This window comes from Lampetra fluviatilis, chromosome 50 (genome assembly GCF_964198595.1).
Source record: "Lampetra fluviatilis chromosome 50, kcLamFluv1.1, whole genome shotgun sequence".
Classification (NCBI taxonomy): Eukaryota; Metazoa; Chordata; class Hyperoartia; order Petromyzontiformes; family Petromyzontidae; genus Lampetra; species Lampetra fluviatilis.
Genome location: NC_136324.1, coordinates 7833970 through 7905601, shown reverse-complemented (window position 1 = coordinate 7905601; position 71632 = coordinate 7833970). Strand labels below are relative to the sequence as shown.

Sequence of the window (71632 nt, the reverse complement as noted above, 5' to 3'; positions counted from 1 at the left end):
TTTTCACATGCCCAGTAAGGAAAGATAAACAAATTACTTAAAACAATCTATCAAACTAAACTACGTTTTATCTTGCCAGGTGAAGCCAACTAAGCAAAATTTCGATTTAAAGCTTTCGTGACTGCAGGGATTCATCTTCTTGGTTCTTTCGGTAAAGTCACGTAGAAGGGAAATAATAAAAATAAAACAAAATACAATTGTGTTTTATTATGTTTTATTTTTATTATTATAAAACATAATAACATTTTATTTTTATTACATAAAACATAATAAAATTGTATTTTATGATGTTTTATTTTTATTTATTATTTCCCTTTACCGAAAGAACCAAGAAGACCAACTTAGCTAGTGGCTTATTTTTCAGATGCGACCTCGCCACAAACGATAGCTCAACGAAAGTGACTTATCGTGTGGAAATTTATAACAGCCAAATACTCTAAATGCACGTTTCTAAATTGTGGAGGGAAAAACCGGAGGACCCGGAGAAGAAAATTCTACGCGACCACGGGGATAGAGACATGCAAACTCCAAATATACAGCAGACGTTAGGGTCGGGATGGAACCCCTGACCTGCATACCAGGTGAGGATAAATAAAGGATAGATGTTTAAATTGCTTTAGTACATGAATTGCCAAGCTTGGAAAAGTCAGTAAAATAACAGCACCGTGGGCGTGTGTGGCTTCGCTGCTGCCGCAAGATGTCTCACAGGATATCTCTTGCTCGTCATTCCCCAACAATACAACTGGGATTTATTCTTGTAAACTAAAAAAAGAAAATAATTCTCAACGCTACCTAACAAAACGTCACCGATCCTCTCTGCTTGCAACTGTACACGTCACCCTGTAGCCAGATACTTTTTTTTTTTATATTCGGTGAACTGTCAGTTTGATTTTTGATCAAAATAGTTCTCAGAAATATTGGGATATCAATGACCCCTTGGTCCCTTGCGTGCAAACATTATTTCCCAGATGCCACTAGATGGCAGCAAATATCCTGTGTGTGTGCGTGTGTGGCCTGCAAACAAATCATTCAGTCTGGCGAATGTGTCAGGACCTACCAGACAGGAAAGAAGCATCTCCAGGTGCTGACAAAGATCTGGTTTAGATACAATTTGCCTCCGATGTTGTTCATGGCTGGAAATCGAACTCGGGTTGTCAAGTCTGATTGGTAGCACAGTGGAGACAATTGGCTGGCAAGACCAAGACACCCACCCCCCCCCTTATAGCCTTGCCAGACTCTTTGGAGGTGCTGAGATCAGACGGGAACCAGCTGTTGGAAGCGTTAATGGAAATGCTTGGAATGAAATGTAACTGAGAGTTTACATGTCTACTCGGATTAATCGATCAAACATCTGCTTGCTTTACCTGCCTCCTTGCAGGCAACGAACGCCTTCTTGCCCTGCCGGGTGTGTGCGGGGGGAGTGGTAGTGCAGCGGTTGTGTGCACTACGAACCCGTCCACCCGAGTTCGATTCCTGTTAAGGCTCTACGTGGAAGGGTCTTTGTTTTTTGTGTCTCACACAGCGGTGCCATCGCCGCGTGATCCACCAACGCTGCCTCAAAGCCGGTGGCTTCTGAGCTTGAATCGTCGATGCTTTTGCTTTGTCTTGTTTCAGATTGCCTACAGCAGGAGGAAGTGGTTTTCATCGTTCACTGCGTGTTTTTGTGCTCTCCGTGAGAATTAGAAAAAGTGCCTTTTTAAATTGCAAGACATCGGATCGGGACAGGAGCCCGTTATTCCGTCTGGGATCGGACAAACCGTCGAGATGATCGCGCGGGGGAACTTGACCATCCCCAAAACATGCGACTCCACGTTTACCGAATAATGGCGCGTGTTCGAAAAACGAAATTGTACATTTCCAATGAAATATTCGTGGCATTTCAAGGTTGTTATTTTTTTTCCATCGACTATATACATTTTTGAGAATGGATCATCCTTTCGAGTAATTGAGCAGTTCCAATTAAGATGATTTTTCGGGGGAGACGGGGGGGAGCAAACGATAAGAACAGGGTGAAACTCGCGTATGTGTACATATGAAGATAATCCAACTCGACCAGACAGGTAGCCTTGTTGGAAACGAGTTGTTACCGCCTTCTGCACTCACAACCTTGTTGATCTGCAGCAGCTGCCCGATGCACATCGCTGGTGTCACGCCCTCCCGCTAGAGCTGATTAGGCAACCTGTGCAATCCTTCAATCGGAAATCCCCCCCCCCCCATCGACTCTCTCTTCGGGGTTCAAGGCAGACATCATGACCGCACCAAATCAGTTGCCAAGATGTCCCCAAATAAGCATGTTTTGTTTTCTCTAACATTTTTAAGGACAACAAATGTGCAAAACTGGGGCCAGTCCAAAGCTTTATGGTGGTGTCATGATCACTGTTACAGCGTATGACAGACAAGCCAGCATACTTTCCAGTTGACAGGAATGTATTTCAGCAGAAGATTTTCTGTCAGGGCTTCGAGGCAACTGCCCCGCACTGATTTGCTGAAACTGAGCAACGTGGACGATCGGAATCCGGCTTTCGAGCCAAGGAGGTTTGACAGCTCGCTCACGAATGACGACTATAAAAAAAACACACCCATATCAAAGTATTTTTTTCCCCTCTCCACTTAACACGGTGTCTTTAGAGTTTAGATGGTATAAATAGATGCCCGAATGAGTATTGTTGCTGCTTCGCAGTACCGTGACAGGTGGTGACGTCTTGGAGTGTGGTGGGAGGAGGGAGACCTTCATACAGCAGTGGATCGGTCATGCCTGATGACACCACACATTCATTGTGAGAGATGGCGAAGGCTTTTGGGAAGACGTCATGCTGCAGTAAATGTGTTGGTGCTTTATGATACTAAATGCATACAGTACCATGCATGTTAAACTTCTTTCACGCCATATGTAGCCAACCGTGCTAATCAGTGGGGTGGGAGAAAGGACATCAGTCTAAACACAAAAAAATAAATTCTGAAGAAATTAGTTGAGGCAATGTAGACGATTTAAAAGTGTTTAGCTCCAATGGCTTCCTAATATCGGCCGGAAGAATCGTTCCAGACGGCCGCAGAAGCGCATTACCCCTTGCCCAGTACGAAGAGCGCGGTCTCGTTTCGGACAAGAGGCATTATGTTTTTTTAAAGGTATTTTTTTTAGAAGTAGCTTTGTGATATCGCCCAGGCCTGATGCGACCACGATAGTTCGACTTTGTGCCTGAGCGCAAACGCCGTCTGCGACGTCTGCCGCCGACCAAGTGATGCAAGGCGGCACCGCCACCGATCCAGCGTTTACCGCGGGGATTTTTCTGTTGCTGCCGTTGTCAACGTCAGTTTCAGTTGTACTCTCTGGTTCTTTCGGTAAAGTCACGTAGGTAGAAAAATAAAATCAAAAGAATATTATTTTTTATTCTTTCGGTAAAGTCACGTAGGTAGAAAAATAAAATTATTTCGGTAAAATCACGTAGGTAGAAAAATAAAATAAAAATAATTTCAATTTTTTTTCTTTCGGTAAAGTCACGTCGGTAGAAAAATAAAATGATTTCGGTTAAGTCACGTAGGTAGAAAAATAAAATAAAAAGTAATATATTACTTTACCGAAATAATTTAATTTTTCTACCTACATCACTTTACCGAAAGAACCAAAAAGAGTATGGATTCCTGCAGTCACGAAAGCTTCAAATCAAGATTACGTTTCAATTGCGCGGCTTCTTTTCGCCTTTGTGTTCTCACAAAAGCGCCTCTTGCGTTCGCGCGCGAGGTGGGCGGTGGATGAGGCCCCCAAACTCCGCCCTCACCTGCGGAGCGCGCAGTGGACACGTGGAGAGAGGCGCGTGGAGAGAGACGCGTGGAGAGAGACGCGCACGCAACTCGCGTGCGCGACCCCTCCTGGCGACCTCGCCGGCCGATGCCAATTCGTCAACTCGCAGCTGAACGCCGTCAAAACGGGCAGCAGAACGCACGGCGTGTCAACTTATAACTTATTCTTAGGTTGTTTCGGTAAAGTCACGTAGGTAAAAAATGTAAATTAATAAAAATAAAATAAAAAATCACGACGCTTCGGAGGCAACACAAGCTTCCGTCTTCAGGTGGAACCGTCACAGCACGCTTGCTGTATCAAGTAAATGAGAGTACAGTATATCTATATATATAAAATCACAAATCTCTGTCTGTGTGTGTCTATGTGTCGCCGGACCATACGCAGTTTCATTGGACGGCGGTTGCCCCTGGCAACGGGTAGCGACGCATTCGCTGCGGGGTGGACGCCATTTTTAATTCCCGTTAAAAATATGCGCACGCATTAACACGCGGCTCTTGAGGTAAATTCATCAAAGTTTCACGTCCTCTTTACTCCCCTCCCACCCCAATGTGTGCAATTACTATTATAGGGTCGGTAGATAATAAAATTATAGCGATTACACAGTATTATTGTAGCGCGGGGGGGGGGGAACGGCACCCGTACCCAGCCTCAGCCGGGTGGGCAATCTAGGCGAGGCCGGAGGCTCTGCACGGTACTAGGCCTCGACACCCCACCCGTGTCAAGCGACGACTTTGTGGTATAAATACCCAGCGTTGCCCGGGGGGAAAATACATTTAAAATCTTATGAAAACTTTCAAACTTTACATACCAATGAAAAAACAACTGTCTAATTACTTTTCAACCTGACGCGCCAAGAATCGATTCTTTAAATGTTGACTGTACAAATAGTCATTAAGCTGGGTGAGCGTACTGCCAGTCTATAATGTAGACTGTTGCCTGCTTATTAAATTGGGTGAGTGTACTGCCAGTCTATAATGTAGACTGTAGCCTGGTTATTAAGCTGGGTGAGCGTACTGCCAGTCTATAATGTAGACTGTAGCCTGGTTATTAAGCTGGGTGGGTGTACTGGCAGTCTATATTGTAGACTGTAGCCTGGTTATTAAGTAAAGTTAGTCAATTTGTAACACGTAGGCTTTCGCGACCATTATTCATAAACAACGTTATTGGGTTTAGATCGCCTTATTTATTAATGTGTTGTAACCCTCCACCACCCGACACGGCCAATCAGTAAAAAAGTGTCCCGTTGATAAAAGACTAATAGTTCACTGCTTTAGCCCACCGGTGTGTTCAAGCGTAAAACCACAACAATTACCATTTCTGATGAAAAAACAACTGTAATTACTTTTAAACCCGACGCGCCAAAAATCGATTCTTTAAATGTTGACTGTACAAATAGTCATTAAGCTGGGTGAGCGTACTGCCAGTCTATAATGTAGACTAGCCTGGTTATTAAGCTAGGTGGGTGTACTGGCAGTCTATAATGTAGACTGTAGCCTGGTTATTAAGTAAAGTGAGTCAATTTGTAACACGTAGGCTTTCGCGACCATTATTCATAAACAACGTTATTGGGTTTAGATCGCCTTATTTATTAATGTGTTGTAACCCTCCACCACCCGACACGGCCAATCAGTAAAAAAGTGTCACGTTGATAAAAGACTAATAGTTGGTAGTGAGGGGAACATTTTATTTTGCGTTAAAAATACTTTAAAAATACACTAAACGCTCAGGTAAATTCTTCACTGCGTGATGTCCCCCCCACCCCGATGCGTGCAGTGATTACTACTATACATTTGCTATAGGCCGTAGATATTACTGCACAGCGGCCGAGGAGATCGTGGCTGGGGGGGGGCAGGGGTAGCAGCCCATCTGTGTATATATGTAAGGTTATTAAGAAATATATTTTTCACTCGGGCAACGCCGGGTACTTCTGCTAGTACAGTATATATACGGGGTAGTATCTCTTGGAATCTCTCATTTACTTGATACAGCTATCGTGCTGTGACGGTTCCACCTGAAGACGGAAGCTTGTGTTGCCTCCGAAACGTCGTGATTTGAATTTTTACCTACGTGACTTTAGCGAAAAAACCTAAGAATATGAAACCTTGCAGTCACGAAAGCTTCAAATCTAGAACTTATAACTTGCTGATGGGGGTATGAGTTTTTTTATATAAAAAAAAATCCGGTGGCTTGTTTCTGCAACGCGCCGTGAAAACGGGAAGTGAGCGGAGCGTTCTTCGTTTCACGATGTGTCCGCGGTGGGAACTGTTTGAGAGGACATGCTCTCCCCCGTGTGTGAGTGTGTGAGTGTGTTGGAACTATGGAGGGGGCTCGTGAAGGATGCTTGTGGGACGTTGGAGGCAGTCGCCCTCCAGCAACAACGGAGGGCAGAGGAGCGACCGCTCACAACAACGAGCGGAGCACCGGGTGGATAAAATGCAGCGAAGTGGCACAGTAGGGGGCACAGGTGGTGCATCAGCCAGTCATCTCAGTCAGCCATGGCACCTTCTGGGTCTGTCCCGAAACCTGCACCTAGCCTGGCACAGTAGGGGGTAACAGCTGGTGGTGCATCTACTGGTCACCTCAGTCAGCCATGGCACCTGCTGGGTCTGTCCTGAAACCTGCACCTAGCCTGGCACAGTAGGGGGTACAGCTGGTGGTGCATCTACCAGTCATCTCGGTCAGCCATGACACCAGCTGGGTCTATCCCGAGACCACCTATCAGCAGCGAGCCTTCGACACTTCACCTGTCCTCGGTGCACCTAGCCTGGCACAGGCGCCGTGGTGACGCCACCGTCACTTTGTGGCGAATGGCGGCTGTATTGGTGTTGAACTTCTTTCGCACCCTACTTAACCAACCGCGCTAATCGGCGCCGGGGGGGGGGCGGGTAAGGACAACGAATTTGCGGCTTAGTCACGAAGCGCATCGCCAACACTCACGGCGGTACGACCCCGTGCCGTTTCGAAAAGAGTTGCGGCAGGAGTACGACAGCCACAGGTTTAGAACACGTGGAGCGACTTTTCGTAGCCGGCTTGCTAGGATGAGCACGGGGCGTTTGATGAAGGAGTAATCAATCCCTCTCGCTGGCCAGGTAGAGGATACTTGAACTTTAACAGCAACTACAGTGCTGTTCTCGTGTTTGATGAAGGAGTGATCGATCACTCTCGCTGGTGAGGTAGGGGAATACCTGAACTTTAACATAGCAACTACAGTGCTGTTCTTGTGTTTGATGGAGTCATCAATTCGTCTCGCTAGCCAGGTAGAGGGATACCTGAACTTTAACATAGCAACTACAGTGCTGCTCGTATGCTTGCACCACGGTCATGCTTATTATGTTATATTTTTAGAGCACCCTTTGTTCAAGGCACTTAACATAGTTTAAGCAAACAAAGACACGGTGCAAAGAAGAACGCTTCAGGTGGCAGGGGCGTTCAATGGATGAGGAATGAGTGACCACGATAGAGGGTGAGCAGTGGAGGATAGGAAAGGGGAGGAGATAAAAAAATTAACCCGTAAAAACAAAGTTTTTCACTATAAATCCTTTATATGCGTGGCGGCTAGAGTCCTCTCGTCCTCTGGCTTGAGATGGCTGCCACCTATGGGTCAGATGATTGCCTGCCAGCATTAAGCAATTGCTAATTAAATATGTGTAAAATTTTTGAATTTTTTTTCACGAAAATAAATTGTCACGCACAACGAGTCTGTGTGCAAAATGTCAGCTCGATTGGATCACGGAAAGTGGGTTAAAAAAACGACCGAAAGATTTGCACGGTCGTAAGCGCGCAAGCAAGCAAGTGAACTTAATATAAAGGATTTAAAAATGGGAAATGTTGAAGAGATAAAATAAAATGATCCATAATCGAGGGTTTGGGTTAGATCGCGTAAATATGTGTCGTAAAACCCGCCACCACCCGACGCAGCCAATTAGTAAAGTTTGTCACGTGAACCCACGACATTTACCATTCGAGTATCGTGACGTTTCGCGGGTAATTACAGCGAGCATTAAATGGAGGAGCTGACTGTGATGTCATCACCTGTGAGCCAATCAGGTGCGAGACCAGGGGGAGGGGGTTAACGCATTCATTTAAATTGTCACGTGTTGTTTCCGTGATAAACTTTGCTAATCGGCTGTGTCGGGTGGTGGCGGGTTTAACGACACATTCATATTTACGCGATCTAACCCAAACAAACCTCGTATGGATGATATTGGTCACGAAAGCCCTACGACTACTATGCGTTGAACTGAGGTAAAATGATGTTGGCCCGATCTGCAGCTATGGGGCCGTACATAAATGACGTCACCCTCCTAGGGGGGGGGGAGGGTCAGACATTTGTGACGAGGGGGGGGGGGGAGAAATGTGACGTCACATCAAAATGCGCAACTTTTATTAAATACTAGCGGAAGTACCCGGCTTTGCCTGGGTGAAAAATATATTTCTTAAAAACCTTACATATATATACACAGATACTAAGGTATTGTCAAAGCCCGGTGGGCTGTTTGTACATTTCTCCACCAACAATTATATAAGAGGCTTTCACAAGTCCAAACAGTTTTAGAAAGTGTGGGGTAAATAGTTGATGTCAAAAGGTTTCCGAAAATTGTGGTCTCCCCCCCCCCCCCTCAAAAAATATCTTTACCCCTCGTAGGTATATATACTAACAACACCTTACATACAACAGAGGAAGTGGTATCTATTGACTCTGTAGTAGTATCTACTGACTGTACCGTAGTATCTACTGAGCCAGTAGTAGCTACTGACTGTGTAGTAGTATTTAGTGACTGTAATAACTACTGACCATAGTAGTATTTACTGGGCCTACAGTAGTATCTACCGACTATATACTCGTAACGACTAACTGTATAGTATCTGCTGACTCTATAGTTGTATCCACTGACTATAGTAGTAACTACAAAATCTATAGCAGTATCTACTCACTCTATAATAGTATCTACTGACTCTAGTAAGCTACTCACCGTGGTAGTATGTACTGACTGTATAGTAGTATATACTGACTGTAGCAGTATTGACCGACTGTAGTGGTATATACTGACTGTTTTAGTATTTACTATAGCGGTATCTACCAACTCGATAGCAGTATTTACTATCACTACAGCAGTGTATACCGACTGAGGTCGTACCTGCTATCACTACAGCAGTGCATACTGCTGTGTTGGTACCTGCTATGATTATAGCAGTGCATATTGTGGTGGTGGTACCTGGTATAACAGCAGTACATACCGAGTGTGGTGGCACCTGCTATGACGACAGCAGTACATACTGTGGTGGTACCTGCTATGATGACAGCAGTACATACTGTGGTGGTGGTACCTGCTCTGATGAGAGCAGTACATACTGTGGTGGTACCTGCTATGATGACAGCAGTACATACTGTGGTGGTGGTGGTGGTACCTGCTCTGATGAGAGCAGTACATACTGTGGTGGTGGTACCTGCTATGATTACAACAGTGCATATTAACTGTACTCATCATTCACCCTCACCATTCACCACTCACCCTTACCACTCATCCTCACCACTCACCACTCCCACTCACTATTCACCATTCACCCTCACAACTCACCACTCGCCAATCTCCCTCACCAATCTCCCTCACCACTCACCCTCACCACTCACCCTCACCACTCACCCTCACCACTCACCACTCACCCTCACCACTCACTCTCACCACTAACTCTCACCACTAACCCTCACCACTCTCCCTCACCACTCTCCCTCACCACTCACCACTCTCCCTCACCACTCACTCTTACCATTCACCCTCACCATTCAGCCTCACCACTCACCCTCACCACTCACCCTCACCACTCACCGTCACAACCACCACTCACCCTCACCACTCAACCTCACCCTCACTACTCACCATTCATCCTCACCAATCACCACTGACCAATCACCACTCACCACTCTCCACTAACCCTCACCACTCAACCTCACCACTCACCCTCAAAACTAACCACTCTCTCACCACTCACCCTCACCACTCAGCACTCACCCTCACCACTCACCCTCACCACTCACCCTCACCACTCACGCTCACCACTCACCCCTCACCGCTCACCACTCACCCATCACCACTCACAACCGCCACTCACCCTCACCACTCATCCTCACCACTCACCCTCACAACAACCACTCACCCTCACCGCTCACCACTCACCCTGACCACTCAACACTCATCCTCACCAATCACACCCTCACCAATCACCACTCACCCGCACTGCTCACCACTCACCACTCACGCTCACCCTCACCACTTACCCCTCACTAATTACCACTCATAACCGCCACTCACCCTCACCACTCACCCTCACCACTCACCCTCACCACTCACTCTCACCACTCACCCTCACAACAACCACTCTCCCTCACAACAACCACTCACCCTCACTACTCACCACTCATCCTCACCAATCACACCCTCACCAATCACCACTAACCCTCACCACTTGCCACTCACCCTCACCACTCACCCTCACCATTTACCCTCACCACTCTCCCTCACCACTCACCAGTCACGCTCACCACTCACCCTCACTACTCACCACTCACACTCACCGCTCACCACTTACCCTCACCACTCACCCTTACCACTCACCCTGATCACTCACCACTCATCCTCACCAATCACACCTTCACCAATCACCACTCACCCTCAATGCTCACCCTCACTGCTCACCCTCACCACTCACCCTCACCACTCAGCACTCACCCTCACCACTCACCCTCACCACTCACCCTCACCACTCACGCTCACCACTCACCCCTCACCGCTCACCACTCACCCATCACCACTCACAACCGCCACTCACCCTCACCACTCATCCTCACCACTCACCCTCACAACAACCACTCACCCTCACCGCTCACCACTCACCCTGCCCACTCACCACTCATCCTCACCAATCACACCCTCACCAATCACCAATCACCACTCACCCGCACTGCTCACCACTCACCACTCACGCTCACCCTCACCACTTACCCCTCACTAATTACCACTCATAACCGCCACTCACCCTCACCACTCACCCTCACCACTCACCCTCACCACTCACTCTCACCACTCACCCTCACAACAACCACTCTCCCTCACAACAACCACTCACCCTCACTACTCACCACTCATCCTCACCAATCACACCCTCACCAATCACCACTAACCCTCACCACTTGCCACTCACCCTCACCACTCACCCTCACCATTTACCCTCACCACTCTCCCTCACCACTCACCAGTCACGCTCACCACTCACCCTCACTACTCACCACTCACACTCACCGCTCACCACTTACCCTCACCACTCACCCTTACCACTCACCCTGATCACTCACCACTCATCCTCACCAATCACACCTTCACCAATCACCACTCACCCTCAATGCTCACCCTCACTGCTCACCCTCACCACTCACCCTCACCACTCAGCACTCACCCTCACCACTCACCCTCACCACTCACCCTCACCACTCACGCTCACCACTCACCCCTCACCGCTCACCACTCACCCATCACCACTCACAACCGCCACTCACCCTCACCACTCATCCTCACCACTCACCCTCACAACAACCACTCACCCTCACCGCTCACCACTCACCCTGCCCACTCACCACTCATCCTCACCAATCACACCCTCACCAATCACCAATCACCACTCACCCGCACTGCTCACCACTCACCACTCACGCTCACCCTCACCACTTACCCCTCACTAATCACCACTCATAACCGCCACTCACCCTCACCACTCACCCTCACCACTCACCCTCACCACTCACTCTCACCACTCACCCTCACAACAACCACTCACCCTCACAACAACCACTCACCCTCACTACTCACCACTCATCCTCACCAATCACACCCTCACCAATCACCACTAACCCTCACCACTTGCCACTCACCCTCACCACTCACCCTCACCATTTACCCTCACCACTCTCCCTCACCACTCACCAGTCACGCTCACCACTCACCCTCACTACTCACCACTCACACTCACCCTCACCGCTCACCACTTACCCTCACCACTCACCCTTACCACTCACCCTGATCACTCACCACTCATCCTCACCAATCACACCCTCACCAATCACCACTCACCCTCAATGCTCACCCTCACTGCTCACCCTCACCACTCACCCTCACCCTCACCACTCACCACTCACGCTCACCCTCACCACTCACCCCTCACTAATCACCACTCACAACCGCCACTCACCTTCACCACTCACCCTCACCACTCACCCTCACTACTCACCACTCATCCTCACCAATCATACCCTCAACAATCACCACTCACCCTCACCACTCACGCTCAACACTCACCCTCACCACTCATGCTCACCACTAACCCTCACCACTCACCCTCACCACTCACTAATCACCTCTCACAACCATCACTCACCCTCACCACTCACTCTTACCACTCACCCTCATCACTCACCCTCACCACTCACCCTCACAACAACCACTGACCCTCACTACTCACCCTCACCACTCATCCTCACCAATCACACCCTCACCAATCACCACTCACCCTCACTGCTCACCCTCACCGCTCACCACTCACCCTCACCAATCACCACTCACCCTCACCACTCACCCTCACCACTCACTACTCACCCTCACCACTCACCCTCACCATTCACCCTCACCACTCTCCCTCACCATTCTCCCTCACCACTCTCCCTCACCACTCACCCTCACCACTCACCAGTCACGCTCACCACTCACCCTCACTACTCACCACTCACCCTCACCACTCACCCTCACCACTCACTACTCACCCTCACCACTCACCCTCACCATTCACCCTCACCACTCTCCCTCACCATTCTCCCTCACCACTCTCCCTCACCACTCACCCTCACCACTCACCAGTCACGCTCACTACTCACCCTCACCACTCACCCTCACCATTCACCCTCACCACTCTCCCTCACCATTCTCCCTCACCACTCTCCCTCACCACTCACCCTCACCACTCACCAGTCACGCTCACCACTCACCCTCACTACTCACCACTCACCCTCAACACTCACCCTCACCACTCACCCTGACCACTCACCACTCATCCTCACCAATCACACCCTCAACAATCACCACTCACCCTCACCACTCACGCTCAACACTCACCCTCACCACTCATGCTCACCACTAACCCTCACCACTCACCCTCACCACTCACTAATCACCTCTCACAACCGTCACTCACCCTCACCACTCACTCTTACCACTCACCCTCATCACTCACCCTCACCACTCACCCTCACAACAACCACTGACCCTCACTACTCACCCTCACCTCTCATCCTCACCAATCACACCCTCACCAATCACCACTCACCCTCACTGCTCACCCTCACCGCTCACCACTCAACCTCACCCTCACCCTCACCACTCACCCCTCACTAATCACCACTCACAACTGCCACTCACCCTCCCCACTCACCCTCACCACTCACCCTCACCAATCACCACTCACCCTCACCACTCACCCTCACCACTCACCCTCACCACTCTCCCTCACCACTCTCCCTCACCACTCTCCCTCACCACTCTCCCTCACCACTCTTCCTCACCACTCATCCTCACCAATCACACCCTCAACGATCACCACTCACCCTCACCACTCACGCTCAACACTCACCCTCACCACTCATGCTCACCACTAACCCTCACCACTCACCCTCACCACTCACTAATCACCTCTCACAACCGTCACTCACCCTCACCACTCACTCTTACCACTCACCCTCACCACTCACCCTCACAACAACCACTCACCCTCACAACAACCACTCACCCTCACTGCTCACCCTCACTGCTCACCCTCCCCACTCACCCTCGCCACTCACCCTCACCAATCACCCTCACCACTCACCCTCACTACTCACCCTCACCACTCACCAGTCACGCTCACCACTCACCCTCACTACTCACCACTCACCCTCACCACTCACCCTCACAACAACCACTGACCCTCACTACTCACCCTCACCACTCATCCTCACCAATCACACCCTCACCAATCACCACTCACCCTCACTGCTCACCCTCACCGCTCACCACTCAACCTCACCACTCACGCTCACCCTCACCACTCACCCCTCACTAATCAACACTCACAACTGCCACTCACCCTCACCACTCTCCCTCACCACTCTCCCTCACCACTCTCCCTCACCACTCTCCCTCACCACTCACCCTCACCACTCACCAGTCACGCTCACCACTCACCCTCACTACTCACCACTCACCCTCAACACTCACCCTCACCGCTCACCACTCACCCTCACCACTCACCCTGACCACTCACCACTCATCCTCACCAATCACACCCTCAACAATCACCACTCACCCTCACCACTCATGCTCACCACTAACCCTCACCACTCACTAATCACCTCTCACAACCGTCACTCACCCTCACCACTCACTCTTACCACTGATGACAGCAGTACATGCTGACGTTTTGTATGTTAAATGTAAAAGCTAAATGTGTGAATGTGTGTGTCGGAAATGTTAAGGGCGATCCTAAAGTAATCTACAACCTTCGATTAGTCCTTTGCGCGATTCAAAGAATCGATTCCTGGCATGTTGGGGGTATACATTTTGAATGACAGAGTTTTATTTTCATTGGTATGTTATGTTTTAATGTTTTCAGGAGTTTTTAATTACATTTTTGCCCCGGTCAACGCCGGATATTTCCCGTTCGTAGCAGTTTATATCGACTATAAACAACTTATAGTAAACGGGAATCGCCCGATTCTAAAGGAATCTACAACCTTCGATTCCATTGCGCGATTCAGAGAATCGATTCTTGGCGCATCGGGTTTAAAAGTAATTACACAGTTGTATTTTCATTGGTATGTAATGTTTTAAAGTTTTCAGAAGATTTTAAATGTATTTTCCCCCCGGGCAACGCTGGGTATATCGAGTTTATACCACAAAGTCGTCGCTTGACACGTGTGTGGTGTCGAGGCCTAGTACCGTGCAGAGCCTCCGGACTCGCCTAGATTGCCCATCCGGCTGAGGCTGGGTACTGGGGCCGTTACCCCCCCCCCCCCCCGCGCTACAATAATACTGTCTAATCGCTATAATTTTATTATCTACCGACCCTATAATAGTAATTGCACACATTGGGGTGGGGGGGGGAGTGAAGAGGACGTGAAACTTTGATGAATTTACCTCAGAGTCGCGTGTTAATGCGTGCGCATATTTTTAACGGAAATTAAAAATGGCGTCCACCCCGCAGCAAAGGCGTCGCTACCCGTTGCCAGGGGCAACCGCCGTGGTCCGCGCCGGTCGGCAATAGTAAATAAATAAATAAAGAATTAAATACATAAATAAAGAGAAATCGCACTAAATCGATAATCGGTCCGATTTAAAGTTTAGAGACGAAAAATCGGAAATGCCTAAGTTCACCGCGGGGCCGGGGGCGTGCCCACCTGCAAAATTTAATCTCGGCGAACCCCACGGTCCGAGAGCTACATCCCCCGCAAGGGAGCGTACGCAGACGGACAGATGGACGGACAGACAGACAGACAGACAAAAAATGAATTATATAGTTTAGATAGACAACACGTTTTCCTTTATTAAATAGACTTTTTGATAAATATTTTCTTCTACAACATCAGAGTGCAGCGCCACATTAAATACGCACTACAATGATAATAGTTTAAAGCGATTTGAAGCATGTTTTATTTGGGGGGGGGGGCAAAGCTTTGTGACGTCATATTTGAGGGTGGGTCTGACTTTTTGTGACGCTGTGTAACGAAGGGGGGGGGGTGTCAAAAATCGTCCAAAATAGCGTGACGTCATTTATGAACGGCCCCTATGTTGAGGTCCTCTGCAGTGCACGACTACTGCAAGGAGGCCAAGCGATCGACAGGCGGCTCCATGTGGCCTGTCCGTGTATCATCACAGTCGCTGGTGCCCGTGTCCGTACAGCAGTCGTTACCACTCGTGATTGTTCTGACCCCTTGGGGCGGCCCACTGGCGTCTGAAGGTGATCTCGAAAACAAAGCCGCGTTGACCGGACGACGTCGCCGTCGAGGAATTCGGCAACGTGGATGGGTAGACGCCTTTGTGACGTCGTTGCTGACGTCACGCTTCCGGTCGACGGTTTCGTAAAGCGGGTTCCGTTGCCGCGAAGAAGCGTTTGCTGGGTGCAGCAAAGCGACTGGAAAGTGCGCTTCTGGATTTCCACGCCCGGTGGTGCATGGTGGAGGATGCCAGGAGTTTTGATGGAAGGCGAAAACAAAAAAATCAATCAGGAGGTTTGGAATTAAACTTGGAAAGATAGCACTGGACGAGAGCCCAAAACGAAAAGCCACTTCGTGCCTGAGAGTCGTAATCATCGGAAGCAAGCAACCATTGTCCACTGCTGGATGAATGCCTCACCATGCCGTCACCATTTCCCCCGGTCTCGTGGTGTTACAATCTCACCCGTGCGCATCTCGCTCTTGAGCATGCGCTGTACTTGTGCGCCGCGGTCAGTCTGACCCCCAGGGGTCGGCAACCTGCGGCTATGGAGCCGCATGCGACCCTTCGGCTTCCTCGCGGCCCTTTGGCCGCGCCCCGAGCGTATTTATCACGCACACAAAAAAAACCCATGACAATCGTGGATGGGTAGACGCACGCTTGGAGCTGGACTCTGATGGTTATTGGTGTCCCCCCGCCTGCTGTAGCCTTCTGAGCGTGCGCCTCCGCGTTTTGAAACGTTGCTCTCCAACATTGGCGGTGTTCGTGTTGCGTGTACCCCAACTCCAACCCCCCCCTTCATCACTGCCGGTTCATTCAACGAGGCCCCCCACCCCCCCCCCCCGTGAACTCCGTGAAGTCTCAATGTCATGGACAGACTCCTATTGCGACATCGGGACTCTGTGAAACAATGCCAGTGCAGTAGATGCTAAGCGTAACGATGGCTATGAAGATGCAACGTGCTATATATGAACAGCGGGCAAGATGTGGCCTCGGCTTAAAGGGGGCGCGGGTGAAATTGGGGAAACGTTACCGGGTTGTGTTCCTGGTGAAAAGCTCGCAGTGCATTGTGGTATTTTTCCATCATGCACTGCAGGTTGAAGTGCTCTCGATCACCGACGTTGGACTCCCAAATGTCTTAAATAAAATGACATGATGAATGTGAGCAATCTTAAACAAGATAATGTTCTGTTGTTAATAGACGAAGATGATCAACAGGTTTTAGAGATGGGATGGTAAAAGTGTTGTTTGACTCGGCTTGGCATCTAGTTTCGAACGGTTGCTCCTATCACCAATGCACCGCATTTTACCACGTGGTTTGTACAATCGGCTCTTACAGAATCGTTTCACCATTATAAGGTGTGAATTGCCAATTGGTCCATGGGCCCACCCAAAATATTTTACCTGTTGGTATCACCTCAGATGGCAACCCATCTCGATAGAGGAGATAGGGCCAACCCAACTCGGTGCAGGAGTTGGGCCAACCCTCCGCACATGCCATCCGTGGTGGCACCAGCGCACCCAGTATTTATGTAGACCACGCTACTACACAGTACTTATTTTAGGCTGAGCTTAACTGAACCAGAGAGGAGTCTCATGCGAAGTAGAAATGCCGAACGTCACTTTCCTGGTCACGAATCGAACGACGGCACACTGAAAATGCCTGGCAACTTTTGACATTCGTAGTTTTTTTTGGGGGGGGGCATTAGGTTGACCTATACGATGCCCACACACACGAGTGTGTCCGGCACTGACGCCACAAAGCTAAGGTTTCCGACGCGTTCTCAAGCCTATTCGGCGAGGCCACATTTAGCCCAACGTCTCAGGCCGGTGTTCCCAATCGTCGCGTACAGCCCCCCTCCCTATCGCGAGCACCGGCGTGCCTCGATCCCATCATCGCTGATGGCGGAACCAGCAGCCACTCTGCCCAAGGAGGTCGAGGAGGCAAGTCATCCGGCACAGTCTTGTGCTGGAGTAAAAGAGCGTTTTGAAATTGACGACCCGTGCCACAAACGCTGCATGTATGTTGAACCTACGCAGCCAACCATGCTAATTGGAGGTGCGCGGAAAGTGCGACAAACACAAAAAGTAGTTATAATATAAATTAGTTTTCAATCCAGATTTAAAAGTGCATTTCTCCGGTGGCTTCCGAATATTGGAAGGAAGAGCGTTCCATACGGCCGCAGAAGCGCATCTGAACACGCGCGCAATGCAGTGACCAGGATACACTAACCCTCTGAAAACCTCCGTCCTGCAACAGCCTCTGTTGGAAGCCACCTTGACCCTTTGGACCCGTTTTTGAACCTCTAGTCTCGGGTCTCCATTGAATCTCCATCGCACCCTTTCAGATGCGCTTCTGCGGCCGTCTGGAACGTTCTCCCCTTCCGATCGTAGGAAGCCACTGGAGCTATGCACTGTTAAATCATCCCGATTTAAAACGAATGTTCTTTAGAACTGCTTGTTGTGTTTAGTTTGTTGTCCTTCCTCCCGCACCTCCGATTAGCATGGTTGGCTATGTACGGTGCAAAAGAAGTTCAACGTGCATATACAAATCGACCCTCCAAGAATATCTAGAAAAGGCAGGGGATGTTACATTTTTGGCTGGGCTAGTTGAATACACAAACCAAAAATAACAAAATTTGTTTTAAATATTTATTTTAGAACAACACATGCCAGGTACTTGGTTTTGCAAACACGTTTAAGTCTGCTCCTAACGTGTAGCATATTATTACGTGCCAGGGACTCTATGAGATCATAGTACAATAGTCTGAGTCCATAATTGGCAATAAGTAACGGCAAAGCGCTTATAAGTGACTCACAGAATTGTGCGCAGTTGTGTCTACAGTACACGACTTCCCTGAAGGCATCAACACCTTCAGCGAGCGCGATGCCGATCACACAACGCGGTTCGAATTCGACCCTTGATCGATGGCTGCGCCATCGCCGCACACGCGTCGAATAAAAAGCAAGGGACAAGTCCTTACTTACTAACAACTCCTTACTTACTAACAACTCCTTACTTACTAACAACTCCTCTATCATTTTTCATTGCTGGAGGGGTTGCCCCCCCCCTCACCTGAAAATCCTGGCTCTGCCATTGCGTGCACCGAATAATCCATCTATGTTGGCTGACCTGTTCTTGCTTGTATATAAGGGCATTTAATCGCTATAATGAAATAACGTGTTGTCTCGCTTTATAAGTGTTCTCCCAGATTAAAGTGTAGCTTCTCGAACAAACATCCCACCTATAGTTAAACCAACGCCTGACAATGTGAACACTGAAAGAGGTGCTCGCAAACACTGCGCCGGCCTCTAAACATCGAGGGGCACTACGGGTGCCTGGGAGATGCACAACATGGCACCACGGTGGCTAGAAGATGTTAACCACCTCGCCTGGTCTACAGGAGGTCGTGGGTTCGATCCAGACCCTGGCGCCTGAGTTTGCATGTTCTCCCCGTGATCGCGTGGATTTTTTTTCTCTCCGGGTTCTCTGGGTTTCCTCGCCACATTTTGAAACAACATCATGCGTTCAGAGTATTTGGCTGCTATAAATGTCCGCATGAATAGCCCACTTCGTTGAGCTGTCATTTGCGACGGCCACGTCGCTTCTGAAAAAGAGCTACGTAGCTCAGTGGGCCTTCCTTACCTGGTTAAATAATATATATAGTTTAGTAATCATAAAAAAGAAAACCACAGTATAGCTTGCTTTGAATCGGACCGATTGGGATGAGCTGCGTGATGTCAGGTCCTTTGAAGGCACCGGGGTATTTCAAGCGCGCGAACAAATGCACATCCTTATCCATCGGCAAAAACGATTGTATGAAAGTAAAAAAATATATTACGCCAGTATAAAATAAGCGTCCGTTCTGTGGCCCACGAGCCGGTGAATGAAGTTGCCGACGGTTGCCAAGTTTGCGAGCCTTCCTTGCCGGCCCCAAGTTTTTTGGTGAGAATTCGCCGTTTTCTGCACCGACCACCTGTGTTGGATCATCACATTGTTGAGAATATGTTTTTGTCGCTGTGTGAATCTGGCCCCAGTTATTATTGTGTCTGCCCTGAGTCGCACGCATTTCCTCCTTCCTACCTAACGTCCTCAATGTGATTTACGACATTGCCAGTGTGTTTTATACGTGACCGTGTATATAGTGTAAACGTGTTTCCATTGTAAAGTTGTTACTCGGCAACAAAAGGCTACTGATTACATTTTAGCACTATCGATTTATTTTTCATTAAACACCATTTTTTTTCTAAAGTAAACGTGTGCTTGTTCACGTTATTTGCTTTTAATGTGTTGTCAAATCAGGTGAATTTAGGGTGACTGATTTGCTTGCCATGCAGCTTAGCTCACTGGAAAAAAAGTGTCTTGAGTATGGATGAGATTTAGATTTTCAGATGTTTAAGGGCACCCTTCAGATCTTTTTTTTCCAATTTCAGATCGTCCAGAATGTCGTATTTAGGACCGAATTTATCAGACGAAATCCGAGTCTGCAGGCCTCTCGTGCTCACGACGTTGCCCCAAGATCGTACAGAAATAAACAGGGGTCCTGACAGAGGAACGTGGACAAAAGGTGCAGCCAAACATTTACCCAGCGTTCACTGCAGCACAGAGACGTTTTCCGTCACTTTTAATAACTGATGACGGGTGGTAGGACGGATGGCGCCTTGCGCCATCCGGTGGCAATGATTGTACAGCGGTAACACTTGTGCCTCGGCAAGACGCAGCCTGTGTTCGATTGCCCACTCAGGTGCCTCTATGTGGACTTTGTATGTTCTTTCCCTGTTCTGCATGAGTTTCCTCCAGGTTCAGCTAAAAATAAGTAATGCAATTCTTCTTGGTTCTTTCGGTAAAGTCACGTAGAAGGGAAATAATAAAATAATAAAAATAAAACATAATAAAATAATTCTCACGACGTTTCAGCCACAACGCAAGCAGCCGTCCTCAGGTGAAGAACAGGTCTGTCGGAAAGACAGCATCTGAATGAACACCACCAGGCTTGGCAGCGTATATTTAAGCTGGGTTGGAGGGGGAAGAGCGCCTTGACAAAATAATTTGCATATCAAGAGTAATTTAGCATATTTATGGTAATGCAGATATGGGATTAGTCACTACTTGCGGAATGCGTAGGAGGTGGGTGGGGGGTTTCAAAGTCATATTATGCCCGTGCATTATGCAGGATTAGCAGCATCAAAGGGAGGGAGTAGGGTTAGCATTAATAAAGGGAAGGAATGTTAATAGTATGGAGTTGCAGCAACTAAACCACCACGTAAAAAACTAAAATATAAACTACATCAGTATCATCAGTATACTAAATATACTCTCCAATAAGCTGAGCTACTAACAGTAAGTCATACAGCGCTAACCCTAACCCTAATGTACCCACTAGTGGCCACGGGAGGTAATGACAGGGGAGTCAGCTTGCAGTACGAATGGACTGGTGGCTACGAGAATGATAAAGAATAGAAGCGGGGCCAGGTGTCGGAAGAGGACAGTAGAGTCTGCCGGTGGAGCGAACATCCAGAGCCAGCGAGAAGGTTCGGGAAAGGGGGCGTGGCCTCGGACTGTATATAAGGGGGAGATGCGCGGGAGACTCGGGGCTGTTGCAGTGAGGTCTCCGCCTGTTCAAGTGAACGTGTCTTCAATAAAGAAACCATCTCAAGAAAGTGTGTCAAGTCGTCATTGCAATAATAACCTCTAGTGTATAAAGCGCCTTTCATGCTCAACTATCTCCAAGAGCTGTACATAAAAATACAACTACACTCACGAGTATAGATATAATCTAGGCGAAATAGAAAGCTGATAATAACAATATCAATGCCTAACACTTGAAATTTCGACTACAGTCGAAATACCCGTCTGTTCTCCTACAACCGCGCGCGTTGTTTTCATAACGCGAATTGGACATAACGCGCGAGTAATAAGCGGTTGTACGGCTGACATGGCGTAGCATCGTCGCACGAGGCACTGGGATACTGCTGGATGCTTCTAGATGCCGCCCACGCAGCTCAAGTCTTTGTTCAGTCTGCGTACGCATCTCACGTGTTATCGCGTACTGTGCTTTACCCCTATATTATATATCATATGTTATAACGTGCTTTTCAATAATGCGGTGCTCTTCAGGAACGCATCTTCCACCACGTTCTATGAGAACAGACCGTAGTGGCTTCGTCCCCTTACTGCAAACATTTGGCAGGACCCTCCTAAAAAGTAGTCTTAAGACTCAGTGAGGCTTTCCTGGGTTCACCAGAATAGTAATAATAATTAAGAGTAGCATTCCGGATAAAATTATAGTTTGCATTGCATACGATTTCAGCATGGCAGTTTTAAAGAATATGACACCAAAAAAAACCACACGAACTTTTTCTCAAGTTTTAATGACTGTTAAATATTTAATTGAACGATTATGGGCACATCTCGGCAACGTACATTTGCTTTAAAACATCAGGCTCGTCTTGAAATGAGCATCAGTCATATTTAACAGTCATAGTTGTTACTTTATGTGAGAGGGGGGAAAAAACGTGCTTTTTTATATTTCAGAGAGAGAAACACAACCTGTGAAAGTTCATTGTTTCACACGTGAATGGATTTATAATCGTTCAAAGTAATTTGTATTTCATAGACAAAGCATAGCGCTAAATATGCAACCATAGTTCTACAGCATGTTCCTTGAGTACAAATGAACGTGCATTGTAAAAAAAAATATTTCCAAAAGCAATTCGTTAGAAATGTCTTCCCTATCAAAACAAAGAACACAATTCGTTTCGTAATTTTCTCACAAACGGACCAGTTTTAGTGAACCTTAAGCCGGCTAAGCAAAATCCACGCACACCGGGCTTCACAGAGGGACCTGTTCAAGTGAACCGAATTGTGACATTGTGCTTCATTTTCTTGGATCTTTCGGTAAAGTCACGTAGAAGAGAAATAATACAATTATAAAAATAAAACAATAAAATTCTCACGTCCTAATTAGGACGCTGTCTTTCCGACAGCTCTGTTCTTCGTCTGAGGACGGCTGCTTGTGTTATGGCCGAAACGTCGTGAGAATTTTATTATATAATGTTTTATTTTTATTATTTTATTATTTCCACTTCTACGCGACTTTACCAAAAGATCCAAGAATATGAATCGCTGCAGTAGTCACGAAAGCTTTAAATAGAAATTGTGCTTCATATTCACGAGTAAGAGCCAACGGGGAGCTCCGGATAACTGCAAAGTCACAGGGACGTGTAATGATAGTTGTCAGATTGTAAGATGTAGCAGCTCAAAGAGTGAGCCAGACCCCGCCACGGGTTGTCGTTGTCGCCAGCCCTTGGCACTTACTCTTACAGCACCAGGTGTGCTTGGGGGTCAATCAGCCCGCAGAGATTACCAGGCACCCCGTGTCAGGAGTCAAACCGTGGCCTGCGGTGTTGCTCATCGGTTCCGCGGAGGTGGTAACTAGTGCAAGGCCATGACCCAGCGACGAATCGGTAACCGCAAAGTGGAGATGGCAGCCTTGAAATAAACGAAGAAAATAAAAGCAAAAGTTTTCAATCTTTTTTTTTTATTCTTGAAAGACTTAATATGCGACGCAACGTGCTGTAATTTTAACAATATTATATACCATGATATAGGATTTTGGGTTAGATCGTGTGAATTAAAATGTGTCGTTAAACCCGCCGCCACCCGACACAGCCAACTAGTAAGGTTTGTCACGTAAACAGAACGTGGCAATTCGTTACTAGTACAGCAACACCGGTGTGTTGGAGAGCCAAGCCACAACATTTACCATACTAATTGGCTGTGTCGGGTGGTGGCAGGTTTAGCGACACATTTATATTGACGCAATCTAACCCAAAAAAAACCTATATTATGGGTGCTGCCATTTCTATTTATTCCACGTGAGTGCCTTTTGAGTAAATGAAATAAAACGATCACCCCCCCTCGGGGAAATGTCATGGTCACATTACGGCTACAAACAACAACAACAACCACGTGCACACAATCGAAGGAAAGCGAAATCCCAGACAGACGTCAGTCTCGTTCAGGCGCCGTTCAGATTCACAGCAACGGTTGTACAGAGGGCGGAGAGGTGAACTCGTCAAAGTGTGAACGTCGTGAACGAGTCGACTTTTTGCGGATTTACAAAGACGGTCATCATATACAGGGTGTTCCAAAAAGATGGACCCTATTTCAAAGCAGTATATTTCACAAACTGTTTAATGAGTTATCAAGTTTTAGTAACCATTTTATAAATGCTCTATGTGCCCTGCACCTGCTGTACGGACAACATCGAGACGATAGTTGAATTCGTCCCAAACGTCTCTCAAAGTGTCTTCTTCTACTGAAGTCACCGCTGCCGTGATTCTGTTTTTGAGCTCTTCCAGATTAGTGGCACAAAAACACGGTCTTTGACGTATCCCCACAAGAAAAAGCCGCAGGGTGTGATGAAACGCACGTTGCACCACAATTACGGATTCAGTCTTGCTGAACTGCAGAACGCAAAGCGCCCCTTGTGTGTTGCGGGGTCACCGTCTTGCGAATGACTGAGGTCAGGGGCTGTTTGTGCGCTGGGAGAGGCATCCAGAAGTAATAATTTTAAACTCTACGCCCCGCCCTCTCTACGCCCCGCCCTCTCTACGCCCCGCACTCTCTACGCCCCGCCCTCTCTACGCCCCGCCCTCTCTACGCCCCGCCCTCTCTATGCCCCACCCTTTCAAGTGGTAAGAGTTTCATTCATGGGCGGTTCGTGGTTGCAGAGATATAGCGATTTCAAATCGGGTCCATCTTTTTCAAACACCCTGTATATTTGTTGTTGTTGTTGTCTCTAGCTCCGTCGATGATTCGCAGACGTTTACATTTCGTCAGTGTCAACGTCTATGTGGTGGCGGTGCATGCAAAACCGACCTCAGGGTCGTACCACAATGAGGCTTCTTCTTTACGTACACAACACGATCACTTGTGAATTTGTAAGTGAACTTCATTCATCATTCTGTGCAATCAGTAAGCTGTCTAAGACCAATACAGCATTGTGTCTGTGGGAAAACTTGGGATAATTTGTCTAACAGGTTGGACAGAACACAAACGTACCCACAATTTCATGAAACCATAAATCATATTTATATTTATATATGAGAACCACGATAAGAATTATCTACCGAACACACTTACGTAACTTAACAGTATTATTTAGAATTTAAGAAGTGATAATCTGCCACATATAGGGCTCGAGATAGTCGTATGGCTGTTGCCAGGGTAACGGGCAGGGCTACCACCGTGGGGAGAGGGATGGTGCTAAGGGGCCGTCCATAAATGACGTCACGTGATTTTGGACGATTTTTGCCCCCCCCCCCCCCCATCATCACACGGCGTCACAAAAAGTCAGACCCCCCCTCAAATATGACGTCACAAAGCTCTGCCCTCCCCCCTCCAAAAATAAAACATGCTTCAAATCGCTTTCAACTATTGTCATTGTAGTGCGTATTTAATGCACTCTGATGTTGTAGGAGAAAACATTTATTAAAAAGTATATTTAATTAAGTAGAACTTGTTTATATTTATTTAAATTTGCGTATTTTGATGTGACGTCACATTTCTCAAACCCCCCTCCACCTCGTCACACATCGTCCCAAATGTCTGACACCCCCCCCCCCAGGTGCGTGACGTTATTTATGGACGGCCCCTAACGGTTTGGTGACGGGGTTACGGTTCGACCTCGCATCGCGGCCAGAGTGCCACAAGCCGCGGGAGGTTCGCGTGGCGTTGCCTAAAGGGCAGCCCTGGCAAATCGGGCCAAGAAAGCCACCAGAGCCGTCCGTGCAGCAACCGTGGAATTCGACCTCCACGTGCTCACGCACAAATCCCCCTCGAGGAAGGCGGCCACACACGCAGGGGTGGGCGTCGAGGGGTGTCACGGGGCTCCCAAATGAATGCTGTGGCCAGGCCGAGTGTTTCGCGGGGCGAGCGAGTGTTGTTATTCAGAGGGCTCTAGGGTCGGTGAAGCGTTATGGCGAGAGAGGCTCAGGTCCCTAATCCACCTTTTCCACTGTACAGGACGGTCCAGATTTCTTATCACCCCCATTTAACTCCCGAAAACGTAATATTTGTTTTGAAGTAAGGTTGATTTTAAACAGAAATTAATATGCAAAGGAAAAATACATTTTCGGGGGTTAATTCATTGGGGGGGGGGGGGGGGTCGCAAGACATCTGGACCACCCTGCACTGTAGATCAAACCTGGTAATGTTTCTCCAGTCAACACTTGGGTTTATTGAAACTGTGCAGTATTTGTTTTTTGTTATTCTAAAATTCAAATCAATACTGGTAGCAGACCTCGCTTACGAAAGGAATTCCTGCCACCCGAACAAAGATGCCGATCCCAGACTGTTCGTCTCAAGTGGTTGCCACCTGTCCGGGTCAAATCTCGAGCAAGTGGTGGACCAATGAGAAACATCGCAGCGACAGAGTGAGCTGGAGAATCTGGGAATCGGCCGTTGTTTCTGCGATGTGGAACTAAAGCAAAATGCAACGCCCGTCTGCCCTTGGCTGGCGATGGAAGGGGTTAAAACAACCACTCGTTCTGCGGTATTCGACTTGGGGCTAATTGAACTTGGGGCCAATTAGCCGCAACAAATGAATGACCGTGAATGGGGTGGTTCTGGACCGGGGTTGGACCACCGATTGGCTGCGAGCAGGATAAGTACGCACCGTTTCCACCTCGCACACCACCACCTGACCATCGTTCATTTCGCCACACTTGGTGAATCGGGCCAAGATTGTGGTGGCAACCGCAGTCAGGCATGATGTTAGCCCTGCGCGGCTAACTACTGTAGCCAGAGTCAAGGCCATGGTTAGGGGTTAATTTGAGGTTTAAGGGATTATTTGAACCGTGGTTAAAATAAAGACTTTGACTTAGGACTAGGACCAGGCCTCACATATCATTTGAAGTTGAGTGAGCCACACGAACGGTATTGGTTTAAGGATAGGAGCCAGCTGTTATTGTGAAAGGATATAGGTCTGTGTCATGGGATAGTATTCGGCCCTTGTGGCCAGAATGGATTGCGTGAAGGCGGCGGCGGTGGCGTTGGCGGGTGTGCCGTGGGTCCAGGGAGTTCGTGGCTTGCTGGGGAGGATGGCCATCACGCCTGCTGTTCCCTTCTCTCCCAGTCGAGCCAGCCTCCCCCATAATGCCGAGCCCTGCACAATTGGTAAACAAGCACACGCGCACGCACGCAATCCGTTAGGGCCCACACACCGCCCACACAAGATGCCTTCTCAAGCAGGAGCCCTAATCCTCGACACTCCAGGTATGTATCTTCTTGGTTCTTTCGGTAAAGTCACGTAGAAGGGAAGTAATAAAATAATAAAAATAAAACATAATAAAATAATTCTCACGACGTTGCGGCTACAACGCAAGCAGCCGTCCTCAGGTGATGTGACTTTACCGAAAGAACCAAGAAGATGAATCCCTGCAGTCACGAAAGCTTTAAATCGAAACTCCAGGTATGGCACGCAGGTGCCTGCTTCCGTCCATTTTTAACTTGTTTTTTCTTTAAAAAAAAAAAGAAATTTTTATATTGAGATTATGATTTGCTATCTATTTTAAATTTGGCTTATCTGTTATTATTTATTATTGAGTTATTTTACTGTGACTTGTGCGTATGTTGGGAAAATGGCGGTGTTGTTTTTGGTTGGTTAAACACCGATTTAAGAGCTTATTGGCTCACGGGGTAATTCAAAATAAACTGAAACTGGTTGGTTCAGTTTTTTGCTGCTTGCGCCACATCCACCATCAATATCAATCAATGCCATGCAACTTTAGTTCATGTGGCACCCTTCACCGACAGAATTGTCTCAGACTGCTGCGCCAGTCAACGTAACATCACATCAATGAAAGTTACACAAAATAGTAATAGGTAGACACCTTAGTTAAAAATATAAAAGAGACAACAATACATTTAAAACCCTTAGATGCCATGTATGTAGAACTTGTTTCGCACCATACGTAGCCAAACGTGCTAATCGGACACGGTGTTCATGGTACCCTGGACCACAAACACAAAACCATGCTCAGAATCCTCAAACTTGGGACTACGAACCCAAACACCCAGACTACCAACCCATGAACCCAGACTACGATCCCATAAACCCAGACTACGATCCCATAAACCCAGACTACGATCCCATAAACCCAGACTACGAACCCACAAACCTGAACTAGCAAACCATTAAACTCAGACTACGATCCCATAAACCCAGACTACGATCCCATAAGCCCAGACTTCGAACCCACAAAGCCGAGTGTTGTTGTTGGTGAGTGTTTTTGTTGAGTGTTGTTGAGTGATGTTGTTGCTGACTGTTGTTGTTGAGTGATGTTGTTGTTGAGTGTTGTTGTTGTTGAGTGTTGGTAAGTGTTGTTGTTGGTGAGTGTTGTTGGTGAATTGTTGTTGTTGCCGAGTTGTTGCTGAGTGTTGTTGGTGAATTGTTGTTGCTGCTGAGTGTTGATGAGTGTTGTTGTTGGTGAGTGTTGTTGTTGGTGAGTGTTTGTAAGTGTTGTTGTTGGTAATTGTCGTTGTTGATGATTGTTGTTGTTGTTGAGTGTTGGTAAGTTGTTGTTGGTAATTGTCGTTGTTGATGATTGTTGTTGCTGAGTTATTGCTGAGTGTTGTTGTTGCTGAGTGTTGTTGGTGAATTGTTGTTGCTGCTGAGTATTGCCGAGTGTTGTTGTTGGTGAGTGTTGTTGTTGTTGAGTGTTGGTAAGTGTTGTTGTTGCTGAGTTATTGCTGAGTGTTGTTGGTGAATTGTTGTTGCTGCTGAGTGTTGCTGAGTGTTGTTGTTGGTGAGTGTTGTTGTTGTTGTCGAGCGTGTGGCGGCTGCATCTCGTGTACCTGGTGTATCCCAGCTTCTGCGCGATGACCAGCGCCTCCTTGCTGCGCCTCCCCGCGCGGCACAGGAAGACGGTGTTGGGGGCGTTCGGGGCGGCGAGCTCCGATCCGTAGTGCGCGCGGAACTCACGCGGGGACAGCTGCAGAGCCTCCCCCAGCTCCCCCACTGCAACAAAGACGAAGATCTGCCATCGCGTGCGGACTATTGGGGCAAGCGCTGCTCGCGAGCCGCGTCCTGCGAAGGCCGGCCCCAAGTGGCTTATCGAGTGGACATTTACAGCGGCCAAATGCCTACACGCGTGTGTTCGAGAGGGAAACACTCGATCCCGTAAAGGGGGACCAGGTGGCGTTCGCACATGTTTGCTGTCGCGCCTTAAAGCCACCCCAACAAGCGTGATGACGACTATGACGACGACGATGATGACGACGACGATGACGACTATGATGACGACTATGACGACGACAATAATAGCAACAGCGATTGGCGGGCAGCACTCACGTGGGACATTGACGCAGCCCTCGATGGTGCCGTTCTCCTTGAGCTCCGAGGGCTCGCGCACATCCACGAGCCACACGGCAGAGGCCGCCAGCAGCGCCTTCAGCTCCTCGTACGGCACCGACACGACCCCCTCGGGCCCCTCCAGGGGCTGCGAAGCCGACCCCAGCGCCGACTCTTCGGCCCAGGCGGGCTTCCCCACCAGCTCCTCGATCTGGCGGCGGCCCAACGACAGACGGGCAATGTCGATTCGACGAGCCGTGGACTCGACGCGCCGTCGATTCGACGAGCTTTCAACGGATAATGCATTTGGGAGGCCTGGTTGGTGTGCTGGTGTATGATCGGTGAGTTGGTGAGTCGGTGCGAATGAACAGGCATCACGATGGGTCCTTCTATTCCTATTTTTTGTATTTTACCAGGTAAGGCCCACTAGGTTATGTAGCTCTTTTTCAGAAGCGACCTGGCTATCACAAATGGTAGTGCCAACGAAGTGGCTTATCGCGTGGAAATTTATAACAGTCAAATACTCTGAACGCGTGGTGTTGATTAAAAACGTGGAGGGAAAAACCGGAGGATGCGGAGAAAAATCCACACGATCACGGGGAGAGAGAGACAGGCACACTTCAAATGTACAGCAGGCACCAGGGTTGGGATCGCACCCACGACTTCCTGTATACCAGGCGAAGTAATTAACATCTAGCCACCGCCAGTAGGCTGCCTGTGTGTGGGTGGTGGCTGTGACGAGTGAGAGACACGTGGGGTGAGCTGGGGCCCCTCGAGTGCCGGGAGAGACACGAAGCAGAAGCAAGAGGACAACGGCGTGCGGCCTACCGAACGTTGGCAACTTGATTGGTGAATAACCACCCCGCGTGTTCACGGCGAGGGTCACGGCCAGAAGAATGAGACACGATGGGCACGAGTTGACACTGGAATCAACCATTTTCATTTATTCCATCACCCTGGCCTTTCTGTGGCTGTGATATGAAAAAGGGCTATTGGCCAAAACGTCACTTTTTACAGATAACTTTTTCATTTTTTAAGGCCGCAGAGTGCTATTGACGAAAGTGTTGAGTTGGTTCGTGGCGTGCGCGTCTGCGCACCGCTATTTGAAAAAAGTCAGAACCATCCGATAATTGGTGGAATCTGTGATCGCGTTTCGTAAGACAGTATATACGTGTAAGACAACGAATTTTAGTGGGAACATTTTGAACACCACAATCGGGCTGGGCTCCATCTCTCGGATCGGGCGGGATGAGGAGGGTGGTGTGTGGATGGCAGGGAGCGGGGGGTGAGAGTTGTGGATTGCGGCCACCATATCAGTGGTACAACCACGAAGAAGTCCGGGAGCAGGCCAGAGCGGATATCTCACTTGCCGGGACCACCGGATGCGGTTGTTACTTTCGCAGTCTCCAACACTTCTCAACGTGGCCAATCGCGGTGAATTACACGACAACACACTTTCAATTAGTGTCGGGGAGTGGGGGGGGTTACTTTGTTGGCCACGTAAATACATCGATAGGGCTAAAAGTGTTGCTAACATTGAGGTGGGACTCTACCGATTTCTGCTCTGGCACCATGGGCTCCGAAGGGAGACTTGGGGTGGGCCAGAGGTAGATTTGTGGGCGCGCGACCACGTACGTCGTCGATCTTGGCCTGAAATCCATCGTTGATGTCGTCAAGTTGTGGCCCTGGCCGCGCGTTGCCGACGTCCGGCCGGGCCTGAGGGCGACTGCTGACCTCGTCGGCGTGAGTCACCAGCAAGGGGCGGCCTGCAGTCACCAGGCCGCGCTGCCACCACGGGGTCAACAGGGCACCTGTGGACAGACGCGGCAGCCACGGACGGACACTCGAAAACGTTTCTTTGAGGGCGCCACGGTGGCGAGATGTTAACTACCTCGGCTGGTGTGCAGGAGGCCGTGGGTTCGATCCCGACTCTGACGCCTGCTGCTGTATATTTGTATTTCGCATGTATCTCTCTGCCCGTGGTTGCGTGGATTTTTCTCCGGGTCGTCTGGTATTTAACTTCAATTTTAGAATCAACGTCACGCGTTTAGAGTATTTGGCCACTATAAATTTCTACCCGATAAGCCACTTATTAAGCTGTTATTTGTTGCCAGGTCGCTTTTGACAATAATAATTCTAATTTATAATGTGCATTCCATCCTAAGATCTCAATGCACAATGCATGGAAAGCAGGAAACAAAAATAGAACCGGGGCAACCGACCAAACTAAAGAGGGAAGGTTTGCAAAGCGGACTTGAGTATATCTACTGATTCCAGTTGACTGATTTCAAGTGGCAAGGCGTTCCATAGTTCAGGTGCCACGCTAACAAAAGCCCGATCACCAAAAGAGAACAACCAGTAGATCTGGAAGTGCTGAGCAGTTGGAGATCAGAATATGTTAATGACTTTGATTGAATATATAAATGTGTTAGTTCCTGCAAGTAGTGTGGGTGAGCCCTTTAAAAGCATAATAGGTTAATAGCAGTATCTTAAAATCCACTCGGAGTTTGACCGGTAGCCAATGAAGGAATAAGAGGACTGGTGTAATATGCTCACGGAATGGTGTACGTGGTGTTAGCACTCTAGCAGCTGTATTCTGAACAAGCTGGAGTCTGCCCAGTACTTTGGTCGGTATCCCAATCAGTGAGGCGTTGCAGTAGTCGAGATAACACAAAAGCATGGACCAGTGTCTCCAAGTCTGCGGATGGCAGGAAACGATGGATCCTGGCAATATTTCTCATGTGTAAAAATTACATTGAGAACCACCTTAGAGATATGTGCTCAAAGGAGGCGGGCCTTACCTTGTAGAATAAAAAAAATAGTTTTGAATAGTTAAGTTTATTTCACCCGGCAACGATAGCGTGATGGGCAACACTGTTACTCGGCCGGGGCTTAACTAAACACGGCGTATTCGACCGCGTGGCTCGGCGGGAGGACAGCCATCGTAAACGCTGCGAGTTCAAATCCTCAACTAAAACTACGACTAATTTGATTTTGCCAGGTAAGGCCCACTGAGCTATACATCTCAACAGCCTGTCAAACATTTAAACATGACCGGGCAAGCCGATTCACGCCAGGGTGTGCCCTTTGTGTATCATATCTTATAATTTTTTCATTTATTTTACCAGATAAGGCCCACTGAGCTATATTGTAGCCATTTTTCAGAAGCGACCTGGCTGTCACAAATGATAGCTCAACGAAGTAGCTGATACCGTGGAAATGTATAGCAGCCAAATACTAATTGCATGTTGATTCTATATGTGGAGGGAAAAAACCGTAGGACTCAGAGAAAAATCCACGCGACCGCGGGGAGAGAGAGACACGCAAATTCCAATTATAACACTGGTCAACAAAAAAAAAATAATTCTGGCCTGGACTTTTACAGCTGTTTTAGACTAATTTCAGGGTGCTGATTCCAAATCTGATCTCAAATTTGCTCTATCACATCTCATTTTATGCTATAGGCATACCCTATTTTCATTGATTTTACCCGAAATTAACTCTGTCACTTATGATTGTAAGTTGTTGCGAGTCAGTGACTGCTTTAGTGTTAAAATATGGTGCTGTATTTTTAGGATAGTGTGTTTATAATATCATTTTATGTTGATATCCACATTTATTTAATATTTTTCTTCTTATTGATGCCAGATTTGGAATCAGCACCCCAAAATTACCTTTAAACCGTTGTACAGTAATACCTTATGCCAGAAAAAGTGTGTTGACCAGTGTAATTGGATCTCGACCCTGACACCTGATCAAACCCACGACCTCCCGCATACCAGGCGAGGGAGATAACATCTGGCGGATGACTCAGCGCATAATCTCATCCATCTGGGGTCGATCACATAAGCACCACTTTGTAGGGAAGTCAACAGCAGTTGCCTTATGGATAGACTTCACACTGTCATCGGAATGTGGAATTTCCACGGTGGCACAATAACGACATGTTAACTCCCTCTCTCGGTATGCAGGAGGTCGTGCGTTGGATTCTAACCCTGATAATCCGTATATTTGGAGTGTGCATGGTTCTCCCCGTGTTCACGTGGATTTTTCGTCGGGTCCTCCGGGTTTTCCCTCCCCAATTAGAAAAGTGTCCTTGGAGTGTTTGGCTGCTATACATTTTCCCATAAGTCACTTCGTTGAGCTATCATTTGTGGCCAGGTTGCTTCTGAAAAATAACCATGTAGCTCAGTGGGCCTTACCTGGTACCAATAAAAGTAGGAAATACTGTAGTAGTAGTAATAGTCGGCAGAGCAGTGCTTGTAGTGGTAGCAGCCAGCACCACCATAAGTACTGCTTCTGCCAGTTGTTGAAGTCACAGCTTCATGGTTTTAATTCAATACTGTCCTGCTTCTTTGAAACTAACAGGAATACCTCGAATGCATTCATTTCCTTTCCCCTACACACACCGTATCTAATATTGCTCTTGCTCAAGCGCAAGCAAAAACCATTATCTCTTTCATAACAATCAACAATATTTGTGCGTTATCTCAACCCTCCTTGAATTGCTAGAGAGTTCCATTTCCGCGGTTACTGATTTGGCACCGAGATCTAGGAACCCGTTTCCAGGAGACTTTTGTTCACCGAAGCGAGTTTGAGGTTTTGCCACATCACCACGGGACATCTAGAGGGCATTTCAAGTTGACCTGTTTTTCTAAATATTTTTTATTAGATGTTCGCTGTACATAAGAAGAAAGGCTGCAGAACGTTGGGCGATATTCATCTTTCTTTTCTGAATGGATCATTAAAGACACCGGCCACAGCAGTTCGATTGTGGCCCATGCAGACCAAAACTATTGACAAATATGATCAACCCCATGGAGGCACATGGATGATGGTGTATAGAGAGACACATTAACGACAAGCCAGGGTAGTGTAATTGTGGCCATGCAACCAAAACTATGGACCGTATAGTAATTTTCTTGCTGTGGTTTTCCCACCTGATGATGATTGCTTGTGTTGCGATCGAAACGTCGTTATTTAATTTTTTTTTATACCTACGTGACTTTACCGAAAGAACCAAAGAGTATGGATCCCTGCAGTCACGAAAACTTCAAATCTAGATTAAACCCACTGTAGTCTGCTCTTCTTCAACAGAGGAATAGCAAAATTCCACAATCTCTCTCCTAAAGCCCTCTCATCGTGACTATGAGACCTCGACATTGTAACTCCTGAACCCGTATTGCTGCTGTCATCATGCGCAAGAGTAGAATTGTTGCACCGCCCAACACCTGGGAACGCCACCTCTGGAGACAGAAAAAAAACCCGGGACGCATCATGGGAAGATCTAGAAGAATATCTCACAGTACCTGAACGAGGGAACAACATGCGTGTAAGTGCATGGTCTTACGTGGTGCATGATTATACACTCTTGGTGTCGAGAGGATTGTTAAAATATATTTTCTGCACAGCTGGTAACCACGTGAAAGAAATAAAACAAAAACCCGGTAACCATTTTGTTGTTGTTGTTGTTGCACATTGAGAAATGTCTCGATCAATAAAGCACGGAATATATTACGTTCAGCCGACAGCTGGAGGGAGTTGCCGCAGTGATGGAATTGTCAGCGCCCTGGACGTGCAACCCAGAGATGACGACAGGTTCGATCCCGTCTCCTGGCACGACGGTTGAACTTAAAGACGCAGGGTTCTCAAACCCCAAATGGGCATGTTTCTTGGCGCTATAACAAATAGCCCATTGCCTGAATTGTCACCAATTAGAGATACATATGTTCGTATCTGTGTATGTATATGTAAGGTTTTTAAGAGAAGTTTTGAAATATATGTTTCGCCCGGGCAACGCCGGGTACTTCCCGCTAGTTATATAAAAAATATGTTCGTATTATAATACAGCGGTTGTTTCGGAGTGCGTTGAATTTTGTGCTTTTGCTTTAAGCCCCCACCGCCTCTGTGCACCCGACCGTGTAAGTGGGCGCGCACCATGGTCAGTCCATCGGCAAGGCCACGTATTGGTGGGGCAAAGCGTGATTACACCCCCAACACATCCTCCGAGACGTCTGCACAGTGTGGAAGAGCGAATCAAATATCCCTCCTCGAGCGCTGGTTGGGGTCCCAGTGCCACCAATTTGCGTGGGTTTCCAGGAGAAACGCATTTCCCGTGAGAATGCGGTCCCGATGCCAACACACGATGTTCGGCTCCCTCCAACGGCAATCGTTATTAAAAAATAATTCACATGCAGGACGTACTGTCTTCAATGCGCGGATTTGTTTTTTAAACGGCGCCCGTTCTATTTTGCCAATCGTGGCACCGCCGCGCAACCGGCGTCCGTGCCACGTAAGGAGTCCATTCGGAAATCTCACAGGAACGCTCCGGTCACCCAAAGTGTCTAAGAACGGGCAAGGGACAAAGAGGGTTTTCACAAAGCTCCTTCTTCTACTAAAAAAATAAACCCCCTTCAAGGGAGATGTTTACGTTCACGCGATAGGGGGCACGTTGACCCGGCACACGCTGCTACAAGATTGGCGTTTTGTCACTCTGCGTTCAAAGTTACATCCAAAGTCTCAGAATTACAAATATTTAAATGTCAGGTTTAACGGTCACGGTCAAAACTGATATCTTAATTCTGAGGTTTGGATATTGTCAAAATAAATATAACATTTTTTTTTATGATGGAGGAGTTTGCGTGCAATTCTGCGTGATCTGGCTGCGAGCATCGATCAGCTCCGCTTGACAATCGAGTTTACAATCGAGAGAAACCCCCCCCCCCCCGGGTGTACGAGATTGTGGGCAGCTCACAAAGGAAGCGCCGTCTTCAGCACTCCGAGCACTCAGCCAAATGTGAACACAATAAACACACGCGCTCCCAAACACGAAGACAAAGATCTCCCGCACAGCACTTTCGGGGCAAGGACCTATGAAGGCCGGCACGGCACACGAGGGGGTGGGTGGCCAGCACTACGCCCGGCCGCCTTTGTCTCCCGAGTGGCGATGTTTACTACATACCGTACCCGGTACTCATTTGAGGCCGAGTCGACATAGGCGAGGCCCAGGACCGGTTCGGATGATCGCCACTGGTGCTGGCCATGAACAGGAATTGAGCTCGGATCACCGGGCTCCTAACGCAGTGCGCTAACCACGACCCTTTTTATTTAAAATGATCAAACGCTACGTTGAGTATGAATGTGATTTGCCGAGAAAGGCGCCGCACGTTTTAAAACCAAAACACATTCCTGCGGAGGGAGCTGGTAGGAACGATGGGTTGCTCGGTCAATGGCCAGGGTCAACAGCGGCGTGGTGTATTCCGCAAATATGCCCGATTGTGAGGGTGGGCACAAGCCGGCGTGAGTAGGTTAAACGTTGAGTTTTATAAGGGCACCCAGCCCCACCCTCCCCACCAAAGCCCCTCCCCACCCTCCCTCCCCACCCAGCCCTTCCCTCCCCACCCAGCCCCTCCCTGCACGACGGACGGACGGACACAATAACCCCCTGTGGGCTGGTGTAACCAGGAGGTCCCTACCAGTATTAAACTCGACTTGCCTCCCCAACACACACAGACACAGGTGTCGTCACGCACACCAATGTATATACGATTAGGAAGTGGAAAAAAAACCTTCCAGTCTCAGAAAAAGCTAATTCAGGAAACTCGAGTGGGCCCTGGTAGAGGTAACCAATCTAGAGATACCTCTCTGCAGCTGAGGATGGCCGTGAAATTGCCGAAATGAAAATAAATAAATAAAATCGTGAAGAAGGGCTGTTTCCCGAAACGTTGCCCGGTATTAACTTGTGTTGCCTTCTTTTTTTAAGACAGTGCTAGTGATGATTGTGATTGAATTTATGTCAATAAGAGTAATCGTTGTTTTTCTCTTTTGTATCCAGGAAAGCCACGCTGAGTCGAAGGACCCTGTTTCATGAGGGTCCTGCTGCTACACGCGTTTTTTTAAATTTTAGGATGTTTTCAGCCAATTCATGATGAGTGTGCAGGGTCGGGGCAATGGAGATGCTCAGGAAAAAAATATCAAATGAACTCAGTTCAGTGTCTAGATTTGAAGCTTTCGTGACTGCAAGGATTCATACTCTTAGGTTTTTTAGGTAAAGTCACGTAGGGAAAAATAACTAAATAATTAAATAATAGAATTAATCATATAAATAAAATAATAAATCACGACGTTTCGGAGGCAACACAAGTCTCCGTCATCAGGTGGGACCGTCACAGCTAAATTTACTCCATCAAGTGATGCAATAAATTAGTACTTCTATTATTTTATTTTTTATTTTCATTTTTGCCTACGTGACTTTACCGATAAAACCTAAGAGTATCAGTTCAGTGTCTCTGCAAATAAACAGCAATTTATGTGTTTTTTCTATCAGCCTATCGGCCTTCCTGACCGATATTATCAAACAAAATAAAAACCTCTGGACCGGTTTTGACCTTTTGGTTCTCATCAGCAGAGTCAGGCTTGTTAAACAAATGCTGCTTGGATCAACAGATCTGACCTCCGTACAGGCAAGAGAGGGGTAAGGTGACTTAGAGGATTATACGCTTGGCTAGAGGGGCTTACAGGGGGAGGCAGTATGGGACAGGACAGGGATTGCGACCAGCAATTAAATTTCAAAGAGTGTGGACGAGTTGCTGCTGGTGGAGCAATGGGTCCTTGCAGTGACATCGAGGCACATTGCTCTCCTTTTGAAATGGATCGCTATCTTACCCCTTATCCTTCTCTCTCATCTCTTTCTCATCTGTGGCGAGATGTTAATTCCCTCGCCTGGTCGACAAGAGGTTGTGGGGTTCGATCACGACCCTGACGCCTGGAGTATTTGGGTGCAAGAAATGTCCACGTGATAAGCCACTTCGTTGAGCTATCATTTGTGACCAGGTCTGTTCTGAAAAATCTACGTAGCTTCGTTGGCTTTACTTGGTAAAATAAAAATCGTTTAGGTAAGTTAGCTAAGCTGCTCACGCCTGATTCTCGTCACAACGGGTAGAAGCTTATTTCTGGGATATCACTGCAAAACAATCAAAGCGTTGGGACCCTCATGCTGTTAGAGGCTATTTTGAGTCTTTATAGAGCCAAGAAGGGGCACCCGGCTTGCCACGAGGCTCTTTGTCACGTGACGAGCCCCCCGCCCCGCCCCCCCGCAAACAAAGGAACCCCCCACGCCCAACTGCCCAATCACCGACGCGCATCTCCACGCCCGCGTGCACGAGACCGGTTCGCTCGGTGCGGCGTTTTTTACGGTGCCGCCAACGCTGATTGGTGGCCCTGGCGGGGGATCTCTCTGCTCAAGTCGTGTCCGTCGCGGTGCGGGAAATCGTTTTTTTGTTTTTTTTTATTTCACGCGTCAAAGTTGTTGTCTATACGGTGTCATGAAGATCGACGTTGTAGACCACCTCCCTTCCGTGGGCAAACAGAGTAAGGAATTCCAACAGCCTGTCAAATATTTAATCATGACCGGGCAAGTCGATTCACACCAGGGTGTATCTCCTTGTTGCCCTTTGTGTATCACATAGGACGATTTATTTTAGTATTTTACCAGATAAGGCCCACTGAGCTAAACATCTCTTTTTCAGAAGCGACTTGGCTGGCTATAATCACAAATGACAGCTCAAAGAAGCGGCTTATCGTGTGAAAATGTATAGCAGCCAAATGCCGCAAACGCGTGATGTTGATTCTAAATGTGGAGGGAAAGACCGGAGCATCCGGGAGAAAAATCCACGCGACAACGGAGAGAGAGACACACCGCAAAATCCAAATATACAGGTAGGAACCTCCTGGTTACACCAGCCCACAGGGGACTATTGTGTCCGTCCGTCTGTCGTGCAGGGAGGGGCTGGGTGGGGAGGGAGGGGCTGGGTGGGGAGGGGAGGGTGAGGAGGGGCTGGGTGGGGAGGGTGGGGCTGGGTGGGGAGGGGAGGGTGGGGAGGGGCTTGGTGTGGAGGTGCTGGGTGGGGAGGGTGGGAAGAGGCTGGGTAGGGAGGGTGGGGATGGGTGGGGGGTGGGAGGGGTGGGGCTGGTCACCCCGTGGTGCCCTTATAAAACTCAACATTTAACCTACTCACGTCGGCTTGTGCCCGCCCTCACAATCGGGCATATTTGCGGAATACACCACGCCGCCGTTGACCCTGGCCATTGACCGAGCAACCCAACGTTCCTACCAGCTCCCTCCGCAGGAATGTGTTACAGCAGGCGTCAGGGCGACTGCATCCAACCACGTGGCATATCATGTGGCGTCAGGGTCGTTTAATGGTGATGATGATATATGTCGTCATCATATAACCCAGCCATGATCAATCCGCTGCTGGATGAAGGCCACCCCTAAGCCGCCCGTCGCCTTCCACGACCACTGCGAGATAACAAACCCGATTTCATCGCTCCGTCTCTCAACTGGACGACCTCTCGGAGGGCATTTGCAATCCCTGGGCCACCACTCCGATGTTGTTCTTCTGGACCATCGTCCCCTCGAGGCTGGGATGGCTGTCACGAATCTGCGTATGTTCTCCAATCAATGCTGGCCCTCCCGTCTCTCAATGTGCAATACCCCACCAATACCCCAACCAATACCCCACCGTTCGCCACTCAAGTGACGTTGACATCGCCACAGTGCCCGTGCCAGGCCAGGTGCACTTTGAGGCCACGTGAAGTGTCAGAAGGCTCGCTGCTGGCAGGAGGTCACGGGACAGGCCTAGGTGCCATGGGTTGGCTAACTGAGATGACAGGCAGATGCACCAGCTGTACCCCTACTGTGCCAACTTGCTGCATTTTAGTCGCCCGACGTTCTGCTCGTTGCCCTCCGTTTTTTCTGGAGGGCCACTGCCTACAACTGCCCAGTAGCAGCGTCCTTCACAAGCCTCCTCCTCTCAATGTGCACGTATTTATATACACACATTCATAAAAAAAAAGAAACACATACTCATTCATATAAAAGTGTAAGTATTGATTGTACAAGGGGAGTGCACATCGCAGTGTTCTTCACAAATTTTCAGAGCGGGGGGGGGGGGGCACATTCGCTGATAAGACATCATCAACAATGTATAAGGGCCGCCACACATTTGAAACCACTGAAAGTTTGACAGCACGATGATTATTATGGGGATGTTTTCACTCTTTGTGTATTGTCGGGGGCCGCACTTCAGGGACTGAACTAAAGGCCACCAGGAGCTGCCAGTGTCTCGCGGGGCCTTGCAATGAAGACCACCGGTATATCGGATTTGTCTCTGATTTTATGGGAAGTCTGACCATGTAATTGCAAAAGAGCAATGACCAAAAATGAAAGAACGGGCAGCAACATACGAGGGCATCACGCCTACCGAGCCGAGTTTGTTTCTCCCAGTTTAACATTCACACACGGCACATGGCACACCAACGCCAGCCCACCCATTCACTAAAACGTCAACCAAATGCACCTCGCCTCCGGCTCGAGCGCTGATCCCCCTTCTGGGATCACACAGTCACCATCCTAAAATCTCACCCAGATGCGGAAGGACGCTGCTGTGTGAACAGAGTGAAACAACACGGACGTTCCAGAGTAAACAGCGGCATTCGGACCCAAACATCGCGCCTCCTGGCTTTGGCATTCCTCGAAGACACTCGTGGAACCGTCAGCCATATCAGAACATCAACAGGCAGCTTGCGCACGTCTCCTTCACGAATTGAAAATTGAAAACACACCACAATGGCGTGATAGTGGCCATGAAACCCAAACTATGGACCGTATAATAAACCAATTTAGTCTGCACTATGAATGGAGGAGGGAGCAAAACTACACAAATTATCTCCCGAAGCCCTCTCGTCGTGGCTAGCAGACCTCAACATTGGCATCTAGCTGTTGGGAGATATTGCCATACGCATGAATAGAACCACACCAAGAGCTGAACTTGAAAATGAAAAGTGGCATTGCTTACCTGCTGTGACACATTAATTAGAAACATAGACAATGCTGAAGACTATGGAGCAATTGACAAAAGTGCACGAGGAAGCGTGGAGAGATGCACGCTGGGAAAATGACATTGGAGAGACAGAGGAACACATGGATTGGAGAATACGCATACATCTCCATCTATATAAAAGGCAAAGTTGTGAATGTGTGTCTGTTCAAAATGTTTAGCGTACTTCCCGACATGCAACAAACCGGAAATTTTCCATGTGGGTACTTTCCAGACTGCACACCATGCAAAAATTATAAAAATACACTTTAGTTTTTTTTGGGGGGGGGGAGCTCAATAATGCATATATTTTTTGCACAGCAAGTGAGCTGTGACGTCAAATCTGTCACGTGACCCACGCATGTGGAAGCGTAACGCATTGTCGTGTAATGGTAAGCGCGCTGCGCAACGAACCCGGCGACCCGAGTTCGATTCCCGCTCACGGCCACCACCACCGGTGATGATCATTTGAATCGGTCCTGGGCCTCCCCTAGGTCGACTCAGCCTCAAACGAGTAACTGCTGTGGTGTGTGAACATCGCCACTGGGAAGACAAAGGCGGCCGGGCGTGGTGGATCCAAGTCTCGGGCGAAGCCGGTAGTACAGTTAGTTATCCATAATATAATGTTTTCTTAGTTAAATCGCGTAAATCTAAATGTGTTGTTAAACCCGCCGCCATTACCCAACACAGCTAAGTAGTGAGGTTTGTCACGTAAACGAAACGTGCCAATTCGTTACTAGTTCAGCACACCGGTTGTGTGTTGGAGAGTCAACCCACTACAACATTTACAATGCGTGTACTGTGACGTTTAATTTAGAAACACGCGTTCAGAGTATTTGGCTGCTGTAAATTACCACGTGATGAGCCACTTCGTTGAGCTGTCGTTTGTGATAGCAAGGTTGCTTCCGAAAAAGAGCTGAAAAGCTTAGTGGGCCTTACCTGTTAAAATAAAAAATATATTTTTTATTTTAGCTTTGGTGAATAACTGACGAGCTGAGGATACCAGGAGGATATTTGGGTTAATTTTTTTTATCGAAGCGAGAAAAAAAAATCTTAAGAAATTATTTATTCGCTTTGTTCAAGAGGATCCAGCATTTTGATGTTTTAGGGGCCGTCCATAAATTACGTCACGCGATTTTGGACGATTTTGACCCCCCCCACCCCTTCGTCACACGGCGTCACAAAAAGTCAGATCCCCCCTCAAATATGACGTCACAAAGCTCTGCCCCCCCCCCCTCCAAAAGAAAACATGCTTCAAATCGCTTTAAACTATTGTCATTGTAGTGCGTATTTAATGTGGCGCTGCACTCTGATGTTATAGGATAAAACATTTATTAAAAATTATATTTAATTAAGGAGAAGGTGTTGTCTATATTTATTTAAAGTTGCGCATTTTGATGTGACGTCACATTTCTCAACCCCCCCCCCATCGTCACACATCGTCACAAATGTCCGACACCCCCCCCCCCCCAGGTGCATGATGTCATTTATGGACGGCCCCTTAGCTCAATTCCTTCCAGTATGTGGGAGGAATCTGGGGAGAAGCTACCCAGAGAATACTCAAGTATCTGCACAAACCATGGCACCAGCATATACGGTTATTCTTGGTGGTGGTGGTGGTGGTGATGATGATGATGCACTCATGGGAAATTAAAATCCTTCGGTCAATGTGCGCTGACTGTGATTACTACCCAGAACAGAATCACGGAACACAAAACGACTCAACGGCTGACTCACACAAACTAAGAAGAAGGAGGAGGTGGTGGTGGTGTTGGTGTCATCACGGAGATGATTCACCACTACGCTCCTCCTCACGCAATCGTCTGGCTCGTGAACCACCACAAACTACCAAATCATCGTTGTCGCTCCACATCAATGGCGCCCAATTGGCGTCTCCCCAGCCGCGTGCGCGCTCTTTAATCCATCGCACGCGGCTCTAACGAAGGGGCATAACGTGGACAAAGACAAAGATCCCCCGTATAGCCTTAACGGACTGTTCGGGCAAGTGGTGTTAGCGAACACCTATGAAGGCCGGAACGGTGCACGAGGGGGTGGGTGGCCACGACCACGCCTGACCGCGTTTGTTTCCCTAATGGCGATGTTTACACATCGGGTACTCATTTGAGGCCGAGTCGACCTAGGGGAGGTCCAGGAACGGTTTAAATAATCGCCACCGGTATTGGCCGTGAGTGGGAATCGAACTCGGGTCACCGGGTTCGTAGGGCAGCATGCTAACCGCGACACCACCACTCACCCACCATAACGTAGAACATCCTATCACAGTAGCAAAGGGTAATGAACGTCTCCCGTGCTGTGCCGAAAACAGTCAATATTACTAATTGGCTATGTCGGGTGGTGGCGGGGTCAACGACACATATTTACGCGATCTAACCCAAAACCTCTCTTGTGGATGACTGTCAATATAAAAACGTTATGCATATAAACTTGGCTCGTTGCAAAACTCACAGCTACGTTTTGCCTCTTGGTCTGTTACGGGTCGGCCACCCCTTTCTCGACATCAGCAGCCTCACGGAGCAGAGTGAGATGAGTGCAGGAATCATCAAAATGAATCGTGAGGTGTCGTGCCCAAGCCCAGGTTGAAGATCACTAACGGCAATGAGGATGTGGCAGAGAGAGAGGGGATTTGTCGACTTCTTCACGGAAAAAGCCAGGACGTATTTCTCAGTTCGCACGAGGTCTATGTTCACCACTGTGCAGTGTGTGTCACGTTAAACTGTAATAGAGTTCGACACGGCATCATCGGTGCCAGATCTCGGTTACAAATCAATTCTTGCCAACCACACACACAGATGCCAGTTCCCGTACTGCCCAGGCCAAATACAAACAGTCTGGATTCAATCCACCAAAACCTGGGTCAAACCCGGGACATATTAAAAAAGAACCCTAAAATGAGTAACACATTGACATGGGGGACCGTGCAGTTAGGCAGCGGTGAATGTCTGGTAGTACTAGCCCAGGGGTCGGCAACCTGCGGCTCCGGAGCCGCATGCGGCTCTTTTGAACCTTGACCGCGGCTCCGGGGCGGATGCTAGCGAGAGGAGGAGGCGCACTGTGACACCTGCTCTGGCGTTGCCGCTGCTGACAGGTCGCCGCTCCGCTCCACACTGCCCGCCCGGTGACAGGCAATAACGTTGCGGTTGCTTTGTCACATGTTTGGAAGAAGTAAAAACCTTCCTGGGCAGCAAAGAGCTCACCTTTGCTGAGCTGGAACAGCCAGAGTGGCTGGAAAAATTACATTTTATGGTAGACATGACAGCACATCTAAACACGCTAAATACAACCCTTCAGGGGAAAGGAGGCACAGCCCTGCACATGCTGGAGGAGGTTTTGGCATTCGAGCGCAAGTTGACAGTGTTTGTCAAAGATTTACAGAGAGGTACACTGTCTCACTTTCCCTCTTTGAGAGAGTTCAAACAAAGTCATGATACGATAAATTTGGAATATTTCAAGTCTGCAATCACCACAATGCAAAGTTCGTTTGGGAAACGATTCTGTGAGTTCAGAGAGGAAAAAACGACATTATCCTTCCCTGTCACTCCCTTGGCGATCGATCCATCCCTATTGAATATGACTGCATTTGCAGGTGTAAGTCAACCTGATCTTGAGATGGAACTGGCCGATATAGCCGACAAAGATATATGGGTGTCCAAGTTCAAATGCTTGACCGCTACTCTTGAGGATGTTGCCCGTCAGAAGGCCATTCTGGCTCAGAATCATAAATGGAGTGATATTGAAAACCTTCCCAAACAGGACAAACTTGTATTCGAAACATGGAATGCCATCCCCAACACTTATATAAACATGAAAAAGTATGCATTTGGAGTCCTGTCGATCTTCAGCTCCACATATGTATGTGAGCAGGTCTTCTCCAACATGAACTATATTAAAAACAAACATCGATCACGCCTCACAGATGACAGCTTGCAAGGCTGTGTGAAAATGAAGGTGACGTCTTACAGCCCTGATGTGCAGACACTGTGCACTGAGGTTCAGGAGCAAAAATCCCATTAACCAGGTAATTTAGCTATTAATTTGCAAAAATATATTTTACATTGTTAAGTGAAAAAGTCCTTTTTTTATTCAGATTGACAGCTGACTGCATGATCCTGTATATAGCAATAAGGTAAGAAACAATATATGCAGTGTTATATTTGTTTTAATAGTTGCAATGGTTTTGCGGCTCCCAGTTTATTTTTTCCTTCGGAAACGGGTCCAAGTGGCTCTTTATGTCTTAAAGGTTGCAGACCCCTGTACTAGCCCCTTCATCCTCTGAGCATATACCACGCCATCCTATATGACCTTACCTCCCTGGCCTCTCTCTGTGCTGTAAAGAAGGATTGTAAGGGCCGCAGTGTTATTGACAAATGGCTTAAGAAGAGAAGGGGCATCCGTTATGTAAGATTCATTCTTTGGCGATGCTGCAGCTGCAATGGTGCACACAGCACGGCGAAGAACAACACATATCTCAACACATTTGTCAACAACTCCGTGGCGAGATGTTAACTACCTCGCATGGTATGGAGGAGGTCGTGGGTTCGATCCCAAACAAGACCCCTGCTGCTGTATATTTGCAGTTTGCGTGTCTCTTTCTCTCCACGTGGTCGCGTGGATTTTTCTCCGCGTCCTCCGGCTTTTGCCTCCGCATCCTCCGGCTTTTGCCTCCGCATTGAGAATCAACATCACGCGTTTTAGAGTCTTTGGCCGCTGTACGGTGCTGTTTTCTGGAATTTTTGCTGTTTTTTTCCTGGATTTTCAGTTTGCACATAGTCACTTTAAGATGTTTTCTTGTTCATGTTTTAGTTTTTTGTTTGTTGCGGTTGCACCCGATTCAAGAGCCGAATGGCTCACAGGGCTCTACCTAATACATGAACTTGAACGTGATGAGCCACTTGGTTGAGCTATCATTTGTGGTCAGGTCTCTTCGGAAAAAGAGCTACCTACATAGCTCAGTGGGATTGTTTTGGTAAAATAAAAAAAATAGACGACGTTTTGGGCATGGCCCTTCATCATAGCACACAGATCAGGAAGGAGCATTGCCTGAAACATCACCTGGTTATATCATTATTTTATATCCATAATACAGGTTTTTTTGGGGTTAGATAACGTAATTATAAATGTGTCGTTAAACCCCACACAGACAGTTAATAAGGATTGTCTATCCCTCTATTTAAGGAACGAAACAGGAGGATTTCTCCACAAATCTGTCTGTCCGCCTGATGATGCTCGTTGTAATTACTGGCGAAACGTCGTACTCAGATTGTAAATGTTGTGTATTTGCTCTCCAACCGGTGTGCTGTACTATTTGTTTACGTGTTCTGTTTACGTGACAAACCTTACTAATTTGCTGTGTCGGGTGGTGGCAGGTTTAACGACACACTTATATTTACACCATCTAACCCAATGCATTATGGATGATATTGGTCGCAAAAGCCTACGTGTTAAACTGTATTTAATATATATTTACATATTTTTTGTTCTTTTTAAGGCCAGATCGTGTTATTGACGAACGCGTGGAGTCAATGTTTGTGTTATCTGTGCTTGTGTACCACTGCCAACGCAGCCTCCATCACCGGATAAGTTGCGCAACTATCGAATGTAGTCGACATGCGTTGCACTTAATTCATACTGGTAGTAACCTCCTGGTTACACCAGCCCACAGGGGATTATTGTGTCCGTCCGTCGTGCAGGGCGGGGCTGGGTGGGGAGAGAGGGGCTGGGTAGGGAGGGGAGGGTGGGAGGGGCTGGGTGGGGAGGGTGGGGTGTGGGAGGGGTGGAGCGGGCCTGGTCACCCCGTGGTGCCCTTATAAAACTCAACGTTTAACCTACTCACGCCGGCTTGTGCCCGCCCTCACAGTCGGGCATATTTGCGGAATACACCACGCCGCCGTTGACCCTGGCCATTGACCGAGCAACCCAACGTTCCTACCAGCTCCCTCCACAGGAATGTGTTAGCGAGCACCCTCCCTGTCTCCTCCCTCAAGACCCCCCCCCTCACCTCTCCTCCCTAGGTACCCACCGTAATTCCCGAACCCACTCACCTCCTTCCCCATACCCCATCCATATTCACCGCATCACTTTTAGTAGCTACCACTCATAACCCTTGTACTGTATATATATATAAATACTAGCTTAACTACCCGGCTTCGCCCCTGGGACTAGGATTCACCACGCCCGGCCGCCTTTGTCTCCCCAATGGCGATGTTCACACACCACACCAGTTACTCGTTTGAGGCTGAGTCGAGCTAGGGGAGGCCCAGGACCGGTTCAAATAATCCTCACCGGTGGTGGCCGTGAGCGGGAATCGAACTCGGGTCGCCGGGTTCGTAGCGCGGCGCGCTAACCACTACACTATAATGCGTGACGCTTCCACGTGCGCGGGTCACGTGATAGTTTGACGTCACAGCTCACTTGCCGTTTGGCCTCGGCAAGGTAAAGTAAAAGGTAAAAAATTAACCCGTAAAAACAAAGTTTTTTACTATAAATCCTTTACATGCGTGGCATCGGTTTTATTTTATTATTCATTTCTGTTTTTTTTTAGTAAGAGTTTCATTTTTATCACATTGGTATTTTAAATTAAATATGAAAAAAATTTTTTCCTAAAAAGTGGAAAATTTTGGAAATTCTTTTTTATGAAAATAAATTGTCACGCACAACGAGTCTGTGTGCAAAATGTCAGCTCGATTGGATCACGGGAAGTGGGTTAAAAAACGACCGAAAGATTTGCACGGTCGTAAGCGCGCAGGCAAGCAAGCAAGTGAAGTTAATATAAAGTATTTAAAAACGAGCCTACCTTTACCCTACCTTTTACCCTTACCCCATACAAATTACCCGATTACAGGGTAATTACTAGGGTACTACTACACATGAAAAAGGTTTATAACGGTAAATGCTAGGTAGAGCGCTTTATTCATATAGAATACTCTTGATGATTCCAATTTTACACGCTTGTCGTTGTTGTCGTTGTATCCTCAAATTTTGTACCTCAGTTTTAACCTACTTCCCAATGTGGTATCGTTGCAAACTTGCTATACTTATGTCATACTGATGACAATACTGTATTCTATCATAAAAATAAAAAATATTTTTTTTTAAATATTATTTTTATACGTTATGTTTCGGCTTGGGTCTAATTGTCCACGCTCAACTGACGTTGACTGTATTTGCCCACGGTCCCATACGTTATGGCAAGCTTCGGGGCCACTTCCTGGAGTCGTGGAGTTCTGCCATTACTAGTACATTTCATAAAAGCGTGTTTAAAAAAAAGTAAAAAAAAATATTACTTATTAAATGGAAGCCACGGAGCTTTTAGCGGTAAACAAGGCACCGTATTTACCGGGTAATACTTCGCGCTACCTTTACCCTACCGGGTAATTCTTCCGAGCTACCTTTACCCTACCCTTTACCTTACCCCTTGGCATGTCGACACCTTTAGCATTTACCATTTACCCTTTTACCCGGTAAAAAGGGTAAATTACCTTACCTTGCCGAGGCCTACTTGCCGTGCAAAAAATATATAAATTATTGAGCTCCCCCCCCCCCCAAAAAAAAAAACTAAAGTGTATTTTTATAATTTTTGCATGGTGTTCAGTTTGGAAAGTACCCACATGGCAAATTTCCAGTTTGTTATATGTCGGGAAGTAGGCTAAACATTTTGAACAGACACACATATTCACAACTTTGCCTTTTATATATGTAATGCGGGCGTAAGCGACCTTCCGGAGGTGACGTCACGGGGGGGTGGAGTCATGTGACGTGGGGGGAAGGTTCGGGGCTTTAAGCGGGTAAACCGGAAGGGGAAGTCAGTCCGGTGGTGAATGGAAAAGGGTGAGGCCACGAGGGCGAACGAGAGGAGGGAGGCACCGCCGGCGAGCGGGGGCCGACCCCAGGGTACAGCCAGGAAGGCTGTGTGTTAGAGGCAGCGGTGTGGCTGCAGAGAGTCGCAGGAGCGACGAAGAGAGAGGAGAGTACAGCCAGGAAGGCTGTGTGTTAGAGGCAGCGGTGTGGCTGCCAGGAGGAGCTGCGGAGAGAGAGAGAGAGAGCAAGAAGCTGTGAGAGCTGCGGAGGGAGAAGAGCAGCAGAGAGTACAGCCAAGGGGGGCTGTGTGAGAGAAACAGCAGCGGAGCTGCTGTTGTGGATCGGGCTGACATTGGAGTCAGCACCGTGGAGAAGCTACCGAGTCAAGACAGCCGTGTGGGTGTACAGCACGAACCGAATAATAAAGGACACTGAGCCAGACATCGTGCCCCAGTCGTTTATTACACTGGTGTCAGAAGTGAAACGGCTTGTCAAGACGGCTCGGAAGAAAGAATATTCCTGTGCCATCATCTGCTACATCATCCGACTTACGATTGAGACAGATGGCGCAGCTGGAGACCTGGAAAATCGTGCTGGCGAAACCGTGTGAGCTCACCACGCCGACGACGGCAGAGGGGAAAGCCGATGGTGGTCTGCAGGCCGACGCCTTGCCTGCGCTGCCAGCGCCATCTGCCACGTGGCACGAAGACGCCATCTTGGGCGTGGCAGGGGAGAAACGGCGGGAAGCCGCCATCTTGTCTTCACCGCGGCGGGGAGACGCCGCCATCTTCAACATCGCGGCGTAGAGGCAGCCTTGCGCTGCCATCTGGAGGTGCCGCGGGGAGAGCAGCCTGCTGTGAGCTGCTGTTATGCGAGGGGGAGCTGCGAGGAGAGGACGACGACGCTACAGCTGCTGGGGCGGGAGCACTCCCGTCCTGGCTCGGGTGCGTGACAACGGAGCAGTCAAGTCGCCGAACGAGTTCTGCGAGACGACTCAAGTTGCCGCCCTGCCATCCTCTTCTTGCTGCAGCCCCGGGCGGGTCGTAACGATACGCAACCGGCCTTTACACACACCTCACCCATCTTTCGAGGGCCGGGTGGGGGCGATTTTGTTCTCTCATGACTCGATTGTGCGGAGCGCGGTTCGGAAAGTGTGTATGTGTGTGTAATAACGATGAACGCGCTATCTGCTTGTTGCTCGGTGTCAATTAAAGTGTGTACGTGTGTTGAGAATGGACAGAGAGTATGCTGTGCTTGCTGAGTGTTAAATTGTGTGTGTGCGCTGCGGTGTGGAGTTGTTATATTGATGGCGAAGTTAATTATTAACTCGGGAGCGTCGGGTATCTTGCGCTGTATCATCTCGTGGGTTACCTTGTGCGATGGGCTTAATTGGAAAATATATATATTTTTTTGGTGTATTGTGCTGCGAGGTGCTAGGTGCGATGTGGTTGTTGCAAGAGAGAGAATATTGGTGTTGTTGCTGCAATGTTACGACTGGATTAATGGTGTGTTGGTTACCTGCAGATCGGTTTGCTATTGTGCTTAAATGTGCGCGTGTGATCGCGATATGTTGACTGTATGTGCTGTTACACCGTTCTGTACGGTTATGGGGTGCGATGCATTGATTGACTATTGGGATTGGGATGTTATTAATTGTGCGTACCTGTTGGAAATTGGTAACAAATTCGAGGGGGACCCTATTATTTGGTCGTATGGATGTTATGTACACGCGATTTTGTGTATATTATGGGTAACGGCGCTTTGTTAGAGAGAGAGCGCGCTTTGGGGGTGTGTGATGACGCCGTTGTGGGTGTCTCAAAGGTTAATGCTAATGGGACCGTAAATTGGCGCCAAGTTGCGTCGCGTATTCGGTTGATCGCATGCAGCCACGAGTTGCTTTGCGAGTTGGGTTGTGTAACCAATGTGGTTGGTAAAATATTGGTTAAAAATTCCCCGATATGACTGCTGCGCGCAGCAAGCTGGGGCTGTGCGTCTATCGTTGTTGGGATTGTTACAATAAGACGGGGGATGCAATTTGTGACCCCCAGCAAAGGGAAGCTGGGGTGCACGAATGGAGAAAACTGGCCACGTGTTCGCACGTTGGGCCGCCATTTTGCGCACACGCGGGGTATGGCGTCGATGCGCTTTGCGGAAAGGGCCGCCATTTTGAGTGCGCGCGAGATATTGCGCGAACGCGCTGGGCGAAGGGGGCCGCCATTTTGAGCGCGCGGGAAAAACCTCGGTGGGGCAAATATTCCATCTGTTATGCCTGCCATTGTTGATTGGGTGATGCACGAGTGGTGGTCACGTCGGCCTATGGCTGATGGCTGACCTGACAGCCCGGAGGCGAGACCTCCGTGGTATGTCTTAAACTAATGGGCCGTGTGCTCATATGGCTCGGGGAGTCATGGTTCAGTTGTGCGGTGGCAGACTGAACCTGGTGTGCCGGGGGCTCACGGGATTTGGGTTAGGGCGTTATTGTCTCTATAAGAGAACATTACCCCATGGGGGGGGTCGTTGATATCTGGCCTTGCCGAGGGATTGATCTTCCCTTGGCTATAAAGCGTCAGACTATAAGAGGCTGGTGTGTGTCCATCGCTGATGGGATAGTAAGGGAGGAGCATGGCCGAGTGCTGCTCATCCCCGAAATGGCACTAGCCGAGAGTATGGTAAATGGATGTTGCCGTGGGTTGACGACCACGGTGAGGGTTACGGCGAGTTAAACGTTACCGCTGGGGAGCGTGGCTCTCCACGCGAGGGTGTGCGATTAGGGGTTTTGTTGGTTTGTTGAGAGTGACTGTGGGTACATGCTGTGTACGTCTGAGGTCTGTGCTGGTCCTCAAGGGAGGACTGCTGGTGGGTAAGAGCAGAAATTTTTTTGTTGTTGTTGTTTTCACGTGTAAATAATATTGCTGTTCAAATGTAAATACTGGGGCGTCCATCGCGGTTATTTGGGTAATTATTGGGGGTTTCTTAAGCGGCCCGGAATTACATCATCTCTATCCTGGGGCCGGGGGGCTGTCGTGTACGACATGCGGATGTGCGTTGTTGTGCTTTGTGCTGTTGTTGTTCTTGTTGTTATATAATATGCTTGGTGTCCTTTAGGGGGGGAAGCTCGGTTCGCCGCATTACGATTTGTTATTGGTCAGCCGAGGTCGGCTGGGATTTTTCTACGGGGGAGGGTGGTGTAATGCGGGCGTAAGCGACCTTCCGGAGGTGACGTCACGGGGGGGTGGAGTCATGTGACGTGGGGGGAAGGTTCGGGGCTTTAAGCGGGTAAACCGGAAGGGGAAGTCAGTCAGGTGGTGAATGGAAAAGGGTGAGGCCACGAGGGCGAACGAGAGGAGGGAGGCACCGCCGGCGAGCGGGGGCCGACCCCAGGGTACAGCCAGGAAGGCTGTGTGTTAGAGGCAGCGGTGTGGCTGCAGAGAGTCGCAGGAGCGACGAAGAGAGAGGAGAGTACAGCCAGGAAGGCTGTGTGTTAGAGGCAGCGGTGTGGCTGCCAGGAGGAGCTGCGGAGAGAGAGAGAGAGAGCAAGAAGCTGTGAGAGCTGCGGAGGGAGAAGAGCAGCAGAGAGTACAGCCAAGGGGGGCTGTGTGAGAGAAACAGCAGCGGAGCTGCTGTTGTGGATCGGGCTGACATTGGAGTCAGCACCGTGGAGAAGCTACCGAGTCAAGACAGCCGTGTGGGTGTACAGCACGAACCGAATAATAAAGGACACTGAGCCAGACATCGTGGTCCAGAGTCATATATTACATATATATGGAGATATAACATTCACGTAAAAATAAATACTGCGTTCATTAAGTGCCCAGGCTCGACCCTTTGCAACAGAGAGGCCACGCTGTTTCACGCTGCGCCGCCAATGGGTTTAACTTCATCTCTTGCTCAAAGCGATGCAACCAGGCGATTACATAACGACAAAGCTGAGACATTGAACTGGCACATCGTGCTGCAGTCAGCAGGCGATTTTCCCTGTTTAGAGCTCTTGCCTTGAACTTTGCATCTTCCCCGACCTCTCTCCCCATGTATAGTTGCGAAGACAACACAGAATCCTCCCTCCCCCATCACCCCAGGCCTGCTGCGCTTCTCAGTGCTCACAAGGTGTTGTGTTTTACAGGGGGGGGGAGCATTGTGTGGTTGTTTTTTTGCTGGGGATTGGACCAACGGCGATGTTGCGCACAGAGGGTGGAATAGAAAGTTAATGAATAACCGAGTGGTTTAAGATGAGATAATTTTTGGGGAGCGATCCAAGCTATTGGGGTAAATCAAAATCGTCAAAGCGATCATCTACGAGGCGGCGTTCGTCTCCTGTTTACAATCCTGAGCCGGTGGTGGAAATTCCACATTCCTATGACGGGGGGGGAGGGGGGAGCATCTCCGGAGGGCAGCCACCGGTGACGTAACGACGCCTTCAGCTCAGAGGGGTGCGGCAGTCGGTCAGGTGAGGCCCTTCAAGCTGTTGCTGAAGACAAATCTCACGGTGCTTGTCAGGTGTCAGGAGGGCGTGGGGGGAGGAACTAAAAATAACAAGAAGAGATATTTTAAAAAAAATGTAATTCGGTAAAAAAATAACAACTCAATATTTCAAGAGCCACACTGGCAGTCCTTGAAGAGCCACCGCATGCGGCTACGGAGCCGCAGGCTGCCGACCCCTGCTGCAGTATGAATAGATGCTGATGCTGAGTGTCGTCATCATCAGCAGCAGCAGCCATGGCAGTCAATGCCATGCTGGGTGTAGGCCTCACACGAGTCGCCCACGAACTCCCAACGCTCCTGTGATGTAACGATCCGCTCTGTTGGGGGGAGCCCAACTCAAGGAGGGGGGAGGTGTCAAGGCGGGGGGGGGGGGGCACCAGGGAGAGCCAAGGCACCCTCTGCCTGCCCCCCACGTTCGTAACGCTACGAGCAGCCACCGCTGACTTCCCCCCCCCCCCCACGGAGTGATTTGCTACTGCTCATTGTCAGTGACCCCAGAAGGGCGGTGAGCTGAGTCAACCGGCCCATCACTTGAACGCACGACCAATGGCACGACCAATGCCCCTGCACAATATTTACCATTCGATGATGTAATCCGCTTGGTGCACTTATTGTATTATCTGCATTATACCCCCCCTCCCGCCTCCTCCATGTATTCTCTTGCGAATCGTAGAGTTTGATCTTATAACGCGGTAGGCGTGTGATTGTTGTCGTGCATGTGTGGATGGGTGCGAGCAGGTGGTAACCCCTCCACCTTCAATTAATTACCACTAAACCATGAACAAAAATATCTAGCTAAGCTTGTGCCGGAGGCCCCGGGGGGACAGGCGTCTATGACGTCTCCTGGCCAAACCCCATTTGGCGGAGCTAGGAGATTGAATCCTTACCCTCGGGGTTCCTCCAGAAACAGCAAAAAGCCACTCCGGGTGGCCACGTGGAATGTTCGAACGCTCACTGCGGAGGAGAGGCTGCCGTTCCCGCATCGGCGCATCCACACAACATCATGAATGCACACCGGGTCCAAGCAAGAACATCTGCTGGACTATATAGTGATGGAATAGCGGATGCAGGCCCATGTCCTTGACACCAGGACCTACCGTGCAGCTGATCTACCCACCGACCATCGACTTGTCATCATAGGGCCCATTGCATCTCCAACCAGCACCACCTATCCAGTGAACTGGAGCATGAACGCCAAGCCCTCAAGATGAATGGATATTCGGACCGCACAATCTACAAAGCTGTATCCCCAACCATGGGTAGAGAATCATCTGAGGACCCAATCAAAACCATCATCTTGCCATACATAGCAGGGGTTACCAAAAAGATTCCCAAAATCTTGAACAAACACAAGATCCAGGTTCGATTCAACACAGTACACAAAAACCGTGACCTGATCCCATCTTTGAAAGATGTGATTCCTGACATGCAATACCCTGGTGTCTACAAACTAAGTTGTGTATGTGGTAGCAGTTACATTGGGGAAACGAAACGACATGTCTCGGACCGTGTTCGCGAACACAAGGCAGATTTGAAACACGGCAGTACCATTACCTCTGCCGTGGCTGATCATTGCTGGAACACGGTGGGCTCACACGACATTGTTTTTTTCCGAGACCAAGGTACTCTGCAAACCTTCGGGCTACCATCAATGATATGTTCATGAAATCATTCAGATATATAAACACAGACATAACTTCAACCGAGAAGATGGGTACAAATTGAGCAATGATTAGAAGGACGTTATTAACCAGGTAAATCCTAAACTGGTTGTTGATGTTTCCATCCTACCTGCCATTGTCAGCAGTTTTTTCCGACTCTCTGAGTTACATTACCAAGTTAAATGTATTTACTTTAACGGGCTAAATGTCTCACTAACAAAGCCAACGTTGCCCCTTTCCCTCGATGTGGCGGTGGCTCTCGTTTTTTATCAGACTATAACTGGCTGTGATGTTGTTGTGTGTGTGTCTCTGTGTGTGTGTGTCTCTCGGTTTGTGTGTCCCTCGGTTTGTGTGTGCCTCTCTCTCTCTCTGTGTCACTTTGTGTGTGTGTCTCTCTCTCTGTGTGTGGGTGTGTCTTTCTGTGTGTCTCTCTCTCTCTGGGTGTGTCCCTCTATGTGCGTCTCTGTGTCTGTCTCTGTGTGTGTCTCTCTTTGTGTGTCTCTCTAGGTGTCTCTCTCTCTATGTGTCTCTCTCTCTATGTGTCTCTCTCTCTATGTGTGTCTCTCTCTGTCTGTGTGTGTGTCTCCTGTTGTGCGCTCTATCCCCCAAGTGGCTGATATACCGTCAATACACATTGACATGCTAATCTCTCACAATACAATGGCCACCTCCTCAGCACAATCTCTAGCCTCCACCCTCTTGCCCGATGCGGCAACCTCCCCTCCACCCCTCTCAGCTCTATATATAAGGACTTGTTTCAGCAGCCTGTTTCTCACTCCCACCTGAAGACGGTTGCTTGAGTGGCGATCGAAACGTCGTGATCTATTATTATTTTTCTACCTACGTGACTTCACCGAAAGAACCAAAGAGTATGGATTCCTGCAGTCACGAAAGCTTCAAATCAAGATTGACTTGTCTTCTGTAAGATGCGCTTGCCATTCTTCCACTCTGGTGGTGGGTGTACACCCAGGACCCCATTCAAACCCACAGTGGCCTGGTCTCCGCTAGCTGATGAAAGTTGCAAGCGAGAATTTCATAATCGCTTGCAGATGGGGTTTGCATCGTCCTCCACTCCTACTGATGCCGAGAGGAAATGGGCGAGGTTTAGGACCGTGGCTCACGCAGCTGCAATGGCTGCTTTGGGTACACGGTCCAGACCTCCCCAGAGAACCTGGCTGACAGAGGAGGTGTTCAGGCTGGCTGAGAAAAACGACAGGCCCACTCTCACCGTCTATAGCGTCCCACATCAGAGAATGAGGAAGCTTACCGCAGCCTTCGTTCGGAGGCGCTGCAAGGATGGGTGGTGGTCGCGGGTTGCTGAGGAGATGGAATCTGCCTCAGTGGCCCGCGATCACAAATCACTCTTTAACTCCATCAATAAAGTAATTTGCAGCGGCACACCTATCACGATCATTAGGGGAAAGAACGGTGATTCAATATTCGACCCCCAGGAACAGGTTTGCAGATTTGCTGAGCATTTCTGTGAGGTCTTGGGGGAGGAAAAATCCCTCAGCCTGGAAAACATCATGGGCAAAGTGGGGATGACCCTGCTGAGGCTGCGGAACCTCAAATATTGGAAGTAGTCACCCCCTGTGAGTGGCTGGCTGAGGTGCCATCTGTTGAGGAAGTACTGAAGGCGATCCAGAATCTGAGACCAGGTAAAACACAGGGCAGAGATGACCTCCCAAGCGAAATGCTGAGGAAGGGTGGCGTTTGTACACAGACTGCCCTATATGACATCATAAGAACAGTCTGGACCACTGGACGGGTTCCGCAGGATTGGAAGGATGCCCTGGTGGTTCCCCTCTTTAAGAAGGGGGACCGCACAGACTGTAACAACTGCAGGGGCATCTCACTCCTCAGTGTGCTGGGAAAGGTACTGGCAAGGATTATTCAACATCGCCTTGCCAGGCACGCTGAGAGGCTTGCGGAGCCCCAATGCGGTTTCAGGAAAGGGCGGTCCTGCACATATGCCATATTTTCTGTCCATCTGCTACAGCAGAGGTGTAGGGAATTCCAACAAGACCTACATCACTGCTACATCTCGGCCTCTGTGGAGGCTCGTCAAGGACGCTACTGGGCAGTTGGAGGCAGTCGCCCTCCAGCAATAATGGAGGGCAGAGGAGCGACGCTCACAACAACGAGCGGAGTGGCGGGTGGCTAAAACAAAAGTCGGCACAGTAGGGGGCACAGGTGGTGCATCGGCAGGTCATCTCAGTCAGTCGACCCATGACAACTGCTGGGTCTGCCCCGTGACCTCCTGCCGGCGGGCGTTCGGCTAGCGCGCTACGCTATGAACCTGGCGACCTGGGTTTGATTCCCGCTCACGGCCAACACCAGTGACGATTATCCGAACCGGTTCTGGGCCTCCCCTAGGTCGATTCAGCCTGAAATGAGTACCTGGTGCGGCGTGTAAACATCGCCACGGGGGAGACAAAGGTGGTCGGGCTTGGAGCTGGCCACCCAACCCCTCGTGTACCGTTCTGGCCTTCATAGGTGCTCACTAACAGCACTTGCACTAACAGTCTGTTAAGGCTATACGGGGGATCTTTGTCTTTGCGTGTAAGATCAGATTTGCGTCACAAAAAAGAACGGGTTTTTTTGGGGGGGGGGGGGGGTGGAGAGGGTGGAGGGGTTGGGGGTAGAGGGGGCGGGGGTGATGGAGGGGGTGGGGATGGTACGTCTTACTTTCCAGAGAATCCTGTAATTCAGAGAATGCGGTAAAGTGTCAGTTGTTTAATGTATTTAATGTGTATTATGTATTTAATGTGTTTAATGGATTTAATGTGTTGTATGTATTTAATGTGTTTAGTGTATTTAATGTGTTGCATGTATTTAATATATTTAATGCGTTTAATGTATTTAATGTGGTTAATTAATTTAATGTGGTTAATGCATTTAATGTGTTTAATGTATTTAATGTGCTTTATGTATTTAATGTTTTTATGTATTTAACGTGTTTAATGCATTTAATGTTTTTATGTATTTTATGTGTTTTGTATATTAAATGTGTTTTATGTATTTAATGTGTTTAATACATTTAATGTGTTTTATGGATTTAATGTGTTTCATGGATGTAATGTGTTTTATGGATTTAATGTGTTTCATGGATTTAATGTGTTTTATGTATTTAATGTGTTTTATGTATTTTATGTGTTTAATGTATTTTATGTGTTTTATGGATTTAATGCCACAAGTTGCCATACGTGCGTGCACCACGCTGGTCGATGTTGTTGTGGTTGTGGTTGTTGTTGTTGCGAGCTGGCAATGCGATCAACACGGGGTCCTTTTAAATCCTTATAAATCTCAACGTTCATCCTACAAAGTCCCATCACAAGGGAGAAACACAAATAAATAGATATTTTGTTTTGCTCTTATTGAAACGGCTGTACGCCGTATGGACCTGACAACTCAATGTCCCTGTGCAAGAATACGGGGTAAACCGTACGAGTTGACAGGTATGAGATTGTCAACGTCTGTAAAGATATTATTACTATGAATTATTCGCGCTTGAGACTTTTCGCGACTGCGTTCCATGTCGACGCACGATTTTGTTTCGATGAAACTGAATTTCGATTTAAAGCTTTTGTGACTGCAGGGATTCATCTTCTTGGTTCTTTCGTTAAAGTCACGTAGAAGGGAAATAATAAAATAATAAAAATATAACAATAAAATACAATTCTCACGACGTTTCGGCCACAACGCAAGCAGCCATCCTCAGGTGAAGAACAGGTCTGTTGGAAAGACAGCGTCTGAATGAACACCACCAAGCTTGGCAGCGTATATTTAAGCTGGGTTAGGGGAGGAAGGGCGCCTTGACAAATAAATTTGCATATCATAGGAATTTAGCATATTTATGGAAAATGCAGAGCTAGTTCTAGACAGAATTCGTTTAGATGAAACTGCTTTGAGCGTCATCGTAATAGTAATGAGTTTGTGCTGCACAGTCATTATTCAAGGGGGTTTCTGTTCCTAAATATCTAACGATTTACCTTCTGATAATTGGCTCTTTACCCTTCTATCTGGCAACAAAACTGACACCTTTTTACAAGGAGTCATGTTTGCATAGACCGCAATACCTGCAGTCATAATACAAACAAAAGAACATAACTCTGATAATGTGCACTGTCCTTGTTCTTTTGTTTGTATTATGACTACAGGTATTGCGATGACAAGATGTTAACTACCTTGCCTGATATGCAGGAGGTCATCGGTTCGATCCTGACCCTCACGCCTGTATATTTGGAGTTTGCATGTCTCTCTCGCCGTGTAGATTTTTCTCCGGGTCCTCCGGTTTTTACCTGTGCGTTTAGAGTATTCGGCTGCTTTAAATGTCCACATGATAAGCCTTTTTTTAGTTGAGCTATCATTTCCGGCCATGACGCTTCTGAAAAACAGCTCTATAGCTCAGTGGGCCTACCTGGTAAAATATTAATATTTTATAGTTTAGTTTTATAGTCTATAGTTTTAAAAAGGGATATAAATATAATAGGCGAAGTTACGAGTAATGATCTTTCTTCATAGCATACGGTAGATGGGCCATTGGCTGTAAAGTTGCCTATTATGTATTTTTTTCCTTTCGTTTAAAGTCCTGTTGATGAAGGTGTTGAATTATTTAGTTCTTTGTTGCTTGTGCACCACTGCCAACGCAGCAGCAGCAGCATCACCAGAAAATGCGGGTGAATCCTTCTCGGTACGTATGGATTCATAATCAACAAGCACCAATGCTTTTGTTGTTGTTAAGCGTTTGCCCTCTGAGCTAGATTTTGAACAAATCAATGTAACGTGATTTTATAGTTTCTTTTTGGTGGAGTTTTTGTGCAGTGATTGGGGCAGATCCGTCCGAGACAATGATCAGAATCAGAATATTTAATTCTACTGAAGGAATCCGATGAGCTATGAAGCTCTTTCATCACAGGTGTCCAGGGGTAAGAACGTTACGACAACAAACAGAACAAAAAACACGATATGGGTGCAAAGTACAAGAAAGCTAAACAAATCACCCAAACACAGACATACAAAATGCACGTGTACTGGGTTAGATCGCGAAAAAGATATGAATGTGTCGTTAAACCCGCCACCACCCGACACAGCCAACTAGTAAGGTTTGTTACGTGAGTTTGCATGTCTCGTTCTCTCTCCACACAGCCAATTCGTAAGGTTTGTTACGTGACACACCTTCTGAATTGGCTTTATCGGGTGGTGGCGGGTTTAATGACACATTTATATATTTACGCGATCTAACCAAACCCCACCCCCCTGGTATTATGGATGATATTGATCTACGTGTTAAACTGAAATACATAACAAATACAACCATCCCCAATTCAACTTTCTCCACCAGACAACCCAGTTCTCTCCGCATCAGCAGCCCAAGCTTCTCACTCACACGCTGGGCAATGCTCAGCACTTTCTGACATTTGCATCGGTCACCTCCGCTGCCCCCCTGCCCCCCCCCCCCCCGGAGCAACTGGGGTATGCGTCACACCTTGGTCTGTTTTCGTATGGAGGGTACACGCCGGGTGATGGGGCATGATAGCTGAAGGGTTCAAGAGAGGATGCTGCCTCGAGAATTCGGATCGCAATGTCGCTGTAATCAGAAAAATGTGGCTTTGCCTCCCGGGACACTCAGAACGTGCACGGTCAAGGTTAGGTTAATGTTTTTGTTTTTAGACCATCAATCATTGCTATGACAAAAAAATAATAATATAAAAAAGCAGCTATTAAGGTCAGGGTTTAATTTCTCACGAACTATTTACATTAAAGCTGCGAGCTTAACTTGGTTTAACTTAGGATACATTGGCATAAGGCACTACCACTAGAGTATACAATAATGGCCAGAAATAGCATAGCACACATTTCTGGTTGAAATTAAGCACCGGTTAAGATCTAATGCGGTGGGCTCAACTCCAATGGGAGTCCAATTCACAATGAGCTCTTTTCCATCAACATATATCCAAAAATATCTATCGATACAAGTGTGGGCACGTGCTTTTCCAACCAAAGTGAGTTCTACCCTCTCCACCAGCGGTCCCCAACCTTTTTGGCACCAGGGACCGGTTTCGTGGAAGACGATTTTTTCACGGACCGGGCAGGGGGGGGGGTCATCATTGGGTCTTTCCCCTTTTTCAAAGCAGCACTCCAGCGACGTTTGTTTTTTACTCATTTTGGCTACTAGGGGTTAGAGCTTGTGGGCTTACCAACACTGTGACTGAGACAAGTGTGCGGTGCGGGAAAGAGGCACGGACGGAAGTGCTAAATAAAATCATGGGGGCGGGTTCCACGCGCGGACTCACCGCTCACTTCCTGCTGCTGTGCGGCCCGGTTCTGAACAGGTCACGGACCGGTACCGATCCATGACCCAGGGGTTGGGGACCCCCCTGCACTACACCATAAAGTAATTGCGACGTTTCAGTACCGTGCGCCTCTTACCGCATTCTCCAGATTGTAAGGTGCTCCACGAAGTAAGACGCACCCCAAACGCGTGCCCGGTGTCGATAAAGTTAGAACAAATCTGGTCTCTCGCAAACATACAAGACGCTGCGGTGGCGAGACATTAACTACCTCGCCTGGTACGCAGGGGGTCGTGGGTTTGATCCCGACCCTGACGCCTGTATTTTTGGAGTTTGCGTGCTCTCCAGTTTTTCCCTCCACATTTAGAATCAACGTGCGTTTAGAGTATTTGGCTGATATACATTTACAGATAACGATGAGGCCACTTCGTTAAGCTATCATTTGTGACCAGGTCGCTTCTGAAAAATAGCTATTTAGCTCAGTGGGCCTTACCTGGTTAAATAAAAAGTAGCTTTCTGATTATAGGTCACACATCCAACTTTTGCTTTTAAAAACAGGGGCTAAAAGTTCGTCTTATAATCTGGAGAATACGGTCGCGGATGATTTTTTTGTCTGTCCAGTCACTACCATCAAATACACAATGCGGACTCAGATTCAAAGACTTTATTCCAGCCGGTAAGGTCCATTGAGCTTGGCAGCTCTTTTACAAGGACCACCAACCTCCCTTAGCCTCAAGTAAGAGGCTGCAACTTTGGAACGGAGGCCACGACCCAGTAAACGGTGCCAACGTTGGCACGTGGTGGGCAACGTTGTGCCCAGGCCCAGACTGGCCATAGTGGCAGCAGTCCGTAGGGGCAAATGCCCGGTGGGGCAGTCCATTTTGAAGGCCGGTGGGCCGGTGTGTGTGGAGGAAATTGCAAATGTGATTAATTTTCAATTTATTTTTTGAGTAAAAACGACCCCACTAAAGAGGGCATGGCAATACTTTACAGTCTAACTTAAACGAGTAAAAAGTAAAATGTTATTACCTCGAATGTGTACGCTACATTACTTATTTACGCTCTAAGTTCGCATTAAGTCACCATATATTCGGCAGCCCCAATGATCACTTTCTCACCGGCCCCATTTGTTTTTTGGACCCAGCCCCAAATGGGCCCAATGAGATCGCATGGCAATTTGGGCCCCCTCTGTGTTTACAAAAAGCCTGGGGCTGATTTGTTGTTGTCCCAGTCTGTCATTGGAACGTCCTAATTGTAAATTGGTCGCCCCTGATTAACTTTTTCTACCTATGATTTAATCTCAAACAATTAGAAATGCCAACAAATGTTAAGAGCGTGACTTTGATAAATCCCACTTGATGTGAATTAAAATACGTACATTTTATGGTGTTTTTATTTAAATTAGTTTTTTTATATTCAATTAAATATACGAATATTATAAAACAATGATCACTTTATGTGGGGGTATAACCCCATCTAATCAGTGACTTTTTCGTGAATTATTTTTTTTTGTCCTGCACGCCGGCCGTGAATTGTGCCAAGAATTCCCGTGCCAAATATGTCAGTCTTTACTCCAAATACATTACTTTGTCAAAAAAAAGAAAGAAATGTGTTCACTGCTTATTACCTTACAAACGCTGTACCTTGTACCTTTAGACACACACACATACACCATCCCTGCAAAATAGATTTGTTTCAAACTACCGTGCATGTGCAGTGTAGTAGAACGACACGACTGTGGCTCGGTATGGGGGCTGTAGGCGGGTGTCACGGAGGTCGTGTCAGGCCGTGACACTCTGCGTGAACCCAACAGGACACGTGACCGGATAAAGGGGGGGGGGGGGGCAGGGGCCCCAGGGGGGTCACGTGGTTGGGGGCTCAGGCCTTCCTGAAGGATCGGGAAGAGGGGCGTGGCCTGGGGCGGAGCCGGCCACGCCGAAGTGGTTACAAGCGGGGTGTGGACGGACAGCTGGGCTGTTCTGGGCTGTTCTGCTGGGTCAACTCTGGGATGAAGCCACCATCTACGATCCTCGGTTTCCGGTCCAGAAATTGAGTATCCTGGTGTGTTAGCTAAGTTAGGAACGGTGGTTACCACCCTATGTCGTTATCCTGTTAATGTTACCCGTTGTGTTTAGCTAATACATAGTGTTGCCTCCAAAGTCCAGTGTGCGCCTGAATTTAACCCACGACACACGTAACTGCACCTGACAGACAAAGATCTCCTGTGCAATCTTTAACAGACCGAAAGGGGCACGTGCTGCGAGCGAGTAGCACCGATGAAGGCTGGCACAGCACACGATGGGGTGGGTGGCCAGCACCACGCCCGGCCGCTGTTGTCTCCCCAGTGGCGATGTTTACACACTGCACAAGATACCCATGTAAGGCTGAGTGGATCTAGGAGAGGCCCAGCACCGGTTCAGATATTCGCCACCGATATTGGTCGCGAGCGGGAATCGAACTCGGGTCGCTGGATTCATAGCACAGTTAACCATAGTGCCACCGCTCCCCACAGCCGTACCTGCATGCACACACGCACGGCTACCCCAGTGAGTAATATCGATCATCACCACCACACAAATCAATCATTGAAATGACAGCACGACATTGGCATCATATACAGCAATCATCGCGCCTCCCTCGTCTACTGCATTAACTTGGCAGGACCCTCCTAAAATAAAATCATCACGAGAATCAGTGAGGCTTTCCTAGGTAAGCAAAGCCTATTAATAATAATACAACATCGGCTGAGTCAACCTCAGGGAATAGTCACTGGGATTGAAAGCGCAGCGCCGACAATGACACCCAAGAGTTCCCGCATGCAACGTGGCCACAGCCACTGGTAAGCACCATCCCCAGGAGCAGCCCTGGCCTGATCCAGTAATGCCACGCTTATATTTGTACTCTTAGGTTTTTTCGGTAAAGTCATGTAGGTAGAAATGAATAAAAATAAATAAATTATGATCATTATATTAATAACATAATAAATCACGACGTTTCGGAGGCAACACAAGTCTCCGTCATCAGGTGGGACCGTCACAGCTAAAATTTACTGTCTCAATTTTAGCTGTGACGGTCCCACCTGATGACGGAGACTTGTGTTGCCTCCGAAACGTCGTGATTTATTATTTTATTTCTATTATTATTTCTATTATTTTTATAATCTATTTATTATTATTTATTTTTACCTACGTGACTTTACCGAAAAAACCTAAGAGTATGAATCATTGCAGTCACGAAAGCTTCAAATCTAGAATAAAGCTTATATTTGTGTTCATAATTTGACGAGCGCCTTCACTCAAGGCGCTTAGCATCGTTACAAAAAAACGGCGACAGAATAAACGAACGGATTAGATGGCAGGAGGGGGGCGCGCTACAAGGGCTGAGGAATGAGTGGCAGCATTAGAGGGGTACTTAGGGGTCACGAGAGGGTAGGGGAGGGACGGGAAGGCGTGGAGGGGCGCGGGGAGGGAAGAGAATGGAGAAGAGGTGACGCTTGAAGAGAGGAATGGAAGGAGGTTAATGACGGGGACTGCTTTATCCCAGTGGAGGGGTGCAAGAAGGTCGAAGGACCAAACACGAGCTGGAGGTGAGAGAGGCTAGATGAAGGTGGGGCAAGGCCATGGAGAGATTTCGAGACTCACGTCAGAAAAGAGAGCGGTGTCGTCGACGGGAAGCCAGCGGAGTTGAAGGAGGAGGAGGAGAGGCGACTTGTGAGAATTCGTGGAGGTATTGACAATCACCCCGCGCGGAAACATTTCCAAATTGTTGGATGGGAGTGAGAGAGCATCGGTAGGGAGACCAAGAACGAGAGAATTACAGGACGGACCGACGGCCGGCCGGGTAAAGATCGGAGAGTGAACCGGGAGTTTGAACGCAGAGGAGCGAGGGTGTCGATCGCCACATCGCGAGTGGAAGCGGCGGTGTCGGGGTGAGCAGAGGGGGTACTGGTCGTGGTGGCTCTCAGTGTTTGGTGGCTTCTGTGACGTCTCAATCGCCCTTCTGTGACGTCTCAATCACTGCTCCCTACCCTCCACAGCCAGAGGGAAGTGTGATTGTAACTAGATGTAAAAGTTTAGTCAGGGGTCTGCAACCAAAATGACAAGACGTGACATTTTTTTTCGAATTCGGTTTAAAAAAGTTCAATATTTCAAGAGCCACAATGCACCGCGTGGTGAACACAAGACGCCCTGGTCGCTACTAAATGACGTCACAAAGCGGTCCTAAAAGAGCCGCACGCGGTTCTGGGAGCCGCAGGTTTGTTGATCCCTGGATTCGGTCATGCTACACGAATTTTTATTATTTCTACAGAAAAATGTTTCTGCGTAAAAGAAATACAATAACATGGCCCTTAAATTGAAACGAATGACATTAATGGGGGGGCCGTGATGCCATGAGTGGTTCGGAGAACAACCTGCATTGAAACGTGCTCTCTATGCAATGCGTTCTATTAGCCTCGTGTTCATTTGCGCCAGTTGTACCACGTCGATGATGCACGACCTTACGTGACCGTGTGCTGTCGTTTGTGGCCAGGCCGCTTTTGAACAATAAGTTAATACCTCGGTGGACTTTGTATGGCAGGATGGGGATGGTTTAGTTGTTGTATTTGTGTGTGTGTGTTTTGGTGATTTGTTTACCTTTATTGTACTTTGCACTCTTATCGTGTGTTTGTACTGTTTGTTGTTGTTGCGTTCTTACCTGCCCTGACTGGTCATCTGTGAAAAAGAGTTGTGTGTCTTTGTTGTGCATCTCTCTCTGTGTGTCTCTCTCTGCTTGTGTGTCTATGTTGTGTGTCTCTCTCTCTGTGTGTCTATGTTGTGTGTCTCTCTCTGTGTGTCTATGTTGTGTGTCTCTCTCTGTGTGTCTCTGTGTTGTCTCTCTCTGCTTGTGTGTCTGTTTGTGTGTCTCTTTTTGTGTCTGTGTTGTCTCTCTCTGTGTGTCTCTGTGTTGTCTCTCTCTGCTTGTGTGTCTGTTTGTGTGTCTCTCTCTGTGTGTCTCTGTGTGTCTCTGTGTGTCTATCTGTGTGTCTCTGTGTTGTCTCTCTGTGTCTCTCTCTGTGTGTCTCTCTCTGTGTCTATGTTGTGTGTGTCTCTCTGTGTGTCTCTCTGTGTGTCTCTCTCTGTGTGTCTCTCTCTGTGTCTCTGAGTTGTCTCTCTCTGCTAGTGTGCCTGTCTGTGTGTCTTGTGTCTATGTTTTGTCTCTCTCTTAAATGTAGCAATCTTTGGAAGAACGTAATCAACCACGTGAGGTGTTGACTGTTGTGCTAGCCGACTCTCTGTGTTGTATTGCATTGTGTTTCTAAGTTTACTAGGTTTGTTTTCTACCTGATGACGATTGCTTGTGTTGCAATCGAAACGTCGTATTCTATTATTTAATTTATTTTCTTTCTACGTGACTTTACCGAAAGAACCAAAGAGTAATTCCTGCAGTCACGAAAGCTTCAAATCAAGTTTGAGTTGGACAGCTCCTTAGATTCCTCCTGCAGGATAAATAAACATTCTGATTCTGTATTGTTGTTTTTGTATTTTTTCCATGGTTTTTGTTGTTACCAGGTTTCGGTAACCAGGGTAACCAGGGTAACCAGGGTAACCAGGTCCCCATGGTGAAAATTCGCATTTATTGCCCGACCGGTTTTTTACCCGTTTCAAGATAAAATCTTAAAAGCCATACTTTTCTTGTATACTCCGATCGTGTTTTGTTGTATGGTTGTTGTTGTCACTTTATGACCAGCCCCTACTAGACATGTGTGGAAACAAAGAGCTTTAAAGCTCATCGCATTCCTCCAATATAAACAAATATTCTGCAATGAAGAAAGGCCATGAAATATCACCCATTTTCTCTTATTCTTGGTTCGTTCGGTAAAGTCACGTAGAAGGGAAATAATAAAATAATATAAATCAATGAAATATTATCTTATTATTTCCCTTCTACGTGACTTTACCGAAAGAACCAAGAATATGAATCCCTGCAGTCACGAAAGCTTTAAATAAAAACATTTATCTTGTTGATTTTATTTTAGACGAGCAATTTTTGGAGGTTATAATGAATCAATGCGAACGCTTGGATTGGTGTGAAGAGCGACCCATCCGTCTCACGAGCTTGTCAACTTGAGCTCGGGACCACGTTGCCGTCAAAACGTGGGGCCATGTCCGTCCAGGTCGCGTTGACGAACCAAGCCGACCGGCTTCCCCGCTGGTCGTGGACACGAGGCCTTGGGCCCAACGCTTGACACAGAGGGGGCTCGAGTGAACGCACACTTCGAGGCTGAGTCGACCTAGGGGAGGCCCAGGACACTGTTATCTGTTCTCGGTCACGAGCGGGGATTGAACTCGGGTGGCCGGGTTCAGTGCGCTTATCACTAAACTACCGTTCCCCACCGGACACAAAGATCCCCCGTGTAGCCTTAACAGATCGTTGGGGCAAGTGCTGTTAGCGAGCACCTATGAAGGCCGGCACGGCACACGAGGGGGTGGGTGGCCAACACCGCGCCCGGCCGCCTTTGTCTCCCCAGTGGTGATGTTTACACACCACGCCAGGTACTGATTTGAGGCTTAGTCAACCTAGGGGAGACCCCGGACCGGTTTAGATAATCGTCACTGGTGTTGGCCGTGAGCAGGAATCGAATTCTGGTCGCCAGATTCGTAGCGCAGCGCGCTAACCACTACACCACCGCTCCCTTCACACCACACGCACAGACCCTTGCAGGCGACAGTGTGGATCGTTTAAAAATTGTGAATCTCCCTCCCCGTGGGCGTTCAGGGAGGTGGTATAATCATGGATCTGCCAGGGGGCGGCGGTTTAGCCTGTGCCGTGCGGGATCGAGTGTTGCGCCCTCGCACGCGTGGGTTTTCTCCGGCTGTTTCTGGTTTCCTCCCATACAATAAACACTCATTACTTGGCTGAGCGCATCTTAATATGTATAGAGGACCGCAGAGCTTAGGAAATTGTTGGCGCCTGCTCACCGCCTGACTGCTGCCATCCCACTTTCCTTGTGGTTCATTCTCGCCGCCTTGAGTCAATCTCTCTCACTCTGTGTCTGTCTTGGAGATTGAGCAAATGCTGTCCGCGTTGCAATTTGCAATTATTATGATGTGCTAGTTCCATTAGCGAGCACGTGTTAAGGTCGACCACGTGGACACACACAAGGTAACGCTTGTTTTTGTCATTGCCAACTCCCAGCTCCGAGTACTGTACAGTAACCTATTGTTTACAGACTACACATAGAGCTCGTTTACCGCCGAGTCTACCTAGAGGGGGTACACGTCGGGTTTAGATACAATCTGCCACCGATGTTGTTCATGCCTGGGAATCGAACTCGGGTTCTCGAGTCCGATTGTTAGCATAGTGGAGAGAATTGACTGTGGCATCACAAAGACAAAGACCCCCCGTATAGCCTTAACACACCGTTGGGGCAAGTGCTCATTTGAGTCTACGTCGACCTAGGGGAGGCCCAGGACCGGTTCAGATAATCGTCACTCACAGAGACAAAGACACACACTACTGTGATGTACGCAGTGCGTAATGCATGAACGCATGTATGTGTGTATGCATGTTGAACGAAATTATTGTATGAACTTCTTTTGCACCGTACGTAGCCAACCGTGCTAATCGGTGGTGCGGGGGAAGGACAACAAACTAAACAACAAATATCAATTCTAAAGAAATGAATTTACAATCTAGGTGATGACGATTTAAAAGTGCATAGCTCCAGCGGCTTCCTAATATCGGAAGGAAGAGCGTTCCAGACGGCCGCAGAATCGCATCTGAAAGCGCCACGCGATGCGGTGACCGCCGTCTTCATACAAATCAACAGCAGAGACGAAGATGCCTCTGTAGCAGACTGTCGGGGCAAGTGCTGTTAGCGAGTAGCACCCAATGAATGCCGACAGGACACACGAGGGGGTGGGTGGCCAGCACCACGCCCGGCCACCCTGATGGTGATCTGTGTTTACCGCACGAGGCATTCCCAGGTGACCGGTTCAGGTATGTGTCATGAGCGGGAATCGAACTCGGGTCGCCGGTGTGATAACCGCAGCGTCAGCGCCTCCCCACTGACGTACACAAACACGTGGACATCAATACACACAGATGCATGCACACACACACACAGACCCAAAGACGTGCACACAAACACACACACTCATATGCACGCACGCACACCCACACGTACACAAAGACATGCATACACACATGCATGCACCCACACGTACACGCACACATGCAGCAATGCACGGACAGACACGCGCAATCGCACAGTCAACAGCACACACACATGCACACAACGACACACACGTGCATCCACCTACACATGCACACACACACACAGACATACGTACACTACACATAAACACACGCATACATGTACACACACACATGCACACACACGCACACATGCACAAACACGCACAAACACACGCACACATGCACACGACACACACGTGCATACACCCACACATGCACACACACCTGCACACACAGACACACGTACACTACACATAAACACACGCATACATGTACACACACACACATGCACACACATGCACAAACATGCACACACACACATGCACACATGCACACATGCACAAACACACGCACACACACAAACACACGCACACATGCACACGACACACACGTGTATACACCCACACATGCACAAACACGCACACAGACATACGTACACACACATAAACAAATACACACATACACACGTGTATACACACACATACTCGCACGCGTTATGCAACCGCACACACGCATTATGCAACCACACACACGTGTACACACACACACGTGTACACACACACACACGTGTACACACACACACACGTGTACACACACACACACGTGTACACACACACACACGTGTACACACACACACGTGTACACACACACACGCACCGGCTCGCTGTTGTGCGGCCCCCGGCCCCGCTCGCACTGCGCCCCGCAGCAGCCCCCGGCGAGCCGCCTGCTGCAGAACTCGGCCCAGCTGCATCGTCGTGGCCATCGCCTCTCTCTACCTCTACCTCGTCCTCCTCCTCGTACTCCTCCGCCGCCTTATATATGTGTGTGTGGCCCTTCTCGCCCGGACAAAGCAGCCGTCGGGGCAGGAGCGCGTCCCTCCCTCTCCTCCTCCCTCTCCTCCTCCCTCTCCTCCTCCCTCTCCTCCTCCCTCTCCTCCTCCCTCTCCTCCTCCCTCTCCTCCTCCCTCTCCTCCTCCCTCTCCTCCTCCCTCTCCTCCTCCCTCTCCTCCTCCCTCTCCTCCTCCCTCTCCTCCTCCCTCTCCTCCTCCCTCTCCTCCTCCCTCTCCTCCTCCCTCTCCTCCTCCCTCTCCTCCTCCCTCTCCTCCTCCCTCTCCTCCTCCCTCTCCTCCTCCCTCTCCTCCTCCCTCTCCTCCGCCCTCCCCCCTCCTCCGCCCTCCCACTCCTCCCCCCTCCCCCTCCTCCCCCCTCCCCCTCCTCCCCCCTCCTCCACCCCCTCCTCCTCCACCCCCTCCTCCTCCACCCCCTCCTCCCCCCTCCTCCTCCACCCCCTCCTCCACCCCCTCCTCCACCCCCTCCTCCACCCCCTCCTCCACCCCCTCCTCCACCCCCTCCTCCACCCCCTCCTCCACCCCCTCCTCCACCCCCTCCTCCACCCCCTCCTCCGCCCTCCCCCTCCTCCCCCCCCCTCCTCCGCCCTCCCCCTCCTCCCCCTCTCCTCCCTCCTCCTCCCCCTCCCCGCCCCCTCCCCTCCCTCCTCCTCCCCCTCCCCCCTCCTCTTCTCTGTTGACAGCTCCAGCTGACGTCAGCCCGCGAGTCTCAAAGCGAGGGGAGAGCTCCCAGAGGCTGGGGAGGGCATCGCGTGTTGTGTTGTGATTGTTTAAAGATTAACAAATGAATATCGAGTATCTACATCAGCGCTTCTGCTGACTGTGAGCGGGAGTCGAACTCGGGAAGGCGCCCGGTTCAGTGGCGCAGTGCGCTAACCGCTGCGCCACCGCTCCCCGCGCGCATACACTAAGACCCCTTGTGTTGCGATCGAAACGTCGTGGGTTTTTTGCTTTTATTAAATTCAATTTATTATTTAAATTTTTTGTACATTTATAATTTTTGTTTTATTATTTTAATTATTTTTATTTTATTTGAAACATTTAGATGTTTTGTTTTCTATTTACGTGACTTTACCGAAAGAACCAATAACACGTAACCATCGACACGCGCGTGCGTGTGCACGCGCGCAGACACACAGACACCGATACAACAAAGACACACACCGATACAACAGCCGTTCGCCACGACGTGACGGTGACGTTACCACGGCGCCTGTGCCAGGCTAGGTGCACTTTGAGGCGACGTTGAAGCAGG

General features: G+C 48.5%; 1 protein-coding gene across 1 annotated transcript; it reads right to left on the bottom strand.

The window, feature by feature from the left end:
- Positions 1-22186: 22186 nt before the first annotated feature.
- LOC144948683 (thiosulfate sulfurtransferase/rhodanese-like domain-containing protein 3) lies at positions 22187-70434 on the bottom strand. Its single transcript, XM_078878336.1, has 5 exons — positions 70188-70434; positions 30801-30976; positions 29166-29376; positions 28670-28832; positions 22187-26978 (listed from the first exon to the last, which is right to left on the bottom strand). The coding sequence occupies exons 1-5, from the start codon at positions 70291-70293 to the stop codon at positions 26921-26923; spliced, it is 714 nt and encodes a 237-aa protein (XP_078734462.1). The 5' UTR covers positions 70294-70434; the 3' UTR covers positions 22187-26920.
- Positions 70435-71632: the final 1198 nt, after the last annotated feature.

What these genes read in the sequence shown, in the direction of transcription:
- LOC144948683 (XM_078878336.1), bottom strand. Translation starts at nt 70,293, where the DNA reads ATGGCCACGACGATGCAGCTGGGCCGAGTTCTGCAGCAGGCGGCTCGC. An exon ending in TTCAGGCCAAGATCGACGAC is followed by an intron (nt 29,377 to 30,800) that starts GTACGTGGTCGC and finishes GGCCGCCGCCAG; the next exon opens with ATCGAGGAGCTGGTGGGGAA. An exon ending in GGGCTGCGTCAATGTCCCAC is followed by an intron (nt 28,833 to 29,165) that starts GTGAGTGCTGCC and finishes TCTTTGTTGCAG; the next exon opens with TGGGGGAGCTGGGGGAGGCT.